This window comes from Dama dama, chromosome 22 (assembly GCF_033118175.1).
Source record: "Dama dama isolate Ldn47 chromosome 22, ASM3311817v1, whole genome shotgun sequence".
NCBI classification, from domain to species: Eukaryota; Metazoa; Chordata; class Mammalia; order Artiodactyla; family Cervidae; genus Dama; species Dama dama.
In genome coordinates this window covers 20,278,578-20,350,666 of record NC_083702.1, presented here as the reverse complement: position 1 = coordinate 20,350,666, position 72,089 = coordinate 20,278,578, and the positions used below count along the sequence as shown (strand labels likewise).

Genomic DNA, 72,089 nt, shown 5'->3' with positions numbered 1-72,089 from the left:
TAAGACATAAAGGGACTGCCCTGGTGGCTCAGTGGGAAAGAATCTGCCGGCCACTGCAGGAGACACAGGTTTGATCCCAATCCAGGAAGATCCTACATGCCTAGAAAGAGCAAAGCCCATGGGCCACAGAGGCTGAGCCCACGCTCTAGATTCCAAGCCACAACTTCTGAAGCCCGCGGTGCCCAGAGCCTTGTTGCTCTGCAACAAGAGAAGCCACTGCAATGAGAAGCCTGCACACTGCAACAAAGAGTAGTCCCTGCTCCCGCCATTAGAGAAAAGCCCGCCCAGAAACAGACACCCAGCACCCAAAAATAAATCAATAAAACTTTTAAAAATATATTTTAAGACATAAAAACTGAGTTCTGATAAAGTGCTTTCTGGCATTCTTTTTTTGTATTGACTGCTAAAAAAAAATTGCTATGTAATTATTAAATAAATAAACCATCTGCATTCTGATATGATGCACGTTCTTTTTGTTTTGGTTTTTGTTTTTTTTCACTGGATTTTCTTCTGTGGTTATTTTTAGTTTAAGTGTCATACATCTGGTCAACACACTCTAAATACATAAAGGTGTCGCTAACATATTCACTCACTGTACACTCCTCTGAACAGAATTTTCCAACCACAGCGTGATCAGCACTTGCCAGGGCATTTAGCACCTAGACCACTCTTGATGTTATTGTATTGGTTCTTGGGGAGTCCAAAAGGGCTTTAGGGAAAGGAGAATGAAATTTCCGGAAAAAAGTAAGATTCTACTGCAGAAGATATTGTAAGGAAAAGCTGTAAGGACCTATGAAATTGGCCAAGAAGCAGTGCATTTAGCTTAAAGGTAAAGAAGCAAATCAGAGTGGAGATTTACAAACTTGGACATGGGGATAACTGTCACTTTAGCTGTCACATTAGTACTGTTATTCATTGGACAAGCATCATCACAGTTAGCAACATTAGCTTTAGAATTAAGACTAAATTTTCTTTTGGAAGAGGAAGCAGGGAGAAATGAAGTAACACAAATGCAAGTAACACGAATATGACTATGTAAATGTTAGTCATGTTCTAAATGTGTACTTCTTGGAGATTTCTTCTCAACTGAGTATATTAAGGTAACATATTTTGTAAAGAGAAATAAGGGGCAACTAAATGCATATGTAAAAACCTGTCATACTGTTTATGCAAAACAAAATATTTTACAATCTTGAACTTCCGAAAAAAATAAAATGGGATGAGGTGAAAGAACATTTTCTGAAAACATATTCAGTCATTCATATTATAAAAACAGAAAGCTAAACCATGATAAAATAATTCCTGAAATTATAAGTAAATTAAACATCTGTGATTTGCAGAACATATGAGAAAAGCAATTTACTTTTGGCCATCAGTGGCAGAAACTCTATACTTAAGTGGCAGTTTCAGGAAGAATATAGTGTAAAGCTAAGGAATTATTTTGCAAATATTACTAGGTGGGGTTTAAATTCATGGAATGGCCAATATGGGATACACAAGAGAGTAACTACAAGAAAATAAAAAAGAATCAAGACAGTACCAGTTCAGGAATTATTCTTAAATACATGTTGAATGGAACAAGAGGAAGTGAGAAAGGTAGGGTCAAACATTTCTTTTGTGTATTTTTGAGGAGATATACCAAAGCCCAACAATACCAGACACCTCTGTGTGGTTGGACAAGTGGAGATCCATCATATACTTTAAATATTAGCCATTTTGAATGGTTTTTCATTCAATATAATGTGCACCAGCATCAGATTGCAAATGGTCTGGAAAGCTGAAAATTTGACAGGTTATTCTTATGGGAACAAATTGGTATACTTAGAGATACTTGCTATTGTATCTACCAAACTAAAGCCAATGATTTTAAAGGGACTACAAATATTTGAATGTTAAGATTTTTAATACATGCAGGAATCCACAGTGAGTAGGTATTTGCTACGGCATTTGCTATACATAGACATGTGAGTTTGTAATATTTCATTTACTTATTTTTTTTCTAATTTTTATTTTTATTTGATTTTGGTTTTAGCATGAATACAAATTACTTAGTATTATAAATTGGGCAGAAAATGTTTAGGTTTGCATTAATTATGTAAAAAAAGAAGTCATGTAAGCATAGGCCTTGCCTTCCCATGTGACTCAGTAGTAAAGAATCTGCCCGTCAATGCAGGAGATGCCAGTTTGATTCCTGGGTCAGGAAGATCTCCTAAAACAGTATGGCAACCCACTCCACTATGCTTGCTTGGAGAATCCCAGAGACAGAGGAGCCTGGCAGGCTATGGTACATGGTGTTGCAAAAGAGCAGGCACAACTTAGAGACTAAACAACAACAACAAACAACAATAGGCATAGAAATGGGAGCCTAAAGGCATAGAATTGAATAATTTTGTAAAGCATATTTTGATAGTCGAATTACATTTCTATTAAAGCTAAAAGACCTGTGTGGTGGCTACGAAGTGCTTGGCAAGATTTCTTGTGATCTGGATTCAAATTACCATTGACAGAGCAAAGGAGGTGGTTAGAGAAATATGGTCTTGAGAACAAAAATATCTCAATTAGAGTGAACTATGTAATTAGACTAAAATTATACAACATTTTATCAATATATGTAAACCAAAGAACTGTGTATCACAGAGTCACCAACAGAGCAAGTTAACAATTCTATATTAAACTTTGGATGACCACTTTATCTTCATTCCAGTCTTTCTTAAAGAGTAATCAGTAAAACGTCCACCTCAATATCACCTACTATACTTGCTTCTACTCTAGATTCTTCAGTTTCACCCCAGACATTGATCAACAGTTTCTCTAGTAGAACATGGGAATCTGAATTTTGGAAATTCTTAAGAATGATTAAGACTGAAAAGCATTCTCTGCCTCCATAAACTTCTACCTGAGCTCCTTTAATTTAAATTTAAATTTTCTTACATAAGCCCGTTCAGGTTTACCAGAGAAGTACAAAGTCAGTTGCAAAAGAATCAACAAAATAGCTATGTCAACATCTTTCCTTTGCCACTATGTTTTTATTCTCTAGTTCTCTTTCTGTGGAATCCCTTATTGACTGAGGACCATTCATATAGTCCTATATTCAGTTTATTGGTTTAATTCTCTTACTTTCCTCCACCTTTCTGCTCTATCTCCAGAGTCTCACTGTCAAATTCTGCTCATAGGATCTGGCTTTCTATGAATGTTTAAATTGTAAAGATATCCAGAATGTTAAGATTTCATCCTGTACCAAACCAGGGAAAATGCCACTGCAGTGAAAAAAAAAAATCGATTGAAATCCATAAAAGTGGCAGAGATGAAGTCATCACAGGTAGAAATATGGCCCTGGAAACAGAGCTGCCAGAGGAGGTCCTAAGTAACCAGAGAAAAAACCAAATGACCAAAATCAATACCTTTACAAGAATGACAGTGAGGTTCTGGACAAAATTTTCCATCACTGCCTTAAATAGATTCCCAAGCGACTGAGACAGCAGGGAAGCCCAATTCTGGAAATAGAAATACATTTTAAAAATCATTTTAGTAACACTACATTTAAAAAAGCAAGTTATGATTACATTATAAATTAGAAATTAAAATATTTATTTATATTTTCCTTTTAAATCACAGATTTCTGCAAGGATAATTTATTATAGTCTCTTAAAAACTTTGGAATTATATATGCATCTTTAATAAGAATCTACTTCTATGTTGTTAATTTGTAGTTAGGTTAGTTATACTAAAACATCTATTAAATTAGAACTTAAGATACTTCATGGAAGGACCATGTGTTATTCATATTTATATCTTCAATAACATAAATTTTTTGCCTTTTCATACTGTCCATGGGGCTCTCCAGGCAAGAATACTGGAGTGGGTTGTCATTTACTTCTCCCACGGACCACATTTTGTCAAAACTCGTCACTGTAACCCGTCCATCTTGGATGGCCCTGAATGGCCTGGATCATACTTCATTGAGTGATGCAAGCCCCTTCACCACAATAAGTCTGTGATCCAGAAGGAGAAATGAAGATTTTATAGGGTAGTTGCTGTTTTTGTTGTTGTTTAGTCACTAAGTCATGTCTGCCTCTTTTGTGACCCCATAGACTGTAGCCCTCTGGCTCCTCTGTCCATATAATTTCCTAGGCAAGAATACTGAAAAGGTTGCCGTTTCCTTCTCCAGGGGATCTTCCTGACCCAGGGATCAAACCCATGTCTCCTGCATCTCCTGCATTGGCAGGCAGATTCTTTACCACTGAGCAACCTAATGGCAGAAAGTAAAGAGGACTTAAAGAGCCGCTTTATGAGAGTGTAAAAGCTAGCTTAAAACTCAACACTGAAAGAACTAAGGTCATGGAATCCAGTCCCATCATTTCATGGCAAATAGAGGGAAAAAAGTGAAAGCAGTAAAGATTTTATTTTCTTGGGCTCCAAGCTTGCTCCTCAGAAGGAAAGCTATGACAAACCTAGACAGCATATTAAAAAGCAGAGACATCAGTTTGCTGACAAAGGTCTATAGAGTCAAAGCTATGGCTTTTCTAGTAATCATGTACAGATGTGAGAGTTGGACAACAAATAAGGCCAACTGCTGAAGAATAGATGCTTTTGAATTGTGGTGCTTGGAGAGGACTCCTGAGAGTTCCTTGGACTGCATGAAGATCAAACCAATCGATCCTAAAGGAAGTCAATCCTTAATATTCATTGGAAGCTCTATTGAAGAAGCTGAAGCTCCAATACTTCGGCCACCTGATGCAAAGAACTGACTCAGAAAAGACCATGATGCTGGGAAAGATTGAAGGCAGGAAGAGAAGGGGACGACAGAGGACGAGATGGTTGGATGGCATCACTGATTCAATGGACGTGAATTTGAGCAAACTCAGAAGATAGTGGAAGACAGAGAAACCTGATATCTACAGTCCATAGAGTCACAGAGTTGCACACAACTTAGCAACTAAACAACAACAGCATATGCTAGAGTACCTTTCGCATGGAAGACTTTATATTTGTAGAGTTGATATAAATAATGAAGGTCTTTGTATTTTAGGTATCAGGATGTAAAACCATTGCTTGCTTTTTGCAGAATTGTGAGAGAAGTTTATTTAGACTATGCTCCAAAAATAGATATCATCATTAGATCATGTGAAAGTGTGAAAGCGTTAGTCGCTCAATCATGTCTTACTCTTTGTGACCCCATGGACCCACCAGGCTCCTTTGTCCATGGGATTCTCCAGGCAAGAACTCTGGAGTGGCTTGCCATTCCCTTCTCCAGGGGATCTTCCTGACCAGGGTGCATGCTTGCCTGCTAAGTCACTTCAGTCTCATCCAACTCTGTGTGACTCTATGGACTGTAACTCCCCAGGCTTCTCTGTCCATGGGATTCTCCAGGCAAGAATATTGGAGTGGGTTCCCGTGCCCTCCTCCAAGGGATCTTCCTGACCCATGGATCAAGCCCGTGTCTGTTATGTCTCCTGCATTGGCAGGTGGGTTCTTTACCACTAGTGTCACCTGGGAAGCCCTGACTCAGGGTACTTTAAGCCAAATAGCAGAATAAAATACTCTGTTGTATGGGAGTAAATAATAAAAAAAAGTAAAGAGGGGAAATTTAAAAAAATTTTTTTAATTGGAGTATAATTTCTTTATAATGTTGTTAGTTTCTGCTGTACAGCAACATGAATCAGCTATATGTATAAGTACAGCCCCTCCCTCTTGAGCCCCTGTCCCCACCCCTCCGCACATCACTCCTCTTGGTCATCACAGAGCACTGACATAGAGCTCTCTCCTTCCCCCACCCCCAAGGCCACAAGTTTATTCTCTACTTCTTTGCCTCTATTTCTGCCCTGTCAATAGGTTCATAAGCACCATTTTTCTAGATTCCATGCATGCACACTTAGTCACTCACTCCTGTCCAACTCTTTGAGACCCCATGGACTTTAGCCCACTAGACTCCTCTGTCCATGAGTTTCTCAGGCAAGATTACTGGAGAGGGTTGCCATTTCCTTTTCCAAGGAATCTTCCCCACCCAGGGATCGATCTTGCATTGACTGTGTCTCTTGCACTGCAGACAAATTCTTTCCATATACGGGCATTAAAATACAATGTTTGCTTTTCTCTTTTTAACTTACTTCACTCTGTATGACAGACTCTAGGTTCATCTACATCACTATAAATTACCCAATTTCTTTCCTTTTTTGGCTGAATAATATTCCAATGTATATATGTACTACATCTTCTTTATCCAGAAGACAACATTTTTGATAAGGTATCTAGTTACCACATTCTGTGAATTAAATAATGGTCTGAAGGGGAGGACAATTTGTGTCACTCCAAATGGCTATGGACACCAGGAAAAGGCAGAGGATGCTCAGTACCCCAGAAATAAGCCTCCACAGAAGAGGTGAGAACTCTCCTGAGAGGGGACTAAAAGCACAGGTAAAATCATAAGAGAGGCACCCCTACAAACGGAGACAGCTGTCCTTTGACCAAACAACAAAGGCCATTCAAAGGGAAAAGAGGCTTTTCAACAAATGGAGCTGAAACAACTGGACATCCAAATGAAAAAAACATAAATCTAAACGCAGACATTAAGCCTTTCCAAAAAATTGCCTCAAAATGAATCCTAGACCTAAATGTATAACAGATTTGGCAATAATTTTTAGGTACAACACCAAAAGCACAGTCCACACAAAAAATAATAATAATAATAATCAATAAGCTGGACTTTATTAAAAACTAGTCTGTGAAAGACATGTAAGAGAATGAAAAGATAAAGTACAGTCTGAAAGAAAAATTTTTCAAAGCACATATTTAGTAAAGGAGCTGTGTTCAAAATATACAAAGAACTCTTAAAACGCAAGATAAGAAAATACATAATCCAATTTTAAAATGAGCAAAGTATCTGAACTGACTCTTGAGTAAAGATATACAGATGGCAAATATGCATATAAAAAGTGCTCAACATCAGAAGTCTTTGTTGTTGTTTAGCCCCTCAGTCGTGTCCAACTCTTTTGATTCCATGGACTACAGCACACCAGGCTTCCCTGTCCTCCACTATCTCCTGGAGCTTGCTCAAATTCATGTCCATTGAGTCGGTGATGCCATCCAACCATCTCATCCTCTGTCGTCCCCTTCTCCTCCTGCCCTCAATCTTTTCCAGCATCAGGGTCTTTTCCAATGGGTCAGCTCTTCACATCAGGTGGCCAAAGTACTGCAGATTCAGCCTTAGCCTCAGTCCTTCCAATGAATATTCAGGGTTGGAAATTCCAAATGACAGCAACAATGAGCAATCATGACATGCTTATTAGAATGACTAAAATCCAAATCACTGCCAGCATCCAGTGCTGACGAGGGTGTGGAAATACAGGCACTCTCGTTCATAGATGATAGGAATGCAAAAAGGTACTTTAGAAGACAGTTAAACAGCTTTTTAAAATTTAAGCAACCTCTTAGCATATAATACAATGATCATACCCCTTGATTCACTCATCTAAGTGACTTGATAACTTATGTCCACATAAAACCCACTCATAAACGCTTATAGCAGCTTTATTCATAATTTCTGAAACTCAGAAGTCTAGATGAGATATACGGGCACTGTCTGCACTTTCTGTTCAATTTTTCTATCACTTAAAGCTACTCTTAAAAAAATAAAGTATATAATTTTTTTTTTAAAAAGCAGAAGAAATATAGCAAGATCATAGGACAAGTAATTAATACAATGTTTATAGAACATTCTACAGTTAAGTCATATTAAAATAATTTTAAAATATTTATTTGGCTGTGTTGGGTCTTAGTTTTGGCACAAGAGATCTTCCGCTACAGCCCACAGGCTCAGTACTTGTGGCACAAGGGCTTAGTTGCTCTGTGGTATGTGGGATCTTAGTTCCCTGACCAGGGATCGAACCCACGTCCCCTGCACTGCAAAGTGGATTCTTAATCACTGGACTACCAGGGAAGTCCCTCAAATCCTTTTCAGTTCTCACAGTCAGCCCATAAAATATTTTAATCTAATTTTAGACAATAATTAAATGTGAAGAAAATATTATTTCTATATAGATTGTTGGTAAATATCAACATAATAAATTAATGGCATAAGTGCATTCATAATTTAGAAATTAAAATTCATCTTTTGAATCTTCCTGTCTTTCAGTCTTTTCTTTTTTTTTTTTTATTTATTTTTTTATTTTTTTAAAAATTTTTTATTAGTTGGAGGCTAATTACTTCACAACATTACAGTGGGTTTTGTCATACATTGATATGAATCAGTCATAGATTTACACGTATTCCCCATCCCGATCCCCCCTCCCACCTCCCTCTCCACCCGATTCCTCTGGGTCTTCCCAGTGCACCAGGCCGGAGCACTTGTCTCATGCATCCCACCTGGGCTGGCGATCTGTTTCACCATAGATAGTATACATGCTGTTCTTTCAAAACATCCCACCCTCACCTTCTCCCACAGAGTTCAAAAGTCTGTTCTGTACTTCTGTGTCTCTTTTTCTGTTTTGCATATAGGGTTATCGTTACCATCTTTCTAAATTCAATATATATGTGTTAGTATGCTGTAATGTTCTTTATCTTTCTGGCTTACTTCACTCTGTATAATGGGCTCCAGTTTCATCCATCTCATTAGGACTGGTTCAAATGAATTCTTTTTAACGGCTGAGTAATATTCCATGGTGTATATGTACCACAGCTTCCTTATCCATTCATCTGCTGATGGGCATCTAGGTTGCTTCCATGTCCTGGCTATTATAAACAGTGCTGCGATGAACATTGGGGTGCACTTGTCTCTTTCAGATCTGGTTTCCTCAGTGTGTATGCCCAGAAGTGGGATTGCTGGGTCATATGGCAGTTCTATTTCCAGTTTTTTAAGGAATCTCCACACTGTTTTCCTTTTTTTTTTTATTTTTTTTTTCCAGTGGGTTTTGTCATACATTGATATGAATCAGCCATGGATTTACATGTATTCCCAATCCCAATCCCCGCTCCCACCTCCCTCTCCACCCGATTCCTCTGGGTCTTCCCAGTGCACCAGGCCGGAGCACTTGTCTCGTGCCTCCCACCTGGGCTGGTGATCTGTTTCACCATAGATACTATACATGCTGTTCTTTTGAAATATCCCACCCTCACATTCTCCCACAAAGTTCAAAAGTCTGTGCTGTATTTCTGTGTCTCTTTTTCTGTTCTGCATATAGGGTTATCGGTATCACCTTTCTAAATTCCATATACATGTGTCAGTATGCTGTAATGTTCTTTATCTTTCTGGCTTACTTCACTCTGTATAATGGGCTCCAGCTTCATCCATCTCATTAGGACTGGTTCAAATGAATTCTTTTTAACGGCTGAGTAATATTCCATGGTGTATATGTACCACAGCTTCCTTATCCATTCATCTGCTGATGGGCATCTAGGTTGCTTCCATGTCCTGGCTATTATAAACAGTGCTGCGATGAACATTGGGGTGCACGTGTCTCTTTCAGATCTGGTTTCCTCAGTGTGTATGCCCAGAAGTGGGATTGCTGGGTCATATGGCAGTTCTATTTCCAGTTTTTTAAGGAATCTCCACACTGTTTTCCATAGCGGCTGTACTAGTTTGCGTTCCCACCAACAGTGTAAGAGGGTTCCCTTTTCTCCACACCCTCTCCAGCATTTATTGCTTGTAGACTTTTGGATAGCAGCCATCCTGACTGGCATGTAATGGTACCTCATTGTGGTTTTGATTTGCATTTCTCTGATAATGAGTGATGTTGAGCATCTTTTCATGTGTTTGTTAGCCATCTGTATGTCTTCTTTGGAGAAATGTCTGTTTAGTTCTTTGCCCCATTTTTTGATTGGGTCATTTATTTTTCTGGAATTGAGCTGCAGGAGTTGCTTGTATATTTTTGAGATTAATCCTTTGTCTGTTTCTTCATTTGCTATTATTTTCTCCCAGTCTGAGGGCTGTCTTTTCACCTTACTTATAGTTTCCTTTGTAGTGCAAAAGCTTTTAAGTTTCCTTAGGTCCCATTTGTTTAGTTTTGCTTTTATTTCCAATATTCTGGGAGGTGGGTCATAGAGGATCTTGCTGTGATTTATGTCAGAGAGGGTTTTGCCTATGTTCTCCTCTAGGAGTTTTATAGTTTCTGGTCTTACATTTAGATCTTTAATCCATTTTGAGTTTATTTTTGTGTATGGTGGGCTTTATCCCAGGAATGCAAGGATTCTTCAATATCCGCAAATCAATCAATGTAATACACCACATTAACAAATTGAAAGATAAAAACCATATGGTTATCTCAATAGATGTAGAGAAAGCCTTTGACAAAATTCAACACTCATTTATGATTAAAACTCTCCAAAAAGCAGGAATAGAAGGAACATACCTCAACATAATAAAAGCTATATATGACAAACCCACAGCAAGCATCACCCTCAATGGTGAAAAATTGAAAGCATTTCCCCTGAAATCAGGAACAAGACAAGGGTGACCGCTCTCACCACTACTATTCAACATAATGTTGGAAGTTTTGGCCACAGCAATCAGAGCAGAAAAAGAAGTAAAAGGAATCCAGATAGGAAAAGAAGAAGGGAAACTCTCACTGTTTGCAGATGACATGATCCTCTACATAGAAAACCCTAAAGACTCTACCAGAAAATTACTAGAGCTAATCAATGAATATAGTAAAGTTGCAGGATATAAAATTAACACACAGAAATCCCTTGCATTCCTATATACTAACAATGAAAAAACAGAAAGAGAAATTAAGGAAACAATACCATTCACCATTGCAACAAAAAGAATAAGATACTTAGGAGTGTATCTACCTAAAGAAACAAAAGACCTATACATAGAAAACTATAAAACACTGATGAAAGAAATCAAAGAGGACACAAACAGATGGAGAAATATACCGTGTTCATGGATTGGAAGAATCAATATTGTCAAAATGGCTATTCTACCCAAAGCAATCTATAGATTCAATGCAATCCCTATCAAGCTACCAACGGTATTTTTCACAGAACTAGACCAAAGAATTTCACAATTTGTATGGAAATACAAAAAACCTCGAATAGCCAAAGTAATCTTGAGAAAGAAGAATGGAACTGGAGGAATCAACCTGCCTGACTTCAGACTCTATTACAAAACCACAGTCATCAAGACAGTATGGTACTGGCACAAAGACAGAAATATAGATCAATGGAACAGAATAGAAAGCCCAGAGATAAATCCACGAACCTATGGACACCTTATCTTTGACAAAGGAGGCAAGGATATACAATGGAAAAAAGACAACCTCTTTAACAAGTGGTGCTGGGAAAGCTGGTCAACCACTTGTAAAAGAATGAAACTTTCAGTCTTTTCTTACTGTCTTTTCATTTCATAAAGTTGAAAGATAATAATGAGATGAGTTAAAAATTAATTTTTAAACTGCACTAAGTAAAAGTAGCAATTGATTAATTTGGGCACTGAACTTTTCCCTGCAATAAAAATAAAAGTGACTATATTAATTAGGATATATAATGACTTCTGCTTATTTTTCTTTCCTTCTTCCTTCCCTTCCCTAACCTAACTCAATTAACATATTTTAGAGTTCTCAATGTGCTATACAAAGTTGGGAATCAATAGTGAAAATACAGAAAAATGTATCTCAGTCTCAGTTCAGTTCAGTTCAGTTACTCAGTCGTGTCTGACTCTTTGCATCCCCATGGACTGCAGCACGCCAAGTCTCCCTGCCCCTCACTAACTCCTGGAGCTTACTCAAACTCATGTCCATTGAGTCGGTGATACCATCCAATCATCTCATCCTCTGTCGTCCCCTTCTCCTTCCACCTTCAATCTTTCCCAACATCAGGGTCTTTTCCAATCAGTCAGTTCTCTCATCAAGTGGCCAACGTATTGGAGTTTCAGCTTCAGCATCAGTCCTTCCAATGAATATTCAGGACTGATTTCCTTTAAGATGGACTGGTTGGATCTCCTTACAGTCCAAGGGACTCTCAAGAGCCTTCTCCAACACCACAGTTCAAAAGCATCAACTCTTTGGCTTTCAGCTTTCTTTATAGTCCAACTTTCACATCCATACATGACTACTGGAAAAGCCATAGCTTTGACTAGACAGACCTTTTTTTGGCAAAGTAATGTTTCTGCTTTTTAACATGCTGTCTAGGTTGGTCATAACTTTTTTTCCAAGGAGCAAGCATCTTTTAATTTCATGGCTGCAGTCACCATCTGCAGTGATTTTGGAGCCCAAGAAAATAAAGTCTGCCGCTGTTTCCATTGTTTCCCCATCTATTTGCCATGAATTGATGGGACCAGATACCATGATCTTAGTTTTCTGCATGTTGAGCTTTAAGCCAACCTTTTCACTCTCCTCTTTCACTTTCATGAAGAAGCTCTTTCGTTCTTCTTCACTTTCTGTCATAAGGGGGGTGTCATCTGCATATCTGAGGTTATTGACATTTCTCCCAGCAATCTTGGTTCCAGCTTGTGCTTCATCCAGTCCAGAATTTTCATGATCTCAATCTCAAGGAGTCTACAAATTTGAGACAGAAAATCAGAAGCAACTCCATTTTTGGAACATTAAATATAAAAAAAAAAAAAAAAAAAAAAAACTGTGAGGATAACATTATCTGTTCTATTAACTTTATTCATCCCACTGAATTTCTTCTTGAATATCATTAAGGCACTTATCTCTGGACTTTTATTTTTTCCTTAGTCATCACTTCTGCCATGACTTAATCACACCTTATGGTGAATGATTTCATTGCCACTAACTGCTTATTTTTCCAGAGCATATACCTAATTAACTTCCATTCAACTGATTAAATTTCATCTTCTTCCTTTCTGCATTGAGTTGCATATATCTCATGTAGGGAATCAAACTATCTGGTGCTAATTTGCATCAGGATCTCTAATCTCACTTCAATTCTTAGTGGCCTTTAATAAATTTATATTACTTATTCTTTGTATTTTTAAATTATACTTGATTTACAATGTAGTATTAGTTTCAGGTGTACAATACAGTGACTCAGTATTTTTGCAGATTATATTCCATTGAAAGTTATTACAAGATAATGGCTACAATTCACTATTTTATACACTATATCTTACTGCTTATCTATTTTATACAGAGTAGCTTGTATCTCTAAATCCCATACACTGAATTTGAGCCTCCCCCTTCCCTCTCCCTTTTGGTAACCACAGTTTGTTTTTTTATATCTGTGAGTGTTTCTATATTGCATATACTTTCAGTTGTATTATTTTTTATATTCTACATATAATTAATATAATACGGTATAGTGCTCTGACTTACTTTAGTAAACATAATATTCTCTTCATCCATCCATGTTGCTGCAAATGGCAGAATTTCATTATTTTATACAACTCAATATCCTCAAAAATCCATCAATAAATAAGCAGAAGACCTAAATGGACACTGTTCCCTAAGAAGACATACACATGTCTAACAGGTACATGAAAAGATGCTCAATATCACTAATTATTAGAGAAATGCAAATTAAAACAATGAAGATATCACCTCACATCTGTCAGAATGGCCATCAAAAGCAAGTCTACGGGTAACAAATGTTGGAGAGGATGTGGAGAAAAGGGAACACTTGTACCTTGGTGCTGGGAAAATAAATTAATGCAATCACTGTGGAAAACAGTATAGAGATTCCTCAAAATAAAAATAGGACTATTATATGCTACTGATTTTTATATACTAATTTTGTATTCTGCAGCTTTACTAAATTCATTAATTAGGCCTAATAGGTTTTTGGTTGAGTCTTAAGAATTTTCTTTTTGTAAAATTATATCATTTTACTTCTGCTTTCCAATTCTGACATCTTTTTAAAATTTTATTTATTTATTTTAATTGGAGGCTAATTACTTTACAATATTGTGGTGGGTTTTGCCATACACCAACATGAAGCAGCCATGGATGTACATGTGCCCCACCCTCCTGAATCCCCCTCCCACCTCCCACCCCACCCCATCCCTCTGGGTTGTCCCAGAGCACCAGCTTTGAGTGCCCTGCTTTATGCATCGAATTTGCACTGGTCATCTATTTTGCATATTAATATACATGTTTCAGTGCTATTCTCTCATATCATCCCACCCTCGCCTTCTCCCCCATAGTCCAAAAGTCTGTTCTTTAAATCTGTGTCTCTTTTGCTGTCTTGCATATAGGGTCATCATTACCATCTTTCTAAATTCCATATATATGCATTCATATGCTGTATCAGTGTTTCTCTTTCTGGCTTACTTCACTCTGTATAATAGGCTCCAGTTTCATCCACCTCACTAGAACTGACTCAAATATGTTCTTTTTTATAGCTGAGTGTATATGTACCATTCCATTGTGTATATGTACCACTGTTTCCTTATCCATTCATCTCCCAATGGACATCATGTTTGCTTCCATGTCCTGGCTGTTGTAAATAGTGCTGCAATTAAGATTGGGGTACACGTGTCTCTTTCACTTCTGTTTTCCTCACTGTGTATGCCCAGCAGTGGGATTGCTGGGTCATATGGCAGTTCTATTTCCAGTTTTTTAAGGAATCTCCACACTGTTCTCCACAGTGGCTGTACTAGTTTGCATTCCTACCAACAGTGTAAGAGGGTTCCCTTTTCTCCACACCCTCTCCAGCATTTATTGTTTGTAGACTTTTTGATGGCAGCCATTCTGACTGGCGCTAGATGGTACTTCATTGTGGATTTGATTTGCATTTCTCTGATAATGAGAGATGTTGAGCATTTTGTCATGTGTTTGTTAGCCATCACTATGTCTTCTCTGGAGAAATGTCTGTTTAGTTCTTTGGCCCATTTTTTTATTGTCGTTTATTTTTCTAGTATTGAGCTGCTTGAGCTGTTCAATGACTTTTATATCCTTTTCTGGCCTTATCACCCTAACTAGGGCTTTCAGTACTATGTTGAAAGAAGTAATGAGTATCGTCGTTTTGTTACTCATGTTAGAAGAAAAATTTTCAGCCTTTCACCATTGAGTATGATGTGAGCTTGTCATATAAAGCTTTTATTATACTGAGGTAGGGCTTCCCTGGTGGCTCAGATGGTAAAGAATTTACCTGCAACGCAGGAGACCCATGCTTGATCCCTGGGTCTGGAAAATACCCTGCAGAAGGAAATGGCTACCTGCTCCAGTATTCTAGCCTGGAAAATCCCATGAACAGAGGAGCCTGATGGGCTACAGCCCATGGGGTCCCAAAAAGTTGGACACGGCTGAGTGACTAAGAACACATACACATGTTCTTTCTATATATAAATTGTTTAGAGTTTTATCATAAATTAATAATGAATTTTGTCAAATCTTTTCTTGTGTTTTTTGTGGTTATCATAATTTTTTTTCATTGTATTAATGGGGTTTATCATGTCTACTGTGGTCAGAATGTAGCCATTCCTTTTACCTTTCAAATGTAGTCCTTCTTGGTCTCTGTAGTCCAAGGGAGAATTTCACCCTCACCTGCATATTCTAGGATTTTCACAACGTGTCTTATCTATGGATAGTTGCTAGTTGTCTTCTTTGAGGGTGACTGGAAGCAGAAAAGATCTATGTTTCCATTTGGGTGGTATCACTTCTCCAGGATTTTTCTTTTAAAGGTGTTCAAAATTAATGATGTTTCTATTAATATATCACCTAGCAAAAGAAAATTCAAAGATTCTCTAGCACAACTCTTTCATATCAGGTTTAATAATCTCTCATAAATAAATTTGTGAAAAAGATGAAAATCTCAGAGTCAAAAGCAAACAAACTAAAAACTATGCACACAAGTAAGCAAGAGACCTTAGAAGGAAGCAGCAGGAATAAAATAACAGCAGAAAATATTTACAGAATTATTACTGTAATAATCAGGGACATGTAAATTAATTGTATTTAGTGTGTCCAAAGGAATATAAGACAAATTGGGAAATGTGTTTAGAGAACAAGAAACTTTTAAAATGATCAAGTAGATTTGAAAAAACACTAAATAGAATTACTAGTAAAATAGAATATTGGATAAATTTACCTCTAATTTGACACAGATGAGGGGGAAATTAATGAACTGGAAAATGTGTCTGAAGCCACTGTTTAAAATACAGCACATAAGACAAAAAGATAGAAATTATGAAAAATAAATTAAACATGTAGCAACTTAATTATATTTAGAAAACAACATTTTAGAGTGAAGAAAGAGGCAGGTGTGCCTTCTGTAAAATTAATAACAAAGACTTTTTCAACACAGTAATAGTGAGAGACCAACCCACAAATTTATGAAGTCTAATTAACTTTAATCAAACAAAAGAGAGAAAAATAGTTCACAAAAATCACATTATAATAAAAATTGAAGAGAATTAAGAACAATGATACATTTCCAAAAGCAGCACTAGGAAAAAGTCTTTGAAAGTGTTGTTTATGGCCCCTTCTGAATATGTCTGTCATTTACCCTGGCTACATTTTGAAGCTACATTAAAAATTGTATTATGGTACCTCATTGTGGTTTTGCTTTGCATTTCTCTGCTAATGAGTGATGTTGAGCATCTTTTCATGTGTTTGTTAGCCATCTGTATGTCTTCTTTGGAGAAATGTCTGTTTAGTTCTTTGGCCCATATTTTGATTGGCTCATTTATTTTTCTGGAATTGAGCTGCAGGAGTTACTTGTATATTTTTTAGATTAATCCTTTGTCTGTTGCTTCATTTGCTATTATTTTCTCCCAATCTGAGGGCTGTCTTTTCAACTTACTTATAGTTTCTTTTGTTGTGCAAAAGCTTTTAAGTTTCATTAGGTCCCATTTGTTTATTTTTGCTTTTATTTCCAATATTCTGGGAGGTGGGTCATAGAGGATCCTGCTGTGATTTATATGCCAGTCAGGATGGCTGCTATCCAAAAGTCTACAAGCAATAAATGCTGGAGAGGGTGTGGAGAAAAGGGAACCCTCTTACACTGTTGGTGGGAATGCAAACTAGTACAGCCGCTATGGAGAACAGTGTGGAGATTTCTTAAAAAACTGGAAATAGAACTGCCATATGACCCAGCAATCCCACTTCTGGGCATACACACTGAGGAAACCAGATATGAAAGAGACACGTGCACCCCAATGTTCATCACAGCACTGTTTACAATAGCCAGGACATGGAAGCAACCTAGATGCCCATCAGCAGACGAATGGATAAGGAAACTGTGGTACATATACACCATGGAATATTACTCAGCCATTAAAAAGAATTCATTTGAATCAGTTCTAATGAGATGGATGAATCTGGAGCCCATTATACAGAGGGAAGTAAGCCAGAAAGATAAAGACCAATACAGTATACTAATGCATATATATGGAATTTAGAAAGATGGTAATGATAACCCTATATGCAAAACAGAAAAAGAGACACAGATGTACAGAACAGACTTTTGGACTCTGTGGGAGAAGGCAAGGGTGGGATGTTTTGAGAGAACAGCATCGAAACATGTGTATTATCTAGGGTGAAACAGATCACCAGCCCAGGTGGGATGCATGAGACAAGTGCTCGGGCCTGGTGCACTGGGAAGACCCAGAGGAATCGGGTGGAGAGGGAGGTGGGAGGGGGGATTGGGATGGGGAACACATGTAAATCCATGGCTGATTCATATCAATGTATGACAAAACCCACTGTAATATTGTAAAGTAATTAGCCTCCAACTAATAAAAATAAATGAAAAAAAACAAAAAAAAATTATATTAAAATTATGATTACTGTTGAATTGAAAATTTTAATTGTTTAATAATAAAAACCCACCTCAAATACTATATTTCACATTAAAGTGTATTTTGTCAGGTATCAAGAGCTTTAATTTGATTGGTGTTTGCATTATTTATTTTTATTTTCAACCATCTTGCATCCTTATCTACTAATAACACATAACACTTAATTTTTTTTTTAATTTACACAATAGATTTTACTTTTTAATCAGGACATTTAGAGCATCCACTTTTACTTTTCATTCATTTTATCTTTTTAATCAATATCATAATTTTATGCTTTCTCTTTGTCCTGTCTTTTCTTGTTTTATTTTCCCCCTCTCCTTTCTTTTGGACTTATTTTCCTCAATTTGTGTTTCCTTCTATAATTTTTTTAAATTATTGTTTCTTTTCTTCTTTTTAGTCTTTACTCAAATTTAAAGTATGTGTACTTGAATCATTAATGTCTATAGAGGATCATTATCTTTACTCACTTCCAAAACAATGCAAGACCCAAGAACATTCATAGTCTCCCTGTCAAATTGTGCTATGAAGTTCATTTCTATTGATCAAAGGCAAGGACAGGGGCCTCTGTGGTCACTGTGGTGTGTATATCTCAAAACACACACTGGGCTGAGAATGAAATTTCACATGTACATACTTTAATCTTTTCAATGATAAAAAATATGTTCATTAAAAATAGCAACACAAAAATGGAAAACTACATATGGAAAAATACATAAAGACTTACCAAGTTAGTCGCTTAAATATTATTATATTACAATTTTAAATTACTAGGTTAGACACATATTATTAAACTGTGAGCACATGGATAACAACAGATATTTTTTCTACCAAATATAATATAGTTTGCAATAATTTGAACCTTTTTTCTACTTAATATATCACAGAACATTCATATCAATGTTTGTAGAACTGTCTCATTTATACTTAATGACTGTGAAAGTTTTATTGTAGGAATACATTATAATTTATCTCATTATTTAATTTATTGATAGTTACATTGTTCCTTTTACTTCTTTAAACAAAACATCTATTGGTCACTTGAATAACTAAGAAAAGTTATGAATAATTATTTCAACAAAAGTTGAAATAAGTTGTGTTTCGGGAACAGAGTTGTTGTGTCATTTTCATTTCCTCTAAGGTACCTTTTAAAAATGATTATGAATATTTATAATCACAAAAAAGATATTTTTAAAAATGAATATTTGTTACATTTGATTTAAACACAGTATATCACTTGTTTACATAACAATGTTTTCATATTCATTGTTCATTTATTATTTTTGAGAAATAAGGCAGAGAAAAGATCATTATGGTTAATATAATTTTAAAGTTTATCTTTGGAAATAGAGAAGAGCTTCATTATACATGGAAGAATAACAAAGTTAATATTGGGGCTGAATTACATTGCCTTTTATTTTCTTGAGTGTAAAAAGTACTTTACATATTAAATTTAGAGTAAACATCCTGTCTGATATTGCATATGAAGAGTTCTGTTTCCTTGATCCTGTTTCATTCTGACCACCTGCTAATCATCTGATCAACTATGGAACCCAAGACACCAGCACTGTCCAGCCCTGGTCCTGGTCATCAACATTTGCCAGAGGAATTGCATGAACTAAATACAGGTAATGCTGCTATTGCTAAGTAATCCCTTTATTTACTGAGAAAATAATATTATAAATAACTAAGTCCATAGCTAGCTACTTCTAGAAGAAGAGTTAAAAACCTTTCGTCCTTGTGAGTGAATTTTAGATTTTCCAATGGAAGGGAATTTAAAATACAATCACTCTTTGGTAAGTAAATATTTACAATGGGGTTAGGTTAAATATTATTTGGAAAAGTGTTATTGACTTGGTGACTGTGAATTCTCTGCTTTGCTTGCACTGAAAGAGTACTGCTAAGAAAATTTATTTATCTAGCAAGAATTAGATGATTTTGTTTCTCACGCTCCTTTCATTAACATTAAATTCAACTGTAAGAAGGAGCATTTGTAGACATTTAAATTATAGATAGTTAAACTAACTCTTAAATTTCTATTCTTTCTGCAACTGGTATTACTTCAGATGCTATTGTCCATTATATTCTTATAATTACTATTCTAACTACTACTATGACTATTTTTATAATAATAAAACTTATTGCATGTTTATTACTTCAAGCACCATGCTGTTGACTTTATATACATTAGCTTAATCTCCACAATATATATATGGAAAAATATTACTGTTATTCTTATTTTATATAAGAAACTAAGGATAAAAAAAGCTTGTCACAATTCATAAAGCAACTGCCTAACTGAGACAATTTTTAAAACTTTGTTATAAGTCTAACATAAGGACAATTTATGTTTCTAACATGTTTTTAATTCTATGTCGTTATAAATATATGTACATATACATATGTGTATATATAAAATTATAATTATTTATTGCATGCATTTTTCCAACATACTTTCTAGAGTTTTGTGATGAAAATGTAACATACACAGAAGTCAAAGTTCGTGATTCTTCAAATATTCAGAAGAGAAAACGAACTAGGATTTGGAAAACAAAAGGTAAAAAATGTAAAACTCTAGACTTTTTTTTGCCTTCATATTTTAATGAGAAGTCATGAGAATAAATACTGACTAATCTTTCAAATGGAAATCACCCCTCATACACTTTTAAGCTGATCATAAGGACCCAAAGTCTAGTGTTAAGAGCAAATGGAAATGAGCAATGAACTACTGATCATTTTTCTCTAAATAATCAACCATGGCTTAAAGTGATGTACCAAAGCCATAGAATAAAGAATGCTTCTAGATATTTTGTGGGTTGATATCTTAGCTTTGTAAAAGATAAGTGCTCCTTTTATGCTACAATATTTCTAAAAATGAAATGGAGTGTGGGAGGTATATCCCAGTAACTAGATTTTATCAAAACTATCACAGAGTATCTGTCAAGGTCAATAGCTAATGCAGAAGTTTTATTCTTAGTTCTGCTACAAAGATGGGGAAAAAATTGTTTAATTAAAGGAAGGTGATAAACTAAATCCCTTGTAGGATTTCTAAAGTTCTCTTTTTGATCATAAAATGTCCTTAGTAGAGCAACTTGTTAGTTCAACATTCCTACTTAAAAATATTCATATTTCCCTGGCTATATCCAAATCTTCAAAATAATTTTTAAAGTTTTCCTCGCAGAGTGGGAATACCAATGATAGCACTCCCCTGGACTTAGATTTCATTCAAATTCTAATAGGATGAACATTCCTAGCCAAAATTCCTTCCAATCCCAACTCCTCAATCCTGATTCCATTGATCATCATGGTGAACTACTTTTTTCTCTTTGGGCAGAGTCTCCATGGTGCATTGCTACAGTGACATTTGCCTTGCTTTATTTAATTGCTCTTGCGCTAGCTGCATTTATGATAGCTAAGGGTAAGTATTTCTCAGTTTTTCATTAACTTGTTAAAAGTTACTAGAATATAATTTTGAAGCATTTGAAATTAATTCTAAGGATTTCCTAAAGTTATTTTTCATTTGTTATTTTAGTTACATAAAAGTATTTACCAATTCAGTTTTTGAATTATCAACAATAGCTTTGTCCCAGGTGAGCTTATCAAAGATGTTAGTGGATAGCTGTGTATTTTGAAAAAAATGAAAAATAATAGCAATGTTCTTTATGTTATTGTATTTTTACTGACATTAGACTTAGCAACCGTGAGATGTAAGAACTTGGAGATATTTATTGAATTTATTATTTGGGCAGTTAAAAGTAACTGTAAGAAAACTTGGAGATATTTATTGAATTTATTATTTGGGCAGTTAAAAAGTAACTGTAAGTCAGGAATTTGAAAGAAAGAATCTAATAGAAGAAATAAAATGATAATGGGAAGAGATTCATCAAAAAATGAAAAAGGAATATTATCAAGATATTGGGCCAAGTCTATATATTGCTTGAACTCAGTGTCTTAATATTAGAAAATATATTAGCTTTAAAAAAAATAGATTCAAAAATGGTACTATCTGCAAATCAGAAATATGAAAATTCCTTCAAATATAGAAAGTAAGGTAACTTATGCTTACAGAGCAGAGAAAACAACAGCACAAAACATATGAAGGATAAATTTATTCAAAAGTTATAAGTAGATCTAAATCAATAGAATATAGTATAATATATAATTTTCAGAAATAAACATAAAAATTTTGTGTACAATTTCTAACAAAGACACATATAATAATAAATGACAATGTAGAGAAACTGAATAAATATAGCTATAGTCTATAGATAAATAAATATCTATTTGGATTCACAAAGATGGTAATTTTTAAGAATGAACTTGAAAAGATCTTAATAACAAAACATGACTCCTAGACAAACTGTTTAGTAACTAGCAAACGATCAAAGAGTCCCATTCAAATTCATAAGGCAAGCACGTGCTGTGCTATGCTTAGCTGCCCAGTCATGTCCCACTCTTTGCGACCCCATGGACTACAAGCACACCAGGCTTCCCTGTCCTTCACTATCTTCCAGGGTCTGCTCAAATTCATGTCCACTGGTCAGTGATGCCATCCAACCATCTTGTCCTCTGTCATCCCCTTCTCCTCCTGCCCTCAATCTTTCCCAGCATCAGGGTCTTTTCCAGTGAGTCAGCTCTTCACATCAGGCAGCCAAAGTATTGGAGTTTCAGCTTCAGCATCTGTCCTTGCATTGAATATTCAGGGTTGATTTCCTTTAGGATGGACTGGTTGGATCTCCTTGCAGTCCAAGGGACTCGCAAGAGTCTTCTCCAGCACCACAGTTTGAAAGCATCAATTCTTTGGTGCTTAGCCTTCTTTATGGCCCCACTCTCACATCCTTACATCACTATTTGGAAAAACCATAGCTTTGACTAGACAGACCTTTGTAGGCAAAGCAATGCCTCTGCTTTTTAATATGCTTCCAAGGAGCAAGCGTCTTTTAATTTTATGGCTGTAGTCATCTTCCACAGTGATCTTGGAGCCCAAGCAAGTAAAGTCTATGACTGTTTCCATTGTTTCCCCATCTATATGCCATGAAGTGATGAGACCAGATGCCATGATCTTAGTTTTTTTAATGTTGTTTTAAGCCAGATTTTTCACTTTCCTCTTTCACCTTCAAGTTTCTCTTCACTTTCTGCCATAAAGATGGTGTTATCTGCATATCTGAGGTTGCTGATATTTCTCTCAGCAATCTTGATTCCAGCTTGTAATTCATCCAGCCCTGCATTTCACAAGATGTACTCTGCATAGGAGTTAAATAAGCAGGATGACAATATACAACCTTGACATACTCCTTTCCCAATTTTGAACCAGTCTATTGTTCCATGTTCAGTTCTAACTGTTGTTTCTTGACATTGCATGCAGGTTTATAATTGTTATTATTCTTTTGGATGTGATGGGCAAAGAAATCAGTGATGTGGGAAAACCTTTTTAGATACAAATATTTGAAATTAAATACTGAAACTATCGGAGAAGGAAATGGCAATCCACTCCAATATACTTGCCTGGAAAATTCCATGGACAGAGGAGACTGGTGGGCTACAGTCCAAGGGGTTGCAGAGTTGGACACGTCTGAACAGATACAAACACACACACTGAAAGTATATGTATATGATGTACTTTCTTACCTAGATATACCAAGAAAACCTACTGAAAAAAAAATTCATAATAAAGACACTTCAGTAACAAGGCTTGAAACAAAGTTAACAGAATTTCATTATATACCATCTAGAGCTAACATCCAAAATTCAGGTCCACATATTAAGCCTTTCACTTGACATTTCTTCTTTGATATCTTGAAAAACAATTAGCCTACAATATTTTTAAATAGACTTTCTTCCCAGCCATTATCCTTACTGGCATCATGGGGAAAGAATCAAATACTTTAATACTGTTGTCTCTCTTGGCACTTGTCTAGTGAGACAAGCCTAAGAATCATCTGTATCGTTTAACTGCCACTGATTATTCCAATTTAGTGAATAAGTACACTTCTCCACAGTTGCATTATTACCCATCTAATCTAAGCAATTCTTTCTCTGTCTCCCTTAGTCTAGGCTATAAACCTCCTAAAGGTCTAACTACAATTCACCCTTGACCTCCTCCATTAAATTTACAAAGTAACCTCTTCAAAATATAAATTTTATAAACTCACGAGGCTTAGCCTATTAATACTCTAAATTCAATATAACTTTTAAAATCTTTAACATGGTGTATAAGGGTCTTCCTTACTTGGTCCATGGTTTCTATCCCAGCTAGTATCACATACTTTCTCACTTTATGGGTTCCAGTCACAGGTATCTTTTAGTTCCCTAAATGACTTATAGTTAGTATTACCATGTAGCATTATAAAAACAAGGATCATTTTAATAATGAAAGTAGGTGATGCTAATAATTACTCTGGGACAACAAGCATAAATCAGGACTTCTCTGGGTAGATTGCTGTTAATTATAACTTTATCTGTAATCCTTCTTGCTACAAAGGGTATGCATAGACTGTTTTGCTTTTTACCTAAAACAGCCTTTCTTCTACTTTTCTTCTAAGTAGCTAATCCTTTAGTAATCAATTAACACTATCCACTTATAAATAAGCCAGATTTCTCTGTTACAATATCTTAATAGTGATTCATTTGTTGCACCTTTCACAGCCTCACCTGTGTAATTATTTGTGTGATTATTTCCTTAAGATCTCTTTCTCCCACTAGCTTGTTTGCTTCTTTACAAAGAACCCACATATATATTTGCTCTACATTTTAACCTTTGCTTTTGAAAACTATGTTGTCACATTAGAGGTACTTGGTGAATTTTTTATTAAATAAATTAATATACCTAATAATGCATATGGCTTATGTGAAAGAGATTGTAATACTTTTAATATTAATATTAAAAGACATAAAGACATCTAACGAGCTCAGTATATATTAAGTGTACCTTGGTGGGAAGACTAATATTGTGTAGATAATGATACAATCTAGATTTATTTAAGATTTATGTGATCCCAATATACTTGTATCTTCATGACAAGTATGTTAATTATAAATTATGTTGTTGTTGTTCAGTCACTAAGTCGTGCCCAACTCTTTGTGACCTGCAGCACACTAGGCTTCCCTGTCTTTCACTGTCTCCCGGAATTTGCTCAAATTCATGTCCACTTCCCCACTCCAGTACTCTTGCCTGGAAAATCCCAAGGCCGGAGGAGCCTGGTAGGCTGCGGTCTATGTAGTCGCTAAGAGTCGGACACGACTGAGCGACTTCACTTTCACTTTTCACTTTCATGCATTGGAGAAGGAAATGGCAACCCACTCCAGTATTCTTGCCTGGAGAATCCCAGGGACGGGGGAGCCTGGTGGGCTGCCATCTATGGGGTCGCACAGAGTCGGACACGACTGAAGCGACTTAGCAGCAGCAGCATGTCCATTGAGTCGGTGATGCCATCTAACCATCTCATCTTCTGCAGCCCTCTTCTCCTCCTGCCTTCAATCTTTCCCAGAGTCAAGGTAGTTTCCAATGAGTCAGCTCTTCACATCAGATGGCCAAGTATTGGAGCTTCAGCTTTAGCATCCAGTCCTTCCAATGAATATTCAAGGTTGATTTCCTTTAGGATTGGCTGGTTTAAGTCCCAAAGAAGTAAAAAAAATGATTAGCAAAATACATATTGAAATATATTAACAAGAACAATAGCAATCTAGTCTTTCCAAGTACCAAACAGTCTATAAAGCTAAAGATAATTTAACATTATAGTATTGGTATAAAATAAATATATTCAAAATAAGAAAAAAGAAACAGCCTAATCATAAAATCGTATGAATATGTGTACCTATGGTATAGATATATTTAGCATTTTAGTTGCTTGTTTTTTAATCTACATCCTGGCTTAAGTTATATTCAATCCTTACTATACGTTTGCCTTTTCTGTTGCAATTTTCTCTTCTCTGTAGACGCTTTTTTTTCCATTTACAGAAAACCCTTTAACATTCCTTTAGGGTAAGTTTAGTGCTGCTGAATTCTTTTAGTTTTTGTTTGTCTAAAACGTCTTTATCTCTCCTGCTTCACTCAATGATAATCTTGTTGAATATGGTATCCTAGGTTGCAGGGTTTTCCCATTCAGAACTTTGACTATATCACCCCATTCCCTTCTGGATAATTATGCAAAGAAATTAGCTCATAGCCTCATGGGTGTCCCCTTGTGAGTGACTCTTTGTTTTTTCCTGCCTTTAGACTCCTCTATCTTTAAATTTCACCATTTTAATTGTGACATGACTTAGTATAGGTCTGTTTGGTTTCATCTTATTTGAGACCCTCTGTGCTTTGTGTACCTGGATATCTATTTCCTTCAAGTTCAGGAAATGTTCAGCCATATTTTCTCCAAATACATTAAAAAAAATTTTTTTTTATTGGAGCATAGTTGCTTTACATTGTGATGTCAGTTTCTGTTCTACAGTAAAGTAAATTGGTTACATGTACACATATATCCACTCATTTTTAGATTTCCTTCTCATTTAGGTCACCACAGAACATTGTGCTAAACAGTAGGTTCCCATTTGTTTTCTATTTTATACATAGTAGTGTATATACGTCAATCCTAACTCCCACCTTCATTCTACTCCTCCACCCCTTTCCCCCTGGGTAACCATAAGTTTAGTGTCTGAGTCTGTGACTTTGTTTCTGTTTTGCCAATAAGTTCATCTGTACCATTTTTCTATATATCACACATATGCATTAATTTACAGTATTTGTTTTTCTCTTTCCAACTGATTTCACTCTGTATGATAGTCCATCCACATTTCTGCAAATGGAACTATTTTGTGCCTTTTTATGGCGGAGTATTATTCCACTGCATATATGTGTGACATCTTCTTTATTCATTCCTCTGCAGATGGACATTTATGTTGCTTCTATGTCTTGCTTATTGAAAGAGTGCCTCAATAAACACAGGGGTGCATGAGTGAACATTGCTTAGTTGTGTCCAACTCTTTGCCACACCATGGGTTGTAGCCCACCAGTCTCCTCTGCCCATGGAATTTTCCAGGCAATAATACTGGAGCGAGTAGCCATTCCCTTCTCTAGGGGATCTTCCTGACCCAGGGATTGAATCCAGGTCTCTGGCATTGCAGGCAGATTCTTTACCAACTGAGCCACCAGGGAAGCCCCATAGGGGTGCATACATCCTTTCAAATTATGGTTCTCTCCAGATATATGCCCAAGAGTGGGACTGAGGGGTCATATGGAAGCTATATTCTTAGATTTTTTAAGGAAACTCCACACTGTTCTCCATAGCGGCAATACCAATTTACATTCCTACCAACAGTTGAGGAGGGTTCCCTTCTCTTTAAATACATTTTTGATCTCCTTCTCTCTCTTCTCCTTCTGGAACCCCTATTATGTATAGTTGGCATGCTTTATATTATCCCATAGATCTTGCATGTTGTTTTTATTTATTGTTTGTTTGTCTTTCTATCTGCTATTCTGATTAGAATTTTAAATTTCAGATCACTTAGGCATTCTTCTGAGTCATTTAGTCTGCTATTCATTGCTTCTAGAGTGCTTTTTAATCTCAGAAATTGAATTATCTATCTTTGATTGGGTCTTCTTTATACTTCCTAGTTTCTTGTTAAAACAACCTATGATCAATTCTCTTCCCTAATTCAGTTAGAGTTTTTATTAGTAATGTTTTTTTTTAATTTATTTTTATTATTATTATTTTTTTTTTCCAGTGGGTTTTGTCATACATTGATATGAATCAGCCATGGATTTACATGTATTCCCAATCCCGATCCCCCCTCCCACCTCCCTCTCCACCCGATTCCTCTGGGTCTTCCCAGTGCACCAGGCCGGAGCACTTGTCTCATGCATCCCACCTGGGCTGGCGATCTGTTTCACCATAGATAGTATACACGCTGTTCTTTTGAAATATCCCACCCTCACATTCTCCCACAAAGTTCAAAAGTCTGTTCTGTATTTCTGTGTCTCTTTTTCTGTTTTGCATATAGGGTTATCGTTATCACCTTTCTAAATTCCATATATATGTGTTACTATGCTGTAATGTTCTTTATCTTTCTGGCTTACTTCACTCTGTATAATGGGCTCCAGCTTCATCCATCTCATTAGGACTGGTTCAAATGAATTCTTTTTAATGGCTGAGTAATATTCCATGGTGTATATGTACCACAGCTTCCTTATCCATTCATCTGCTGATGGGCATCTAGGTTGCTTCCATGTCCTGGCTATTATAAACAGTGCTGCGATGAACATTGGGGTGCACGTGTCTCTTTCAGATCTGGTTTCTTCAGTGTGTATGCCCAGAAGTGGGATTGCTGGGTCATATGGCAGTTCTTTTTCCAGTTTTTTAAGAAATCTCCACACTGTTTTCCATAGCGGCTGTACTAGTTTGCATTCCCACCAACAGTGTAAGAGGGTTCCCTTTTCTCCACACCCTCTCCAGCATTTATTGCTTGTAGACTTTTGGATAGCAGCCATCCTGACTGGCGTGTAATGGTACCTCATTGTGGTTTTGATTTGCATTTCTCTAATAATGAGTGATGTTGAGCATCTTTCCATGTGTTTGTTAGCCATCTGTATGTCTTCTTTGGAGAAATGTCTGTTTAGTTCTTTGGCCCATTTTTTGATTGGGTCATTTATTTTTCTGGGACTTCAGACTCTACTACAAAGCCACAGTCATCAAGACAGTATGGTACTGGCACAAAGACAGAAATATAGATCAGTGGAACAGAATAGAAAGCCCAGAGATAAATCCACGAACCTATGGACACCTTATCTTTGACAAAGGAGGCAAGGATATACAATGGAAAAAAGACAACCTCTTTAACAAGTGGTGCTGGGAAAACTGGTCAACCACTTGTAAAAGAATGAAACTAGAACACTTTCTAACACCATACACAAAAATAAACTCAAAATGGATTTAAGATCTAAATGTAAGACCAGAAACTATAAAACTCCTAGAGGAGAACATAGGAGAACACTCTCCGACATAAATCACAGCAAGATCCTCTATGACCCACCTCCCAGAATATTGGAAATAAAAGCAAAAATAAACAAATGGGACCTAATGAAACTTAAAAGCTTTTGCACTACAAAGGAAACTATAAGTAAGGTGAAAAGACAGCCCTCAGATTGGGAGAAAATAATAGCAAATGAAGCAACAGACAAAAGGATTAATCTCAAAAATATAAAGCAACTCCTGCAGCTCAATTAGTAATGTTTTAAATTCATTATCTGGTAGGCCGATTACTTCTGTTTCATTATTCAATTTTCAGGGATTTTCTCTTGCTCTTTCAATTGACAGTAGTTCCTTTGCCTTTTCATTTTACTTAACTTTCTCTGTCTCTACGAGTTTAGGCAAAACTGTTACCTATTGTGTTCTTGAGGCAGTGAGTTGTGTGGGAGCATCCTCATGTAGACCGAGTGCCCTCCCATTTGGTGGGAGAAGTGGATTTGATGTGAATGCCAGTCACATCTTTCCTCAAGGTGTGCTGGCCGCCATCACCTTGGTCGGAGGTGTGGTGGTGATGGAGTAGCTAGAGGCTGATTAGGGTGAGAGATGGGACTTCCTCTCTGCTCACCGACCATAGTCACCATGTTAGAGCAGAGTTTGCTTCCAAGTTGCTAGAGCAAGTCTTGAGGGTCGAGCTCCAGCTGGTTCTGTTTCCTTTGGGTGTTTTTCCTTTTCCCCACACTGGGGAATTTGCCCCAAAGGCAGGGAGTACTGAAGTAAATGAGGCTGGTGTACTTATAAATGTCTGATGTGCTGACTATGTAGGCATCTATGGCTTCACTCAGACACAGCCTAAGGTCATACCTTTTCCCTTGCCGTGGTCATCCAGATCTAGTGCTAGTTTATGGCATGGAATAGCAGGGGTTGGAGTGTTTGCTTGACTGGCACTGTGGAGTGTGGTGTGGTAATTGTGGAAAATCAAGCAGTTGTGTTGCTATCAGAAGTCTGGGCTGCTTTAGGGGTGCTGTTTGAGTCACCAACAGTGACCGCCACTGCCCCACCTGGACCACACCCTGGACCCTGTGTTGCCTCTGTGTCCTCGGATCAAGCCTTTTCCTAGGTCCTGGCTACCCTAGATCTAGCATCAAGCTGTAGCATGCAGTGAGTGAGGAATCTAGGGGTACAGTGAGGCAGCAGCTGCTACATGAGACCTCTTTCTGCTTTGTTTGAAGGCACTTGGCAGGCAAGCCAGCATCTACCTTACAAGTGGAGTTTAAGCTTCTTCAGCCCCTCTCTCCATCCCAAATCTTCTCCAACAAGCGTAGGGGCTTACATCCTCCATGTACGACCCCTGGATTGGGATGCTGGACTGTGGCACAACCCTCTCACGTCCCAGGGCGACTGTTCACCTATACAACCTCCCATTTGCTCTTAGTCTCCTCCCAAGGATACAGGTTCTGCTTTTTTTCCAGTCTTACCCAATTACATGTGTGTCATTCTTACAATCTTGGTTGTAGAGGAGTACTTCTGCCAGTTTCCAGTTCATTTTCTATGACAGTTATTCCACAGGTAGTTGCATTTTTGGTGTGTGTGTAGGGGGTGGTGAATTCCATGTCTTCTTACTCTGCCTTTTTGATCCTCTTCTAGTACATTTATTGTTATGAGTCCAGCAATGCATTTGAGATTTAAGCTGCAGTAATATGGTCAAGAGAATTCAAAGTCTTCCTCATATGAGCCTGAACTTGGCTGATTGAAACTTTTTGTCCAACAAGTTACATGATCTTGTAGTTGGACTAGGATCAGATCTTTAAAATGTAGTCAAGCAGAAAGATTTTCTTTACAATTAGTGTGAAGTCTCCAAAATATCTTAGAAGCAACCATAAGCCATTCAGACTAAATAAAATAAATTCAAGATAGGAGCATTCCAGTCACTCTATTTTTTTCAACTCAAGTTTAGCCAATGAGAGGGACAGATTCTCCAAAACAAAACAAAATACATCATGTGAAATGATGTGGGTTAAAGGTTTCATATTTGAAAATAGAAATATAGATGTTAAGAAAAATAGCACAATTAGAAATTGTTTATTTTAATGAGCTTGAAATTTAAAATATAAATAATTGATAGCTTGAAGATCTTTGAAAGGGTAACATTAGCAAAGCTGTGTAATAGGGGTGTTAATTCTAGAGGCATCTTGAGAAAAATAGTGGATAGTGACAGAGAGTTTGTGGAATATTATAAAAGTTCCACATAAAAATAATGAAAATTTGAATGGGGAAAAGGTTATGGTGCTGTGAAAAAGTAAATAGATATGTGAAGCACTATAGTAATAGAATAAACAGTACTTTGTGACTGACTTGTGTGCTATGTCAAAGGCATTTGCTTCAGAGGCAACTTTGGTCATTAAGTCATAATTGGGTTTACTAACTGCTTAGAATAGCAATAATAAGATGTGGAAATCTGCAATGATTAAAGCATCAGTCACTACCTCATAAATGTCTGTCATAAGAAAAATGTTTTATATTTAATGTCAATTATTTGCAAGTGATAATTCTAATTTATTCTGTAGCTAATCATTAAAAAAATAAATGAATAAATTGTATTCAAACTTCTCTGAATTTCTATTTTATTTGCATTCTCAAAGGTTTAAAAGTGATAAATCTTAAAATGTATTTTCATTTGTAAATTTTACAAATTCCAGTTAAATGCCTAGAAGACATTCTGAATACACAGGAAAACAATACTGTTGTGGCTGGATATTGCAACACAATATAGCAAAACAGAGGTAAGTATTGAATTGCAATGAGAATCTTGTTATCAATGTAGATTGCTTAAATTTAGATGCATATATGCAATTAATAAATACAAAATCAAAGTTAGTAACTATGGCTCACTTTTCAGAAAAATTCTTAAGTATCATGGGCTTCTCTTGAAGTTAGGGAGGATAATTAAAAACAATAATACAAAAATTATGATACACAGAGTTAGTATGGGTGACAAAGTTATCCTCATGGATGCATTTTTTGTTGTCAAGGTAACTGGTTCTTCTCTGAAGAAAACTGATATCTTATTTCTGCTGAAAATAAGATCTTGGCAGCAAGGAAATTGTCCTGAAGCAATGAGCTCCAGTCTTCTCAAGACATACAACAAAGAAGAATTGGAAATGTATGGCACAATAATCCTTCTTACATTTTCTTTTCTTTTTTTTTTTTTTTTTGTTTTTTACATTTTCTTATACAGAAGGTAATTATAGAGACATTTTAACATTTTGTGTTCTTTCAAGTATGCTCAACTCAGCATATTGTAATAATTGGAGATCTCTTAATCAAACCTAAATATCAAAATATGGGCTTAAATGGTTATGTGATTTTTAAATTTTAAATATATTTGTACATAGAAGCAAATGCTAATATACTAAAATTTCAGACCCTGCTAAATAAATGAGAGGAAGCCACATAGCACATATACACTAAAGAGCATTTAGTCACAATGAGCACTTAAAAAATACCTAGTATTTATTGATTACTTCTAATGTTCCCAATACTACTTCAGTGTATCACATATTAGATCATGTACTGCCCCAATAATTCCTACAAAACTGTACTATTTTTATGGCTGTCATATTAACAAAGAAACAGAGACCCAGAAAGAATGAGGAATTTTCCAAAGTTGTATAGCTAGTAAAAAATAGAAACATAATTTAAGCCAAAATAGGTTTACTCTAGAGATTACACATGGAACCATTATGCTATGCTGACCTCAGAACAAGAAGTCATGTCAGATCAAGTTGTAAAAATATTGCTTCTTCAGAAATAGTGAGGGCTGCAGATTTACATTTTCCCCACCCAGCTGTATCTTTCAGAGAGGAACAAATGAGAAAAAAAACTTTCAAGAAAGAAATATTATACTGGCTCTTTATAAACAGTATTTTATGAATATTTTATACTAATCATTCTCTGGAATATGGAAAAAAGAGACAAATAGAAGTGATATTTTTCAACTTAGTAGACTCCAGCAAGCTTAAAGAATATAGGTCTCCTTTAATTTTAGTTCTCATCTACTATGTGACTGTATATTATTTCTTTTTTTACTGCATTCAAGTTCTGTTATTGCCTTTAATAAAGACTTCAGTCTATAGCATGATGATAAGTTGATGGCATATATACTGACAATTTCCATATGATGCCCTTGGGAGACACACCTCATAATTTCAGCATTCCTCCCTGCCAAGGCTGGCCTCTGCTCTAAATAGTTCCTGACAATCTTTCCCAGTTGCATTGCTCCCATCTCAATCACATAAAATGGTCTAAATTAAACTTGTATATACAGATCATTGGGCTTCCCGGGGCTCAATGATAAAGAATCTACCTGCCAATGTAGGAGACGCAGGAGACCTAAGTTTGATCCCTGGGTTGGGAAGATGCCCTGCAGAAGAAAAGACAACCCATTCCAGTACGCTTGCCTGAAAAATTCTATGGACAGAGTCTGATGGGCTACAGTCTAAAGAGTTGCAACGAGTCAGACACCACTGAGTGACTGAACATGCATACATATCAATGGTGAACTCGTTCCTCTTTCAGGAAAAACAATTTTTAAACTGTATATACAAAGTAACACATTTGTTAAGGCAGTGTCTCCTAAAGATCTCTTACCTCAAAATGTGATTTTGTAAATACAGGTTACCCATAACTTACAGTGGAATAGCTAATGTCTGTGAATATTCCAAAACTGATAGAAGACATCAAACCACATAATGCCAAAGCATTCTGAATTCCTATCGGGTGAACAAAATAAAAACACTGTTATATATATCATGTTTAATTGCTGAAAACCAAGGATAAATGGAAGCTGAAAGGCAGGTAGTAAATACAGAATTTATATATTTGTATATTTATTTGTTAATGCTTTTTTTTGTCTTTATTGAGTTTGTCACAACATTACTTCTGTTTTCTGTTTTGGTTTTATTGCCCACGAGGCACACAAGAACTTAGCTCCTGACCAGGGATTAAACCCACATCCTCTGCATTGTAAAGTCAAGTCTTAACCACAGGACAGCCAGGAAAGTACAGAATTTACTTTTAAAGAAGTAATTAGTAGCTAATCTATAAAAAGGAAAAAGAAAGCATGGAAGTATTGAAAGACAATTGTTATACAAAACTCTATCCCCAGAGAAAAGATAATTATATGAGAATCATATGAAGATATACTTATATTCCATAGGTGAAATAAAGATAATTTAAGATAGGTAGAGAAAAATTGTCATTACCTTAGGTCTTTGCTAAGGATATACTATAATGTCCTTTAGATGTTAGAAAATAATCCCAAATGGAACCTCTAAGATTCAGGATAAAGGGCAATGAAATAGGTAAATGCAGGTGTAAATCTAAATGAATAGTGATTATACAAAGCCATAATATTAGTGTCTATAGTTTAAAATTGCATAAGCTTGAACTACACTGTAAATGTTGCATTTAAATTAAAAGGAGTTTCTGGTCTTACATTTAGATCTTTAATCCATTTTGAGTTTATTTTTGTGTATGGTGTTAGAAAGTGTTCTAGTTTCATTCTTTTACAAGTGGTTGACCAGTTTTCCCAGCACCACTTGTTAAAGAGGTTGTCTTTTTTCCATTGTATATCCTTGCCTCCTTTGTCAAAGATAAGGTGTCCATAGGTTCGTGGATTTATCTCTGGGCTTTCTATTCTGTTCCATTGATCTGGAGAACATAGGCAAAACACTCTCCGACATAAATCACAGCAAGATCCTCTATGACCCACCTCCCAGAATATTGGAAATAAAAGCAAAAATAAACAAATGGGACCTAATGAAACTTAAAAGCTTTTGCACTACAAAGGAAACTATAAGTAAGGTGAAAAGACAGCCCTCAGATTGGGAGAAAATAATAGCAAATGAAGAAACAGACAAAGGATTAATCTCAAAAATATACAAGCAACTCCTGCAGCTCAATTCCAGAAAAATAAATGACCCAATCAAAAAATGGGCCAAAGAACTAAACAGACATTTCTCCAAAGAAGACATAGTGATGGCTAACAAACACATGAAAAGATGCTCAACATCACTCATTATTAGAGAAATGCAAATCAAAACCACAATGAGGTACCATTACACGCCAGTCAGGATGGCTGCTATCCAAAAGTCTACAAGCAATAAATGCTGGAGAGGGTGTGGAGAAAAGGGAACCCTCTTACACTGTTGGTGGGAATGCAAACTAGTACAGCCGCTATGGAAAACAGTGTGGAGATTTCTTAAAAAACTGGAAATAGAACTGCCATATGACCCAGCAATCCCACTTCTGAGGAAACCAGATCTGAAAGAGACACGTGCACCCCAATGTTCATCGCAGCACTGTTTATAATAGCCAGGACATGGAAGCAACCTAGATGCCCATCAGCAGATGAATGGATAAGGAAGCTGTGGTACATATACACCATGGAATATTACTCAGCCATTAAAAAGAATTCATTTGAACCAGTCCTAATGAGATGGATGAAGCTGGAGCCCATTATACAGAGTGAAGTAAGCCAGAAAGATAAAGAACATTACAGCATAGTAACACATATATATGGAATTTGGAAAGGTGATAACGATAACCCTATATGCAAAACAGAAAAAGAGACACAGAAATACAGAACAGACTTTTGAACTTTGTGGGAGAATGTGAGGGTGGGATATTTCAAAAGAACAGCATGTATACTATCTATGGTGAAACAGATCACCAGCCCAGGTGGGATGCATGAGACAAGTGCTCTGGCCTGGTGCACTGGGAAGACCCAGAGGAATCGGGTGGAGAGGGAGGTGGGAGGGGGGATCGGGATTGGGAATACGTGTAAATCCATGACTGATTCATATCAATGTATGACAAAACCCAAAAAATAATAATAATAAAAATAAATTAAAAATTTTTAAAAAAATAAATTAATTAAAAGGAGGATATGGAGTTAAAAGGACCTAAGGCTATGGCCCAGAGAGTAGAGAATCTGCCTGCGATGTAGGACATGCAGGTTAAATCTCTAGGTCGGGAAGATCCCCTGGAAATATTGCTCAGGTAATCCTATGGACAGAGGAGACTGGGGAACTACAGTCCACGTGATCACAAAAGAGCTGGACGTGACTTAGCAAAAACAACAGCAAGGTTATTAAAATGTCTAAGGAGGAGTAAAGGAAGTATTTATCTTGGGCATTACTAGGTCAAGAATGCATGTTGAAATTTTTAGTTACTTAGAATAACTGCTAAAATAACAAAATATTATGCAGTTATGAAGCTAATGAAGGAATTAATTAGTGGAGTGATAATAGTTTAGTGGGGGACTTCCCTGGTGAACCAGTGGCTAAGACTCCACGTTCCCAGTGCAAGGGGCCTGGGTTCGATCCCTGGTTAGGGAACTGGATCCCACATGTACAGCTAAGACTGGGCACAGCCAAATAAGTGAACAAAAATAAATATAAAAAAAAAAAATAGTTTAGTGGATAATTCTTTTTCCTTAATTTATTTATTTGTTTTTTCATGTTTGGCTATGCTAGGTCTTCCTTGCTGAGGGCAGGCTCTGAAGCCGAGGCTCATTAGTTACGGCACACAGGCCGAGTTGTCCTGCATGTGGAATCTTCCCAGGCCAGTGACTAAACCAGCGTCCCCCACATGGGCAGGCAGATTCTTAACCACTGGACTGCCAGGGAAGTCCAAACAGCTAATTCTTAATTAACAGATAATACTCCACGAAATCAATGAAGTAGAAGATTTCATATCAGAATCATTCTTAGACAAAGACAATCAATCTGAGGGTTGCAGGAGTTAAGGTAAGCATTTCAGCCTTATCCTTTCTGGGTATCCAGGGGCCCATAAAGTATTCAGGGTGGATATTGGAGTATGAGAATGAATAATTCTAATCTCAAAAATGGAAGAAAGCTCAAATGCCTCCAAGTCAGAGTTTTCTTATATTCTCCTTTTCCTATCAACTACTTTCACTTGCAGACTAATTTTATTTACTTCTGTCAATTGTTCCTTCATTTAAAAACTACTTCAGCTCCTTTGGCTTCTTCACAGTTCTTAACAGATTCATTTGTCTCAGATGAATATATATAGTTTAGTAGCCCATAATGTAATTTTCTCAGCCTCTTTTTCTAGAAAAAGAACCATGTGGTTTTGTGTGAGGAAGCCACACTAAGGAACTTCATCTTTGTTTAATCTAACTCCCCATTTATTTCAGTTTTAAGTAATGGCCTAAAATAAATTTTCAAAGTCCTTTTGCTCTATTTCTCCCCCTTAACATGTGTTTCTGTAAGAGCTAGTTTATTATCTTCATGAGGAACTGATGGTAACTGATTCTTCAAATCATTTTAATAGCTGAGGCTCCAAATATACTTATTATCTTAATTTCTACTTTCAGTGAGTTTTCTTCACTAGGATTCTACAGTGAATATTCTACAGATATAATTCCCATGATTGTCTTATTACTGACTACTCTAGATAGAATGCCTCATCATTGTTCTCTCAAGAGAAAATGTGTGTATCTCACCCTGTTTGTTGAAAAGAGTATGCTCCACTTCCAAAAGGCCATTGTAATGGGAAACAGTAGCTTATGTTGCATGTTGATAATAGTAATAAACATGGCAGACACTGCAGGTAAAAGCTGCGGGACTCTACAGACCTATACACACCTGGAGCAAGAGGTTAGAGGGAGAGACATACAACAGATCATCTAAAGGCTCTGAGGACAAGCTGGGAAGTTAGGACATTTCAAAGCAGCCATATATAAGAGGGAATAAAAATCTGCACAGAGACTCAGGCAAGATGCAAGTTCAAAAAGGCCTGAGAACCCTGTTTGAGAAAAGCACGTTAGGAACTTGTTCAGAAACCAGTGATCTTTATTTTTTTTTTTTTTTTAACACTGAAAAACCATTCACTTTTATTAATTAAGATACATTAATTTTACACAGATGGAATAAAACCTTTTACAATTGTTGTTTGATCCTTGATTAAAATACACATTACAAGCTTCTAAAAACTTTCCTGTTTCTCTGATGAAATGATTTGAGAATGTGATTTATATAGTTTACAAAATGGAGGCTAATTTAGTAAACATGGATGGACATTAATTATATTAATATGACTTTTCAAGAAAGAGTTTTCTATACTTACATCAGAAAGGCGTCCTTACTTCAAGCCTGCCAGATAATATGCATGATTTCTCTATGTTGCTGTTATAAAAATACCTTCGATTTTCATGAACTATCCTTGTTTTATGCTTAAAAAGCAACTGACATAATTATTGAAAACTTAGAGCAAACTTCTGTCTTACTTTGAACTATTCCCTGAACACTTACATCATGGTGACCACAGAGGTGTTTAACATCAGTGACAAATACCTCCATTCAGAGGTTTAGTGTGTATATAACATGACTGTGTTCTTAATCTTATAAATTGGAGAATAAATATAAATGATTCCCACGTAATATAGAAGGGCTTCTCTTACCATTGGGCAACAACCATCAAAAACATAAATTCATATATAAAGTAGAAACAAATCACAGCATGTAGTAATTTGAGAGTTGAATTACATTCGTTTTGGTTCCTTAAAAATCTCAAATAACGTTAACATAAAGAAGGATACATTCATAATAATTATACCTCTGCAAATATCCACCCCATCATCTTGTGATCCATACTAACATATCAATTTTGTATGTGTTTTATTTATGGAATACTTGCTACAGTGTTTCTACTTAGAGTAATTTAACAAAAGGGGTACTAATGACATGCTTTCTAGTATGAATTCTCTGGTATTGAGTTACTTTTGATGTTTGATTAAGCAGTTTTCTACATTTTTTTTATTTCATTCATGTATCTTTCCAAAGAAAACACTCGTTTTTTTTTCAAAACTGTATATTTAGGAGCAACTTTTTTTTAGCACTGATTCATTTCTAGGGTTTCTCTGCAGTATGTATTCTCTGATTGTGAGTCAGGTGATGGCTGTGAGGAAATGCTTTGCCACATTCCTTACATTTCTAACATTTCTCTGCAGTATGAACTCTCTGATGTCGAGAAAGACCTGAACTCTGGGAAAAGGCTTTGCCACAGTCTATACATTTATAAGGTCTCTCCCCAGTATGGATTCGTTGATGTCAAGTAAGAAGTGAATAATGGGTAAAGGCTTTGCCACATTCTGTACATTTATAAGGTCTTTCCCCGGTGTGGATTCGCTGATGTTGAGTTAAATTTGAACTCTGCTTAAAAGCCTTGCCACATGCAGTACATTTATAAGGTCTCTCCCCAGTATGGATTCGTTGATGTCGAGTAAGAAGTGAATAATGGATAAACGCTTTGCCACATGCTGTACATTTATAAGGCCTCTCCCCAGTATGGATTCGTTGATGTCGTCTAAGAATTGAATGACGGATAAAGGCTTTGCCACATTCTGTACATTTATAAGGTCTTTCCCCGGTGTGGATTCGCTGATGTTGAGTTAAATTTGAACTCTGCTTAAAAGCCTTGCCACATGCAGTACATTTATAAGGTCTCTCCCCAGTATGGATTCGTTGATGTCGAGTAAGAAGTGAATAATGGATAAACGCTTTGCCACATGCTGTACATTTATAAGGCCTCTCCCCAGTATGGATTCGTTGATGTCGTCTAAGAATTGAATGACGGATAAAGGCTTTGCCACATGCTGTACATTTATAAGGTGTCTCCCCAGTATGGATTTGTTGATGTCGAGTAAGAAGAGAATAACTGATAAAGGCTTTGCCACATTCTGTACCAGTGATCTTTAAAAGATGGCTGCTCTCATCTACAGATCCTAGACTTAAGCTGCAACATACAGCTCTTTAAGGATACCTGGCATCGCCTTAGAAATTTATTTTTCACAGCATTGGTGAAAGGTATGTCTTCTAGATCACTTCCCGTATGTGGGTGAGAGGGTCTTGAACGACAAATCCAATTTAATGTTCTTATCCCCTTAAGTCATTGAATTCCTTCCTCTATATTAAACCAAGGCAGGCCCAGCATTCACGCTCACTCAGCATGGACTGTTTGTCAAATCTTTGTGTTATACACTTAAAACTAATATATCATATGCCAATTATATCTCAGTGTAAACAAGCCCTGTTGAAACTAATAAACTAAATCAGCAAAGTTATAGGATACAAATCAACACCCAAAAATCAACTGCATTTCTATACACTAAAAATGAGCTAGTGAATTATGAAAAAATTAAACAAACCCATTTATAACAGCATCAAAAAATAATAAAACACTTAGTGATAAATTTAACCAAGGAGGTGAAAAACTTGTACACTGACAACAAATCATTAATAGAAGAAATTAAAGAAGACACAAATAAATGAAAAGACAATCTATGTTTATGGATTGGAAGATTTAATATTATGGAAATGTCCAAATATTGGGCTCCCCAGGTGGCACTAATCGTAAAGAACCCACCTGTCAATGTAGACATGGGTTCAATGTCTGAGTCGGAAAGATGCCCTGGAGAGAAGGGAATGGCAACCCACTCCGGAATTCTTACCTGAAGAATCTACATGGACAGAGGAGCCTGGCGGGCTTTAGGCCATATAGGGTCACAAAGAGTCGGACACTACTGAAGCAAATTAACATGCACACACAGATGTTCATATTATCCAAAGTGATCTGCAGATACAGTGCAATTTCTATCAAAACCCGAATGGCCTTTCTTTTTAACAAAAAAATAAATAAAACCAATACTAAAATATGCATAGAACTGCAAGAGATCCTGAATAATCTAAGCAATTTTGAGCAAGAACCAAGCTGAGGGTATCACACTCTGATTTCAAAACATATTACAAGGCTATAGTAGTCAAAATAATATGATACTGGCATATGCAACAACGCAGATAAGCCTGGAAGACATGATAAGAGAAAGAAGCCAGACAGAAGAACAAATACACATGATTCCACTTATATGAGGTAATGAAAAGAGTCAGATTCATGGAAACAGAGGACAGAATAGTGGTTACCAGGGACAGAGAGTGGAGGAAATGGGGAGCTGCTGCTCAATCAGTATAAAATTTTAGTTTTGCGATACAAATAATTTCTAGAAATCTATTGTAGAGCATTGTCACTATACTTCAAAATTTTTTAAGAGGGTAGATATGGTGTCGTGTTCTTATCACAGTAAAAATAAATAAAATAAAAATGTTCAGAGTGGTTAAAAAAAAGAAAAGTTACTACACCCTATATTGTGATGAACTGAATTTCTATTACTATAGTTCTGTATGCTTAGAACGTATGAAGAGAGGAAAAATCACATGCATTCTACCAAAATTCTGACTCCAAAATAGTGTCCACTTTGTCACTACCTATTTCTGTCACCCTTTCAGAAAAAGTGACTTCAGAAAACAGATTTTATCAGTTCTTTTTACTTCTGTTAAGTGACACTCCCATAACCATGTCTAAACCATTGCAGATTTTTTTTTGGTATTATCTCTTCAATGAATGAATGCATGCATGAATGTACAAATGGAACCTGAAGAGGAATAGCACTCTAAAATTGAATAACTTTTAAGAACCAACTAAGATCTTGGGGAGTGGGAAGAAGAGACGGGTAAGATAGGGAGAGGGGATTAAGTGATACAAATTACTATATATGAAATAAATAGACTACAAGGATATATAGTACTGCACAGGGAGTATAGCTGATATTTTACAATAACTATAAATGAAATATAACCTTTAAAAATTGCGAATCACTATGCTATAGACCTGAAACCTATATAACATTGTAAATCAACTATACCTCAATGAAAAAATAAATGCATAAAATGTATTTTTATAAAAGAGGGAGAAAAGAATCAACTATGAATGGGTTCAACACCATTATGAGAATTATTGTTACTGTTAAAGAGCTAAGTCATGTCCAACTCTTTACAAACTCGTGAAATGCAGCACGCCAGGCTTCTCTGTCCCTCACCATCTCCCAGAATTTGCTCACACTCACGTCCGTTGAGTTGGTGATGCCATCCAATCATTTCATCCTCTGTCGCCCTGTTCTCCTCTTGCCTTCAATCTTTCCCAGTACTTTTTCCAATGAGTTGGCTCTTCGCATCAGGTGGCCAAAGTGTTGGAGCTTTGGCTTCAGCATCAGTCCTTCCAATGAATAGTCAGGATTGATTTCTCATAGGATTGACTACTATGTAGGGAAGGAAAACTGAGTTGAATAGATTTATTTAAAGATGATTATAACCTTTCCAACTTATCCACTAAGTGGGGTAATCTAATGAGAAAAAGTACAGAGTATCTAGAAAAGTAGCAGCACAAAGCTAAATGATATGACAACAGAATGGCAAGCTATTTAGCATTCAAATCTAATTTTTTTTAACTTTTTATTTTGTATTGGATTATAATCAATTAACAATGTTGTGATAGTTTCAGGTAAACAACCGAGGGACTCAGTCATACACATACACATTCTCCCCCAAATTCCCTCCCATCCAGGCTGCCTCAAAACATTGAGCAGAATTCCCTGTGCTATACAGTGGGTCCCTGTTGGTTATCCGCTGGAGTTTGAGATGGACAAATCTAATTTTAATTGATCCAAATTGGGTGGACATTCTCTTCCTTTCCTTCTTCAACCTGCTGAACAAGAGGTGTCAAACGTCAGTTGTTTCGAGTACCTGATTCTGTTAAGTGTTAGATCTATAAACTTGAATAAGATTCACAATCCCTAAAAGATTCATTCTCAGCATCTGAAAAAATGCAAAACTAAACTGAATAGAAATATGTCCTGAGAACAGTTCAATGTATAAACATATAAAAGTATTAACATATACCTAGCAACTAATAATAATAATAATTAGAAAAAAACATGTATGTTGGGGCTCACAGGACAGAGGGTGATATTTAGAATGTTTGGAAATTAAATTTTAACTAAAGAATCTGGACCCTGATATGGCACAGTGCCGAAATTTCATAAATGCTACAAACATGGTCATCACGTATCAATCAATCTGTCTTCTTTGTTCACACCTTTATGCATCAGTTGAACATGTTCTATCAGTTCAATAGTTTATACATGTGTGGCTGAAACATCACACTGTACAGTACAGAATATTTCCAACCACAGACTTGTTGCTGCTCGAAACAACAGTTAACACTTACACTAGTCTTGATGTGACCATACAGTTCTGGGGAAGAGTTGGAAGGGCGTGGAAAACGTGAAAACAGCATGGTTGATTAAAAGAACAAGCAGCTGCTGCAAAATATATTAAGAGTCAAAGCAATGTACCTGGCCAAGGAATAGAAGATGAAGTTTAAAGAGAGAAAGAGACCAAAAGTGAGGTGTACAACCCTGGATGTGCGTGATCACTGTCACTTTAATATTATTGTTTGTGTTGTTAGTCAGGCAAGTGTGATCACAGGAAATCACACTAGATTCAGAATCATGACAACCTTTACCCACTAAAAGAGGAGGATGGAAGAATAAATACCCAAACAAAGGAAAAAAATAAATAAGTAAAGATTATGATCATAAAGCATTGGCTGGCCTGTGGATACTCTAGCTACATTTTACATGAGATCTATTTTGACCTGAAAATTCATTTTAATATAATAGAATGCATAGAGGTAGCATATTCTGTAGATGGAAATACTGGAAAATAAAGACACATCAGGAACACCTAAATTGCCATGGGGAAGGGTCTCAATAATACCAAACAAAAGTTATTCTGGTTGCTATTAAATACGATTTTTATAAATATTTACCTTAGTGAAAAACTTTATTGTCTGTCTCAATTTCCTCAGCACCACTGAAAAGTGATTGAACTCAATGGAAAGTTTTCAGAACAGGCAACTCACACGGGGAGAAAAGAAAGCTATCATATGACAAAAATTATTCCTGAGAAAAAAGGTGAATCACACAACCATGGTTTTATAGAATATATTAAAAGAATCAACCTATTCTTAGAAATCAGTTGCAAGACTGTGTAGTTAAACATCAGTTTTAGCAAGAATACAATCTAAAATTTAAAGCTTATTTTACAAATAGAAGTCAAATTTCTAAATTAAAAATATGTTATTTTAATCGAGTGACATGAGACATAGCCAACATGAACCACACATAACATCCAACAGAGTCAGAAAATAAAGACAAATCAAATGACAAACAGTGATTGTTCTTTTATAGACAGTGCTTTCTCATCATTTCTCTAAAGAAAGTATAATGTGTAAAGTCCATGATATCATATGTAAAGCCTGTGAAGAGAAAGGAATTTTAAGATTAAAACTTTTTATTAATAAGCATTACATATGAATATATATATGAATTAGTTCCCAGTGAGGTCATTTGAAAATCAAGCATAATAATATTTGTTCAGCAAAATGTAAAATGGGAAATCTATAATTAGCATAGTTCAGGTCCTAGAGCCAAACAGGTGAAAATGTTTTACTTTTCAGAGATATGGATTTTGGTATTGTGGATAAGGGATAAGACATTTGTATCTCTCGTGTCAGTATATCAAATAAAGTATTCTCAATTCTTTCTTTGCAAAACATGTTTCCAATACCACCACCCCCACCCGACCATTCCTGAACCCTTCTACACATGGTTCCATATTGCTAATTTATCTTAGTGATCTTACCCATGTGTCACAATAAAGAAGCTGACATGCAGATTAGACAAGATAGGTTCAATGAATCTCCACAAAATAACTGTGTTAACAAGTCATACTTCTGATTTGGTACAAGAAATATCTCCCCCAAAACACTGTGGTCCTTTGTCCTTGGGAGACCTGCTTTCTTCCACCCTGTGTCAGTCACTACCCTTTTTGTCCCCCTCCACTTTCCCTTGCTCTGCTCCTAATTCAGGTGCTGGTTCCCACAAAATATATGTCACAGCTTTCACGCCAACCAGCTTCCAGTCCGATTCAGTCAATGGGAGCAACTGGCTTGACATTTGAAAGGCAGGAAGTGAGGAGAAGCCTGGTCTTCTTGCATCTCTGTCTCTGCTCCAGGCTACATCTCCCACCATGGCTACATCTTCCACCATGGTGGTTACACCAAATGGATTTAATTCCTGCCATACAGCAACTGCCTCCACTTCCCAGCCTCCACCAGACACCATCCCACCAAGTGGAACTGTGGTCCCGGTTCCCACTAAGTGGCTTTGGAGACCCACCTGCTCCCTCATCTCCTCCAGCCCTGGGAATGGTCCCCACTTTCTGTTTTGCTCACCTCTGGGCTGTCTTCTTTCTCCCTGTTTGTCTTTTCAGATCTATAACTGCTTTGGAAATATTTTCCTGTATTAAATTCCCTCCATTGAATGATCTGGCCTGGGCTTAGTGTACCTGACTGGACCCTCCCTAGTGCTGCTCTCTTCTTCAAATAAGATCCGAACTAATTGACACATTCTTGCTTGCCTGACTAGTCCTCCAGTCTCATTTCCTATCCCTCTTCTCTTCATTCACTCAGCTCTGGTCACAACGCCTTCTTGCTGTTCCTCAAACAAACCATGCCATCTTGTATCTGAAAGCCTTTGCACTGTTTGCGTGGCTCCTCCCCAAAATGTTTTGGAGGCTTGCTCCATTTCATTTATATTTTGTGCAGGTTTTATTCCTGGAAAATCCTCACGGAGCCCTGTACCTATAGTTGTCCTCACTTGGGCAGTGAACTTGCACTGATTTATTTTCCAATCATGATCATCCCTTCAAATCAGACATCCTGTGTCCCACACTTTCTGTTTGAGCTCTATATTTTAAAAAATATATATTTATGTATTTCTTTGGCTGTATCAGGTCTTATTTGCAGCACAAGTCATCTTTGTTGTATCATGCAGGGTCTTTGATCATGGTGCACCAGCTCTCTAGCTGTGACACATACGCTCCAGAGTGTGTAGACTCAGGAACGCCATGGTATGTAGGACCTTTGCTCCCTGACCAGAGACTGAACCCGGCCCCCTACATTGCAAGACCCTCAGGGAAGCCTGGTTGAGCTCTATATTTGATGAGACAATATCCTCATGTAGTTGGAGAAGGGAATGGCAACCCACTCCAGTATTCTTGCCTGGAAAATCCCATGGACAGAGGAGCCTGACAGGCTACAGTCCATGGGATCAGGAAGAGTCCGACACAGCTGAGCGACTGAGCACATTCTTATATAGTATCTGTATTTGTTTGCTATTGCTACAGCAATGAATCACTACAATCTTAGTAAGTAAATGAAAACAACAGAAATTTATTCTCCTATAGTTTTGGAGGCTAGAAATCTAAATGAGGGCCAATGTTAAGATTTCATCAGGACTGGTTTCATCTGCAAGCTTCAAGTCTCATCCTTGTCTCACCCAGCTTTTGTGGCTGCCAGCATTTCTTGAACTGTGGCCACATCACTCTAGTCTCTGTTTCTGCAGCCACATCACTTTACCCCCTCTCATTGATCGCCTGTCAAGGCACACTCTACTTCCATGCTGAAAGAACACTTGTGATTACATTTAGGACACACCTGGATAATCGAGAATAATCCTCCTATCTCAGGATTCTTAAGTTGCAAGCTTAGACATGTAGGAACATGGTCATTAGTGTTATCAGTTAGGCATACATTATCACAAGTAACAGAATTAGCTTCAAAATCATGATTGCTCTTTTATTTGGAAGAGGAAGGAAGGAGGAAGAAGAGACAGAAAAAAACGTGAAATAATATGAGGCTGGAAAAGTCTTTAATAAAAGTTAGAATTACATGAGGATGGAGAAATCATTAATGCAAGTCATATATGTGATGATGCAAATGTTACAATCATATTCTAAATGATATATTTATTCCCCAGAGATTTCTTTTCAAGTGAATGCATTGGGTAGCATATTTTTTAGAAGAAAATAATGGGAAAGAAAATGCATTATCAGGAAAAGCTCTCAAATACCTGGCATACTTTCTACTTCTATAAAAAATAAAATAAAATTTTTTGAAAACTTAAATTATTCCCCCTTAGGGAACTAAATTGCAATTGGACAAGAAAGTTATAAGAACACACATATAGATATTCATGCTAAACAAAACAAAAAACTAGATTATGCCAACATGATACAAATAATTCCTAAAATAATAAGTGAATGAGACAGGCGTGATTTACAGAACATGTGGAAGGAAGCAATCCATTCCTAGCAACCATCTATAAAACCTCTGTATTCAAATGGAAGTTTTAGGAAGATTATAGAAAGCTAAGAATTTAAAGCAATAAGATTTTAAAATCCATGTTTGTCATGAGACAAAGCCTTAAGAGATGAATAAGAAAACCAACAGACAATAAAAAGGGTTAAAGATAGCACCAGTTCAGGGATTGTAAGTACAAGATACAGTCACACTACTTGTTTTCTCTCTCTCTCTCTTTTTTAAGGTTAAGAAGTAGATTTATTTAGAGAGAAACACATTCCACAGACAGAATGCAGCCATCTCAGAAGGCAAGAGGCCCCAAAATATGGGGTGATTCATTTTTATGGACTGGGTAATTTCAGGGCTTCCCTGATGGCTCAGCAGATAAAGAATCTGCCTGCAAAGCAAAAGACCTGGGTTTGATCCCTATGTCGGGAAGACCCTCTGGAGGAAGAAATAGCAACCCATTCCAGTTTTCTTGCCTCAAAAAATCCCATGGACAGGGGAGCCTGGTGGGCTACAGTCCAAATGGTCATAAAGAGTCAGACACAACTGAATGACCAATCACACACAATGAATAGGGGAATTTTTCCAACGTTTTGGGGAAGGGGCAGGGATTTCCAGGAATTGGTCCAGTGCCCACTTTGTTTCCTTTTATGGTTAGCTTCAGAACTGTCATGGTGGCTGTAGGTATGCCCTTTAGCTTATGCTAATGAATTATAATGAGCATATAAAGAGGCTCAAGGTCTACTGAAAGTTAAATCTTCCACTATCTTGGACCTAGTTGGTTCTAACTACATTTTTTTTTTTTCCAATAATAGAACTATATATAGATGCCAAATCCCTACTATATATATGTTTTATTTTTGGTTGAAAATACACACACACACACCCACACGCATGCATCTTTCTGGGGACAGCCTCATTCAGTGATCAAATTGACTTACTAAGAAAAAGGAAAGTAAAGTCTTTCTTTCATTTCTTTCATAAATTTTTGAGGAAGCCATACTAAAATTCAAAAACAACTAGATGCCCAAGAATGATATGGGTCATGGCGCTCCACTAAACACCTTAACTCTTAGCCATTTTGAGTGACTTTATATGAAAACAAACACAACTGTCAGGCTATAAATAATCTTAAAAACTGAGGGCCTGGTATAGATTAAAGTCGTGTTACTGGACTTGGTTGAGCAAAGTGAAATAGTAACACTATTGTTTGGAAAAGTGCTGAGAGCAGTGATGCATCACGGGTAACTCGAAGAAGGGGTCAAGCATCTGATGTAATTAATCTACCAGGAGTAGGTAGGGAGAAATGCCCAGTGTTCTGTGGTCTCCTCCACTAGGAAACAATGGGGTCAACTTTAAGAATCAAATGTCGTGTGTAGTAGAAGCCTATGCGATCAGATGCAGAGGCCTATACTCTGTGCTAATCTGTGATAACACTCCACCAAAACCCAACTGAAATCCATGAAGATGGTGAAAATGAAGTCATCATTTCTGGAAATATGACTGTCAAAGTAAGGCTGCCAAAGGAACTCTCAGATGCCAAATATAAAACCTTGCCCACCTTAGGAAAAAAAAAAATCAGTGGAAATTAATATCAATTTTTGTGTAAAATCTGAACATCACATATAAGAACATATATGAATCACACAAACATTACACTGGAAGAAAAACTGCTTTATACAAAACATAACAAAACAGAATTTGAAATAATTCTTAAAAAAGAATATACAAAATATACTAGAGAAATATCAGAATAGTGGTTGACTTTAAAGAGTGGGTAGGGATCTATTGGAATGAACTTGAGGGAATCTTCTGGGAAAGAGTCATATTTTTTATCTTTTTAGAAAATAATTGTATCTATTTATTTGTTTATTTTTGGCTACACTGAGTCTTTGTTGCTATGAGCAGACTTTCTCTAGTTGCAGCGAGCGGGGGGCTACTTTCTAGTTGCGGTGCAAGGCTTCTCATTGCAGTGGCTTCTCTTGTTGTGGCGCTCAGGCTCTAGGGCAAGCAGGCTCAGTAGTTGTGGTACATGAGCTTAGTTGCTCTATGGCATGCGGAATCTTCCCCGACCAGCGATCAAACCTGTGTCACTTACATTGGTAGGATTCTTAACCCCTGGACCACCAGTGAAGACCAATACTCTTCATCTTGATCGCAGTTTGCAGCAGACTGTATGATAAACTCACTGAATAGTAATACTAAAATCTGTGTATTTATTGTATGCAAACTGTACTTCAAAAGAACAAGAGAATTGTAAACAAATATTGAACTCTAGTTAGTGACATACATGCTATAGTACTCAGAAGGGAAGTGTACTGATATCTGGAAATTATTTTGAAATGTATAAAAAATAAGGTGTATCAAGGGTGGATAAAAGCATAAGAGACAGATATGTAATGGAGGAAATATACTCAAATGTTAATGGTACAATCTGGGTGACAAACATACCTATGCTTGCTATAAACTTCTATCACCAGTTCTGTTTTTAAGTTTTCACATTATAACAATGATATGAATGTCAGTGCTTAACTTTATTCTGTGGCTCAACAGCTTTTCAGGTTCTTCTTCAAAGGATAATGCTGATATATACTTCAGGGATATTTGGGGGAAATGTCTATAAGTTATGTATGATATTTGCCTGTTTATACTAATAATTCAGTTATGTTATTCACTTTCTTCTAAACAAGGTGAGTTGTAACATGGCATGTCAATGCTTCAGATATTGCTCTTCAACAGTAGGTAATAAAACCATGTATTGTAGCACATGGGCTGTGTTGTTGTAAGCAATTATATAACATTAAGGGAATCAAGTTGAAAACATAGGCAGAACACTCTCTGACATAAATCACAGCAAGATATTTTTGATCCACCTCCTAGAATAATAAAAATAAAAGCAAAAATAAACAAATGGGATCTAATTAAACTTAAAAGCTTTTACAAGGCAAAGGAAGCCATAAAGAAGATGAAAGACAATCCACGGAATGGGTGAAAATATTTGCAATGGAGTGACCCACAAGGGATTTGTCTCCAAAATATACAAATAACTCATGCAGCTCAATATCAAAAGAACAAACAACCCAATCAAAAAAATCGATGGAAGATTTAAACAGATCTTTCTCCAAAGAAGACTTCCAAATAGCCAAAAACACATGAAAAGATGCTTAGCATGATTAATTATCACTGTTATTCAGCCATTCAATTGTGTCCAACTCTTTTCAAATCCATGGACTGTAGTGCATCAGGCTTCTCTGTCCTTCACTATCTCCTGGAGTTCGCTCAAACTTATGTCCATTGAGTGGACGATGCCATCCAACCATCTCATCCTCTGTAGCCCCCACTCCTCCTGCCCTCAATCTTTCCCAGCACTAATTATTAGAGAAATGCAAATCAAAACACCAATGAGACATTACTTCACACCAATCAGAATAACCATCACCAAAAATTTTACAAACAATAAATCCTGGAGAGGGTGTGGAGAAAAGGGAACCCTCCTATGCTGTTGGTGGGAAGGTAAATTGGTACAGGCACTACAGAGAATATTCTGGAGGTTCCTTTAAAAACTAAATATAGAACTACCATCTGCTCCTACAATCTCACTCCTTGCCATATATCAGAGAAAACCATAATTCAAAAAAGAAACTTTTTTTTAAAAATCTTCATGAAACTACATACCAGAGTAAGAAACTAAACTGGGAAAAGTTGCTCTGATCTGCTTTTTTGCTTAGAATGACCATCTAGGAAGGGAAATATTTAAAGAATAAAAGCATAGTAAAGTAAGTATGGAGGAGTGGAAGAAACCGACAAAAGGAGTTTTGACTTATTGAGGTATGCGGAAGTCACTGTGGCTTATGCATAAGTTAACTTGAATTTTGTACTAAAGTGAAAGTGTTAGTTGTTCAGACATGTCCGACTCTTTGTGACCCCATGAACTGCAGCCTTCCAGGCTCCTCTGTCCATGGAATTATCCAAGCATGAATATTGAAATGGGTTGCATTCCCTCGTCCAGGAGATCTTCCAGACCCAGGGATTGAACCCAAGTCTCCTACATTGCAGGCAGATTATTTGTCATCTGAGCCATCAGGGAAACTAACACCTTATTTGTGGCCTATCAAACATACACTGTACATCTGCTTTAATTATTAAAGTAAAGGACACAGTGATCAGAACTGAAGAATGTCCATGTTAAAAAAAGATTAAATGCTCCCCTCTGGGGATGCCAGTGCTGATCCTCTGATGATAAGACTCTTCCTAGGTGCCACAGCCACACTGACCCTCTGCATACATGCTGATCTTTTTTTGTGTGTGTGAATCCTTGAAAGAATGTTGGGCTTCCCTGGTGGCTCGGACGGTAAAGCATCTGCCTGCAATGCGGGAGACCCGGGTTTGATCCCTGAGTTGGGAAGATCCCCTGGAGAAGGAAATGGCAACCCACTCTGGTACTCTTGCCTGGAAAATCCCATGGACAGAAAAGCCTGGTAGGCTACAGTCCATGGGGTCTCAAAGAGTCAGATACGACTAAGCGACTTCACTTTCACTTTGAAGGAATGTATCCCTGACTTGCTTGTTGTTCTTTGTTCTAACAAGATATGAAACGATGCTGAAAATTCTGCTTCTCCAGAGAAGTTATTGGAGAGTCTGTCTTCCAGATTAAGTCCTCAATTTGCCTTAAATAAAGCTCTTTTCTGCTCCTATTAGAGACTGTTTATTGATTATTTTCATCAATGGAAATGCTTGGACTAAGAACAAATACAGCACAGTTGGACCTCTGCACCCATGGGTTTTGCATCTTCCAATTCAACTAATCATGAATTGAAAATATTTTTAAAAATCTAGAAATTTCTGAAAAGCAAATCTTGAATTTGCCACACCCAGGCGACTATCTACATAGCACTTACATTGTTCTGACAACAACTTACATAGTATTTACATTGTATTTGGTATAAATAACCTAGAGATGACTTATATGTACATCTATTATATATAAATAATACACCAAGGTTATTTTTTGTACATAAGCCATACACTTATACAAATACTGTAAAATATATGCAAATATTTTATATAAGGACTTTGACTCATCTACACAGTTTGGCACCCACCAAGGATCCTGGAAGTAATCTCCTGTAAATATCAAGGGATGATTATATCTAATTCTTCTGTCATTATCATGTAGCTTCTGCTCTAGTGAAATAAGAACTTTGGTAAAGCATAACTTTTGCTCTTTGCAAAAGACCAAATCTTATTAAACAAACATAAAAGGGAGCTTATTGTATCTGTATGTGTAAAAGGTATAGAAGGTTTTAAGACTAAGAGAAGATGAACCACAGCTTGTCATCACTATTATTTTAATAATTCTAAAGGCTTTGATACAATTAAAAGGAAATAAATACTAATTGTTTCTTTTTGATTTTTTAAAAATACTATGCAACAGAACAACTTAAAGGAATGAACATTTCACAATTGAGACTTTAAAGCAAAATCTTTTTAAACCACATTGTCACCTATGGGTCTAATTAGCTGTCTCAGAGTCACCATGTTACAAAATAAATTGGACTTTTGGGTAGTAATTAAGCTGAAAGCTAATTTTGAAAAAAATTATGGAACAATTCTATTTCTTGTGCAGTTATACTAATCTCTACATCTGGTTCTGTGTTCTATCACTTAACAATATACTTTGACAATTTTATAGACAAAAAAAGCAATACATATATCAGTGTCAATAGTGTAAGTTTACATAAGACAACTGTTTAATGTCCAACACAGTCTAACCTTGTCTCATTAACTTATCTCATGGTGTAATTCATAAAATATTTAAGGCAATGTCTCCTAAAGTGCATTGGCATATATATTCTAAGTATTATCACAGTGTTATTTCATGAAAGTCATCTAAATCAAAGTATACCCACTCAACAAAATTATAGTACATTTATAAAATAGCATTGCAGTATATTTTGAGAACATTCTGTTTTTACTAGAGGTGTTCATATACATATTTTCTCTATAGACCAAGAAAGTGACCATTGACGATTCTATTAAGGTGTAGAATTAGATAAGAGTAATGCTCATCTTTTCTGTGAATTTACAGAATAAATAAGGTGATTCTATTTTTTAATTCTTATTGGAGTATAACTGCTTTACAACTATAGGTCACCGCAGAGCATTGAGTTGAGTTCCCTGTGCTAGATAGTAGGTTCTCATTAGTTATCTATATTATACATGGTAGTGTATATAGGTCAATCCCAATCTCCCAATCCATCCCACTCCCCCTTTCCACCCATCTTGGGGTCCACAGGTTTGTTCTTTACATCTGTGTCTCTAGGTTTGATAATAGGTTTTGCAAGTAGGTTCATCTGGACCATTTTTCTAGATTCCACATATATGTATCAAAAAATAATGTGATTCTTACAAATGTAAGTCTGTTTAATTCCACAGCTTTCACTTAAATAAACTTCTCTTGATTTGTAAGATAGACAGTTTTGTCTTAATGTAGGTGTAGAAAGAGAAAACCTAAAACAGAAGAAATGGCATAGTCTTTGTGAAATTCTATAACAAGTAAATACCAGAGAGAAGAAATATAAAACTTTAATTTTATATATAAATACTTAAAATGCAATGTACATATAATTGAATCAAATTGAATTTCTATCAGTAGCACAGATAACTAAGACTTTTACAAATTGAAAAGTTATTAATAAATTACAGAACCTTAAATATTTCATAAAAACTCAAGTAAGGATGTAAGCATCTGAGAGGATGGAGAGCAGGCTGACTATCATTGCTTATAGAAGTAGACAGACAACTTAAAAACAAAAGAGTGAAAAGCCTATGAATATTCTGGTGAGGACAATAAATATTTTTAGTGTCCATAGTGTTTAGGCAGATGGTGGGTAGAATGTAAAAATCCAGGGAGATTTTAAAGATATATTAATGACCTGGAAGTTGGGTCTTATACAGCACTGTGGTTAGTGAGGAAGTAAGAAGATTTTAATCCATGGTTTGTGTTATGAGCTGAATTGTGTCCCATTAAAATGCATACATTGGGATCCTACCCTCCGTTACCCTAGGATATGAGTGTAGTTAAGGTCTTTCAAGAATTAATTCAGTTAAAAGAGGTCATTAGGGTGGGTCCTAACCCAATATTGCTGCTGTCCTTACAAGAGGAAATTTGCACATAAACAGGCATGGGGAAGACCACCTATAGACCCAAAGAGTCAACAGTCAAGGAGAGAGGACTCAGAAGAAACCAAAGTGCCAGCACCTTGGCCTGGGACTTCTATCCTCTGCAGTCAAGAAAATAAATTTCCGCTATTTAAGCTACTCCATCTGCAGTGCTTTGTTATGAGAGCCCTAGCAAACTGAGATGATGTGTAAGAAAAATTCTCAGGAGAGAAGTTATTAAGGAACTGAGCTACGTTATCTGCTTCTGGAGGCTATAATTCTGGACATGGGATTGGATTTAAGTTACTGTCTCTTTTCCCAATTCCCTAAATGTCCTTGAAATTGTGTCTCGGGCACCCTTTATTTCTATTATTTTGGGCAAATGCAGCAATTAAACCAAGGGCAAAGAAGGCTGCACTATTGTCAGATACTTACATATCAGAAGGCAGAAGTGAATCATTTTCCCACAGCCAGTGCCTGCCAGTTTCATTATAGTAGACTCCAATCCAAAAGAAAGTTTTTAAGGAGAAGAAATGCTAGTGATAAACAAATACATGCAAATACAAAGTTCTCATTATTATCTTTTCATCAACTGCATGAGAGTCCTCAAAAAAAATTCAACACCGTGTTTATCTTTATTCAATTCATCCCGTCCACAAACTCATTATTATATGCTATATTCCAAGACTAGTTTGAGATTTGGCTAATGATACAGCAAGAAACAACACAAATTCCCAGTTCTCATGGGAGACACAGAAAATAAATAAATATGAGTAAAAATATAGTGTGGGTTTGGTGAATAAGGGAGTAAGATTTAAAAAAAAAATGGCAGCCAGGTCTATAAGCAAGACTTTTATAGATGTCTTGAAGATTAATTTTACCCCCAATGTCTAATTCCTGTCTCTTCAGGGGAAGAATGGAGAGAACATCCTCTATCAGAAGAATTCTTACAGTGGATGCTTTAACTCGATGCTGATGCCCATTGGCAGAGTGAGGGAAAGCTCTTCCATCTCCTCGCATCCTGTTCTAGATTGTGAGGCACTGCTCACACAATGCCATTAACTTTTGGGCCACAAAGGCTATACTTTCTGGTTGTTAGGCTATATACCAGGTTCTCTTTTCTCTGATTGGGATAGTTCTTGTAATAACTGTCTCCTTCAAAATTCATTCAATATGCATATTTTCTAAATGTCTTTCTTTGAGGGGGGTAGAATTCACCTGCGGAGAAGGCAATGGCACCCCACTCCAGTACTCTTGCCTGGAAAATCCCATGGACAGAGGAGCCTGGTAGGCTGCAGTCCATGGGGTCGCTAAGAGTCGGACACGACTGAGCGACTTCACTTTCACTTTTCACTTTCATGCACTGGAGAAGGAAATGGCAACCCACTCCAGTGTTCCTGCCTGGAGAATCCCAGGGATGGGGGAGCCTGGTGGGCTGCCTTCTATGGGGTCGCGCAGAGTCAGACACAAATGAAGTGACTTAGCAGCAGCAGCAGCAGAATTCACCTGGGCTAGGAAGCTCCCCTGGAGAAGGGCATGGCAACCCACTCCAATATTCTTGCCTGGAGAATCCCATGGACAGAGAAGCCTGGTGGGTTACAGTCCATGGAGTCACAAAGAGTTGGACATGACTGAGCAACTACCATGTTCACACAATATAAAATATACTTCTTTTTATTTTTGTCATTTATTTTTATTAGTTGGAGGCTAATTACTTTACAATATTGTAGTGGTTTTTGTCATACATTGACATGAATCAGCCATGGATTTACAAGTATTCCCCATCCCGATCCCCCCTCCCACCTCCCTCTCTACCTGATCCCTCTGGGTCTTCCCAGTGCACCAGGCCCGAGCACTTGTCTCATGCATCCAGCCTGGGCTGGTGATCTGTTTCACCCTAGATAATATACATGTTTCGGCGCTGTTCTCTCAAAACATCCCACCCTCGCCTTCTCCCACAGAGTCCAAAATTCTGTTCTGTACATCTATAAAATATACTATTTGAACTATATTTAACTGTACAGTTCATGATGGCAGTAAGTACATTCACATTGTTATGAAACTCTCAACCATCACCTGTCTCCAGACTTTTTCACCTTCCTAAACCAAAACTCTGCCCCCACCACACACTAACTCCCCATCGCCCCTCCCCAGCAATGCACTCCCCTGCCTCTAGCATCTACCAGTGTGCTTTCTGACTGTGAGTTTGACTATTCTAGGTACCCTGTATAAGGGGAATCTAACAATACCTATCTGTACATGAAGGTCTTTATACCTATTATTTCAAAACATCTCTCCCCTTCACATAAAAGCTAGATTCAGTGGCACATTTTGCATATGAAAATGTAAACAAAAGATAAACTAGTCATACCCTGAAGAGTATGTCTGAAATGGCTGAAGCCATTTGTCTAGTGCTGAGGTCAGGTAAATGCAATGACTCTCAGCTTAATCCACTCAATCGACTTCACAGATTTCACATACCATTATGATGCTCTGTTTCACAACTTACCATCTCCTCCTTGTTTATCTTGATGAGACTGGAATTTAGAGATGAACAGGCACTTTGACTCTCTCTCCAAGTTAACTCTTCCTTGGAAAAGTAGTAACAGCTGCATCTGAACCAAATCCAATTCTCTGGACAAGAATGACACTGAGGTCCAAGACACAGGTTCTCTATGACTGAATTGGGAAAAAATAATCACAAAGCCTGACTTTATTATTTCTTAAATATACTTTGTAAACAGAAGTACACTTTTGTCATCAGAGTAATGTTTCATAAACACAAAAATTACTCATAATAAAATTATGAATTAGAATGAAAAATTTTCTTTTTCTCTCACTTCTGAGACATGTTGGACCCTTCATATATCATATGACACTGGTGACCTACAGTCTATTCATGTTCTTATCTCCATACTTTGATATTACAGCATTTCAGGGCTAGAATGTCTTCACATTACATCTCCATTAGATTAATATTTGTTAATATTTTGCCCCTATAATATAAACTCTACTTCTCCAAAATTTGTTCTCATTACAGGTATTTCTATTCCCCTACAAAAATATGAAGTTTTATAATAATTTCTTAAAACACCCCAGGAAACTCCCTGAAAACTTTACCACTGTCTTCCTATATTTCAGTTAATTATACACAAATCTCAGTTTCACAAGACTGTAAGTTATTTGATGGCTGGAATTATGTCTTATATTTTCTATTATACACACTAGAGTAACTTGCCCAGAGAAATCTCCGTGTGTGTGGATAGATAGTGATAATGTTAGTTACTTAATCATGTCCGACTTTTTGCGACCCCATGAACTGTAGCCCGCCAGACTCCTTTGTCCATGGAATTCTTCAAGGCAAGAATACTGGAGTGGGTAGCCATTCACTTCTCCAGGGGATCTTCCCTACCCAGGGATAGAACCTGGGTCTCTGACCAGCACAGTAATACTTTTAAATCAGTTTAAGAAATCAGTCTGTAAAACCTACCTTTCTGCTGGATTTTGAGAGGTGGTTTTTTGGAAGATGCTGCAAAAACAGTCAAATATCATGAGTAGGTCTTATTTTAAATTGAAACATCAAAAATGAGATACTCAAAGACTATATTTCAGAAAAATAAATCAGCAATTTTCAAGAAAATAAAAAAGGAAGAATTTCGGTAAGCTAAAATTATTCTCAGCCTGTTTTGGCTTACCATATTCTATGAAATTAAACAGTGTTCCTGAGGGTAAGACAATTTGGAAGTTTCTGTATTTACTTACAGTTTGCAGTAACAACAGCTACCACAATGGCCGTGGCCATTAGGAGAAGGCACAACACACCCAGCATGCTAGAAATGAGTCTCCATGGAAGAGGCAAGACATCTCCTCAGAGGATTGAAAACACAAGTAGAATCAAAATTAGATGAAGCAAGATGACTGGACAAATAAACACAATGTTTAAGGAGTAGTTTACAGTTAAGAACACATCAAATACATGTCAATTCTTGATTCTCACAATAGGCCTGCAAAATATTTTCAAACGATTTTAGATAATACTGAAATAGAAGTTTGAAAAAAAATCTCATTTTTTACATAGGCTTTTTGTCTAAGATAACACAATCAATTCACAGTAAAACAGAGCCCCTAATTCACTAATGCTGCCTCCAAAGCTTACCACCATTCTTCTCCCCCCGCCCCCGCAAAAAGAAAAGAAAGATAAGTTGAGCAAGAAAACTGCAGAATGCCAATTGATTCATTTAGGCACTGAGCAGTTTTCCGACATGAAAAGTTAAAATAGGCTACTATTTAGAGTAGGAAGTCCACAAATACCATTTGTTTATTCTTCTCTCACATAATAAGTTTCGTAGTGTTTCATGCAAGTATAGAACCAGTGATGGTGTTATGGAAAGAATAAGAAGCTAGGGACTTTTCTGATGTCCCAGTAGTTAAGACTTTGCCTCCTAATACAGGGGCTGTGGGTTTGAGCCCTGGTTGAGGAGTTAAGATCCCACATACCTCAGGTCCAAAAAGCCAAAACATAAAACAGAAATAATATTGTAACAAATTCAAAAATGGCCAACATCAGAAAAAAAAATCTTTAAGAAAAAAAAAGCTGCCAGCATCCTCAACAGACCTATACTTCACCAGTTGAAAGATCAGAAGCAATAAAATGCAGACTTATTTTTGTCATTCAACTCGGGGACATTTAATAAGCAAGAAAATAATTTTTGAGTATCACCTTTATCTTTCATATCAACTTCTTTCCCCCCACTGAATTTCTTCCTCAAAATTATTGTCACGCATCTCTTACAGTCTCTTCATTAGTTATCACCACCATGCCTTAGTCACCCAACTTAGACCTAGTGATGGGTCACCTGAGTGATTGCACTGATGCCAAGTGCTCATTTTCCATTTTATACACCTTGCGTACTGTTACAGATATCTGATGAAGGAAGTCAAACAGCTTGCTACTAATTCACATCAGGATCCCAAACTTCACCTGGATTCTCAGTGACACTTGACAATGATTTACCCCATCTATTTTGCGCTCCAAATTTAAAAGAAATAACATTTATGTTCTTCTTATGTAAATAGTTACATCAAAGATTATGGTGCAAAGTATACCACACTCTAATCCAGAAATCAATGTTGAAAATTTATTTATTTCTCACCCTATACAACTTCTGGCTTCCAATCAAGGTATCTAACTCAATCCTCTCAAACACCCACAGCTAGTCATTGTCCTTCGTTTACCATTGTTGTCTCAAGGGAATTACTTTACAACGCTTTTCTATTCAAATCAAATTCTTCCTCTAAAGTCTAAATAAACTCCCACTTTAGCAGTGAGATTTCTAAACTATCCAAGGTATCTTTTAAATTATTTACAGTATTTAACATTTGGCCTTTAGCGTTATTTGCACTAAATTAACATTTACATTTTTGCTTGTACATTTTCATTTTTTAACTATAGAAACTATTGTATTTTTGAATCCCCCTAGTGCACAGCATGTCAGTATATAATTTTAGGCATTCTCTACATGTTTATGAATAGTGTTTTAATGTAGCTTACCTTCATCATTGACATCTTCTGCTATATTTTTGTGCTGTCTTTTACAAGGTTTCTGGTGTTTCAGCTTCTTCTTGGTTAATGGCAATTCATTTGGATTCAATTTATGCTTAATATTTTTTGGTGTATGCCTCTGCTGAAAATCCTGGTTTTCAGTAGTAATACTATAAATTATGGGTTCTTCATCCATCTTTATGTAGAAAAAAACTGTAAGGGATAAAATGCTCAAATATCAGTATATCCATCTATAATTTGGGAAGGCATATTATAATATAGAAAAATGAAACAATAATATAAAATCTGAGTTGTGGGGAATTCCCCAACAGTTCAGTGGTTAGGACTCTTTACTTGCACTTCTGAGGTCACAGGTTCAATCCCTGGTCAGGGAACTAAGATCCTGCAAGCCACGTGACATGGCCAAAATAAAATGAAATAAAATCTGAGTTGATAAATAGATACATCTATTATACTTCCCGGAAGCATGTTCTCAACAATTTGAAGCCCTGAGTACAGGAAAAAAATGTCACCAAGAACATAAAAGTAAAGGAAATAGAACCCTACAAAAGTTAAACTCTCTTTAACCATTGCTTATATAGAAAGTAATCATTGCTTTTAGTACAGAATTTAAAAATTCTAGGTCTGAAATGAAGTCATCCAAAAATTCCAAGCCTATTTCTAACATAGTTGCAGTTTGCCTCATGAAACTGAATAGTAAAAGACAGAGTGGGTGTTCTGCTATTATTAGAAATTGAAATATGTTTATTATCTGTGATTCTCGGAGGCAGTGCACAATTTACGATTAAAGCACAAAGTTAACCATTTCACTTTTCCTAAGTGACTCTATGATTAACAGCATGACTTAATGAACAATATATTTTGTATTATTTTGTAACTGAAACAAGACACCCCATAAGTGGACTTAATAGCTTGTTTCTATGTTTTATATAAATTATCTTTATTGTTAAAAAATAAACAAAATAGGTTAAGTATCCAAATAGCTAAACTTCAAAAGTGTGAAGAATTTTGTTGTAAACATGGGCTATCAGATTCAGTGCGGGCCAAACATTAAACGGGATGAAGTCCCTTATTTGTCAGGGTTCTAAATACCTTCGGTTTAAACTTCTCAGAGAAACTTTATTTAAAAAAGATTACCGGACATACATCAGAGACTTGAAAAAAACATAGTCAAATAAAGCAAAATGCAATATGTTGAAGCAGAAAAAATATTATACTTAGTTTAAATTTATTTAAAATGTTTACAACTAGAAACTGCACAAAGAAGAACTGTCTAGTGGTGACATCTTTCAGGAATTAGAGGAGGAGGGATTACAAAAGAGCCAGAAACAGTAAAACATACCTGAAATGAGGAGGGAATTCCTTGTGCTATGAGTTAGTTTGTGTAAGTCTGAGGAAGCAGGACCTGGTAAGTTGGAACAGAATCAGAACCTGTGCCTCGGTAGAAAAACTACTTGTTGTGCAAGCTTTCATAATTAACCAACAGGAAGCTTTATTCTTTTTTTTTCTGCATTTGTCCTTAGCACCCACAATATGGGTGATACAATCTGATTTCTTGTAACTTAAGCCAAAGTTACAAGAAAATATTACATGCATTTTATTCTCAGCCATACTAAATAATAATTTTTGTGAACTGAAAAGAAAACATCGCTCCTCTATATTATTTACTACACCTCATTATAATTGATGTTTGTGTATCAGTCATTCCATTGGACTGAAGTCCTGAGAGATACCATATATTTTGATAATTTTACCTCTAGGTAATTTTATGTTTATGAGACCATAGGAGACATAAAATTCATCTATAGTGGATAAAGAAATTCCTTGCAATTTCTTCATTCAGGCTACATAGACGACTTTGTACTGACATCTTTCCTATCAGAGATTTCTCTTTGCACATTCACACACACACAGAAATTTAAAAAGGTAGGTACAATGTGCAAGTTAGGGGAGAAAATTACCTTTAAATAAAACTCAAGGTAATCACAATATTGGCTCTCTCAATGACACTATGATAATAAAATGAAGTTTATTATATCAAGAAGTGTCACAAAATCCTAAACTAAACAAAGGGAGAGTGAGTTACTTTTTAAGTCAATATATGCTCTAGGATTCTTGCCTGAAGAATCCCATGGACAGAGGAGCCTGGCAGGCTATAGCCCACGGGCTCACATAGAGTCGGATGCGACCTAGGGACTATACCCCCACCACCACCGTGCTCCTTAATGGACAGAACACGGGGAAAGAAAAACACTAGGAAATAAGGCACGTCATGGCAGCATGCTAAAATTCCTCAAACTCCTCTGCTTATGACAAAATTGACAATATACCCCAAAATTTATGTTTTGGCTCAATGAAGATGGGTAGATAGTATGCACTCAAGTGCCATATACAGCAATTAATGATTAAATAATCAACGCACATGTAATATGTGCATGCCTGTTTACAAAGCTAAATTTAACCAGAGAGCTACAAAATGACTAGGGTAAATTACACAAAAAAATACTTTCTGTATGCTTATCTCTCTGAAGTGAGACAAGCCTTTTTTAAGCTATTAGTTCTTTTTTTTTAATTTTACTTACTTATTTATTTTTGGCTGCAGTGGGTCTTTGTTTCTGCACACAGGCTTTCTCTAGTTGTGGTGAGTGGGGGCTAGCTACTCTTGCTTGTGGTGCCCAGGCCTCTTATTGCGGTGGCTTCTTGTTGCTGAGCACAGGCTCTAGGGTAACCAGGCTTTACTAGCTGTGGCTCGTGGGCTCTAGAGCGCAGGCTCAGTAGTTGTGGCCCATGGGCTTAGTTGCTCCCGTGTATGTGGGATCATCCCAGACAAGGGATCGAACCCATGTCCCCTGAATTGGCAGATGGATTCTCAACCAATGGACCAACAGGGAAGCCCTGTTACCAGTCTTTTCCCCATGCTCGGCCATTGGCCCAGGATTCAGTATCTAATCTCCCGATACTAAAGAAATATCTTTAGGTCTTTGGGGTCTTTCTTATTAAACTATTAATAAATCAGTTGAGTACCTAGCCACAACAAAAACCAGCATAAGGTAACAGGAAAAACTTTGGTGAACGTCAGGCTTCCCAGTCAAGACTTGCAGAATTCCTGAGCTTCTAGAACAATTTAGTAATAATTAAGTGACTGCCCAAGAAAAGTGGAGGGTGGGGGTGCAGTGGGAGGGAAATCCAAGAGGGAGGGCATATGTGTGTGCATATAGCCAAAGAATTGATCCTTTTGAACTGTGGTGTTGGAGAAAACACTTGAGAGTCCCTTGGACTGCAAGGAGAGCCAACCAGTCAATTCTAAAGGAAATCAGTCTTGAATATTCATTGGAAGGACTGGATGCTGAAGATGAAACTCCAATACTTTGGCCACCTGATGCGAAGAACTGATTCATTGGAAAAGACCCTGATGCTGGGAAAGATTGAAGGCAGGAGGAGAAGGGGATGACAGAAGATGAGATGGTCGGATGGCATCACTGACTCAATGGACATGAGTTTGAGAAAGCTCTGGGAGTTGGTGATGGACAGGGAAGCCTGGAGTGCTGCAGTCCATGGGGTTGCAAAGAGTCAGACACGACTGAGCAACTGAACTGAAATGAACTGATAGCTGATTCACTTTATGGTACAGCAGAACTAACATAACATTGTGAAGCAATTATCCTCTAACAAAAAAATTTAAATAATTGTAATTTTTTTAAAAAGCTTTGAAAGTCTGACTGAGTAGATGGATGAGCTGGAAAAATCACAGGTCAGAGACAGCAAACACCATCTTCAACTTAGGTTGTTATCCTTCTTCAGATCAGAGTCACACAAGCCTTTTTTTCTTTTTTTTTAGAGTCACACAATCCTAATGAAAGGAAGGTCACAGTAACCATAGGTTAAGGTTGAAACATTATGCTAATTTAGACCCTAAATGGGCTGGCTTTGTCTCATTTCCCCAAATTTCAACTCATCACTTTGTTAAATTAATGTTGTATATTCAATTATTTAGGCTACATGGTTCAGGTTCTGTGATATGTGTTCCACATATATAAATTTTTAGGTTAGTGATGAACTTTTTTTCTTATACATCTTAATAGGTGTATCTATCACATTACTCTCTTCAGTTCAGTTCAGTTCAGTCGCTCAGTCATGTCCGACTCTGTGACCCCATGAATTGCAGCATGCCAGGCCTCCCTGTCCATCACCAACTCCCGGAGCTTACTCAAACTCATGCCCATCAAGTCGGTAATGCCATCTAACCATCTCATCTTCTGTCGTCCCCTTCTCCTCCTGCCCTCAATCCCTCCCAGCATCAGGGTCTTTTCCAATGAGTCTGCTCTTTGCATCAGGTGGTCAAAGTACTGGAGTTTCAGCTTCAGCATCAGTCCTTCCAATGAACACCCAGGACTGATCTCCTTTAGGATGGACTGGTTGGCTCTCCTTGCAGTCCAAGGCACTCTCAAGAGTCTTCTCCAACAACACAGTTCAAAAGCATCAATTTTTTGGCGCTAAGCTTTCTTCACAGTCCAACTCTCACATCCATACATGACCACTGGAAAAACCATAGCCTTGACCAGACAGACCTTTGTTGGCAAAGTAATGTCCCTGCTTTTTAATATGCTGTCTAGGTTGGTCGTAACTTTCCTTCCAAGGAGTAAGTGTCTTTTAATTTCACGGCTGCAGTCACTATCTGCAGTGATTTTGGAGCCCAAAAAAATAAAGTCTGACACTGTTTCCACTGTCTCCCCATCTATTTCCCATGAGGTGATGGGACCAAATGCCATGATCTTAGTTTTCTGAATGTTAAGCTTTAAGTCAACTTTTTCACTCTACTCTTTCACTTTCATCAGGAGGCTTTTTAGTTCCTCTTCACTTTCCACCATAAGGGTGGTGTCATCTGCATATCTGAGGTTATTGATATTTCTCCCAGCAATCTTGATTCCAGCTTGTGCTTCTTCCAGCCCAGCGTTCCTCATGATGTATTCTGCATATAAGTTAAATAAGCAGGGTGACAATATACAGCCTTGAAATAAGATCATGTGCTTATTTCAAGTTCAAGTTCTGAACTTCTGAAGTGTTCAAGAGTTTGAACTTTTACTACTTGCTTCTCTTTATTTATATATAGAAAATTTAAAGGAGAGAGGTTCCCTCTAAAGAGATACTGTTATTCATTTAATAGTTATTGAGTGCCTAACAGTATACTACCTGATAAAGAGTAGACACACAATGGGCTTCCCTAGTGGCTCAATCTGCCTGTAATGCGGGAGACCTAGGTTCCATCCCTGGGTTAGGAAGATCCCCTGGAGGAGGGCATGGCAACCCACTCCAGTACTCTTGCCTGGATAATGCTATGGACAGGGGAGCCTGGCAGGTTACAGTCCATGGGATTACCAAGAGTCAGACATGACTGAGAGACTTACACATACACACGTACACACATTAAATATTTAAGTGACAAAATTATGGAATAATTAAAAAACAGACATGTTCTCTGTTGGTCTCATGATCTCCATGGTCCCTGGACTCATGGAGATTATACTCTTCCTAATAAGAGAGATGTTAAAATCTAAGTAAAAAGGCAAATTAAAAATGCAAGTTCCAGACTTCCCTGGTGGTGCAGCAGATAAAAATCTGCTTGCCAATGCAGGGGACAAGGGTTCAATCCCTGGTCCAGGAAGATCCCTCACGCCACTGCGCAACCAAACCGGTGCATCACAACTACGCAGCCCAGGCTCCTAGAGTCTGCGCTCTGCAACAAGAGAAGCCCAAGAACCACAACAAAGAGTAGGCGCGGATCGCTGCAATTAGGGGAAGCCCGCACAAAGCCATGAAGCCAAAAATAAAATGAAAAATACAAGTTTCAATTCGTGTTACAAATGAAACAAAAAAGGGTTTGAGATTCAGAGCAATAGTGAAGGGGGCCTATAATCTCTAATGTGGCGATCAGAGATTATAAAACTTCAGTGAAAACAAAGTATAAGAATGAGCTGGACATACAGAGTGAAGGAGCAATTCAACAGAACATGCGAGCATGCACACAGCCCTCAAAGAGGAAACTGCTTAGTGTAGTTCCCAAAAGAGATAAAGGACCGGTGCGGTTCAAGATTAATTAGTGAGAGGGCAGTTGACAAGCAGTGGTTGAGCCTGCAGAGATAAACTGAGAACTACTGTATGTGTGTGTGTGTGTGTGTGTGTATAAAATCTCTTTAGATCTGAACATTATAAACAAACTCAAGAGTGTATTTTCCTAGCTGCAGAAGTTCTTTTTTGCTGTTTGCCTTTTCTCTTTTTTAAGGAAGTACCAAAATGTAGTTCTAGTCTTTTATTCTTCAAAGCTTGCATGCATGCTTGCTAAGTCACCTCAGTCGTGTCCAAGTTTTGCAACCCCATGGACTGTAGCCCACCGGGCTCCTCTGTCCATGTGATTCTCCAGGCAAGAATACTGGAGTGGGTTGCCGTGCCCTCCTCCAGGGGAGCTTCCTGACCCAGGGATTAAACCCGAGTCTCTTATGCTTCCAGCATTGGCAGGAGGGTTCTTTGCCACTAGTGCCACCTGGCAAGCCTCCAGTGAAAGGTTGGTCTCCTAAACATTAGGAGTAGAGCACATTTGGGAAAAGATGCTCGAAAGTGTTCGTTTCCTGCCTCATCTTCCTCTATCACCTACCACAGGAGGAAGTTCTTCATTAATTTGTAACACTGAGGCAATGAGACCAAAGTCAGTTTTGAGAGATATTTAAAGGAATTTATCATTGATACCTACTTTTTGGATTGTAATGATGGTCTGTTAACAAAACTTCACCTTTTACAGAGGCAAATACTCTCAGAGGTGGAAAAACAGAGACAAACCATACAGCATTTTGCTTACCCACCCACCCCCCAGCCCTCGCCCCCTTACATCTTCTTGGGCTTCGCTCTTTTTTTCAACTTTTTAGGTAACTCAGACAAAACAAATGGAGGCTCAGGTCTCTGTGGCCAACCTTCACCAAATCTATTGGCACCACTTTTTCCAAGATCATCTGCTCACCTCATATCTGTGTCACATGTGGTAATTCTCACAGTATTCAAACTTGTTCATTATTATTCTATTTATCATAGTGACCTCTGATTAGTGATCTCTGATACTACTATTGCAAAGATTACAGCTCACTGAAGGCTCGGGTGATGGTTAGCATTTTTTACTAATATAATATTTTGAATTAAAGTATAAACATTTAGACAAAATGTCATTCTACTCAATAGGCTACAGTATAATACAAACAGAGCTCTTATATGCCCTCAGAAACCAAAAAAACTTGTGACTCACTTTATTGCAATATTCACTTTATTGCTATCATCTAGAACCAAACCCAAATATGCCACAATAAAATTACAGGTATGCCTGTAATTGCATTCCTAGATTTCCATCACTGTTAACCCTTTGAACAGAGCCATTTCCATGTATCTGGAATAAGAGTGTTAGTGTTTTTCTTAGATTCTGGAAGGGACACTAGAAGGTCAGAATAACAATTTAAAATGTGTAAGCAATCTCCCTACTTTGGAAGATATTAAAAGACAATCAATGATCAGGATCATCTCATATTTCTGTTTAGTCCTAAGATTCTGTACTCTTCGTTTGTCGAACGGTGATACATTCTTATTAATAACAAACGGGAAAAAGATCATTGCTGCCGGTGGCAACTGAAGCTAATGAAATTGTCTGGCCCGCCACCTTGTGGCCATTAAGTGAAATAACACTTTTTTTTTTCCCCAAAACCTAGTTGTGACTGAGTAGGAAGAGTCAGGGCTTGAGGGGGTGTCTTACTCATCAAAGTCTTTCAATTAGGTCAAAACAGCAACAGGGTCACTGCGGAAAGACAGGTGGCTGGTTTTCTTAAAGATGTGCGAGAAGCCTTGTAACGCCTATTCATACATAGCAGAAATCTAGTTCATGGTATTGTTTTCCATTCTGCAGCCCTGCAAGGATTAATGGAGAAGGAAATACAGATCTGGCAAGAATTGTTCTAGGACTAGGAAAATGATGCTTGAATTGTGGTGTTGGAGAAGACTCTTGAGAGTCGCTTGGACTGCAAGGAGATCAAACCGGTCATTCTTAAAGGAAATCAGTCTTGAATATTTATAGGAAGGACTGATGCTGAAGCTGAAGCTCCAATACTTTGACCACCTGATGAAAAGAACTGACTCATTGGAAAAGACCCTGATGCTAGGAAAGATTGAAGGCAGGAGGAGAAGGGGATGACAGAGGATGAGATGGTTGGATGGCATCACAGACTCAGTGGATACGAGTTTGAGCAACCTGTGGGAGTTGGTGATGGACAGGGAGGCCTGGCATGCTGCAGTCCATAGGGTTGTAAAGAGTCGGACACAACTGATTGACTAAACTGAACTGAAGGAAAATGAAGTAAATTCAGAAGAAAAGCCATTTTCAGAACTGGTACCAATGAGTTTGTTAGACAAAAAGCATCCAGTTGAGTTGTTCAGAACCCTGGCTGCAGAGATTTCTTGAGAGGTTTGTAAAAACGTAAAGGTTCCAGGATCCCTCTATGTCCTTATGCTAAAGTGGGGTCCTGGTTGGTATCAGTGGTTTTTAAAAATGTACCACTGATGCCACACAGCTGGACCTGGAAATACCACATACTTGAACCCAATCAGTTGGTAGGGTTTTTTTTTTTTTCATTTTATTTATATCTATTTTTGGCTGCACCAGGTCCTCATTGCTGTCCCTGGGCTTTCTCTAGTTGTGGTGCACTGGCTTCTCATTGTGCTGGCTTCTCTTGTTGTGAAGCACAGGCTCTGGGGCATGAAGGCTTCAGTAGCTGCGGCTCCTGGGCTCTAGAACACAGTCTCAGTAGTTGGGGTGCAAGGGCTTAGTTGCTCCGAGGCATGTGAAATCTTCCTGGACCAGGGATCAAACCCATGATCCCTGCATTGGCAAGCGGACTGTTAACCACTAGACCACCAGGGAAGTCTCAGATGGTTGGAAATTTTAATTGAATGTGGTTATAAAACCCAGGTTATTCTGTTCAAGAACAAAGAAAACTCCCTACATTATAGCAAGTCACATGCAGATAATAACACAGCAATATTATCCAAATCTTTAGAATGGTTATATGAAAAGAAACCCCAAATCTTTCTAGAATGGGCCTGATAAAGTTCATATATCCCAAATGGTAGTCTGGTTTTCATTCTTTTTAAAGTCTAGATGTATTTTAGTGTGGCCATTCCTATGTTGTGAGTTTCTGTCATTGTTTGGCAAGTGTTAACACTCTACCTAGTAAGTCTCAAGATTCCGTCTGTTTAAGTAAAGCCTTGCTTAAAATTCAGTTTCTTTTATTTACCCCTCAGAAGTTCACATGACTAACTTTGAAGGGGTGAGTAGAAATCTCCTACATTTAGCCACCAATCCAGGCAAGTCAGATGCTAGTGATGTCCTTCATGTTCTTTTTCCATAGCAATACATTTAAATCCAATTTTAATTTTTTTAAATCACTGTAAAGCAATCAGATAACTGCTTTACAATGTTGTGTTTCTGCAGTACATGAATCAAACGTTAAGTATACATTCATCCACTCACTCTTGAGCCTCCCTCTCCCCACCCCACTTCCATCCCACCCCACTTCCATCCCACCCCTCAGGCTGAGCTTCCTATGCTACACAGCAACTTCCCACTAGCTATCTATATTACACATGGTAGTGTATATGATCAATTGTACTATATCTTCTTATCAGTGATAAAGTTTTGAACCAGGATAATGGCCACCTAGGATACAGACTAAATTTTCCCAATTCCATTTGCAAGTAGGAGTGGCTGTGTTACTCAATTCTAGCCAGCAGAGGTCAGTGGTGCTGTCCTTAGTACCTTCAGGGAGCTTTCCTTCAGAGAGCTGGCCAGTGTGCTGTCTTCTGGGTCTCTTCCTCCATCTGATTAGAAGGAACAGAACTTGCATCTGACTTTCAGGACGAGGATTACACCCAACTGATGTGGAACAGAGGGCAGAAGTAGCCTGAGCCTCAAGAGGCAGTTTGTTGTGATCCACACAGTCAAAGGCTTTAGCGTAGTCAATGAAACAGAAGTCAATGATTTTTTGGAATTCTCTTGCTTTTTCTAGATCCAGCGGCCATTGACAATTTGATTTCTGGTTCCTCTGCCTTTTGTAAATCCAGCTTTAACATCTGAAAGTTCTCAGTTCACATACTGTTGAAACCTAGCTTGAAGGATTTTGAGCATTACCTTGCCAGCATGTGAAATGAGCCCAATTGTGCAGTAGTCTGAACATTCTTTGGCATTGCCTTTCTTTGGGATGGGAATGAAAACTGACCTTTTGCAGTCCTGTGGCCACTGCTGAGTTTTCTAAATTTGCTGTCATATTGAATGCAGCACTTTAAAAGCATCATCTTTTAGGATTTAAACAGCTTAGCCAGAATTCCATCACTCCCACTAGCTTTGTTAGAAGTAATGCTTCTAAGGCCCACTTGATTTCACAATTCAGGATGTCTGGCTCAAGGTGAGTGACCACACCATCGTGGTTATCCTGCTCATTAAGACCTTTTTTGTGTAGTTCTTCTGTGTACATTCCGTGTATCCTTTCGTGATGCAAAGAGCCAACTCATTGGCAAAAGACCCTGATGTGGGGAAAGCTTGAGAGCAAGAGAAGGGGGCAACGGAGGATGAGATGGTTGGAGTGCACCACAAACTCAGTGGACATCAGTCTGAGCAAACTCCAGGAGATAGTGAAAGCCAGGAAAGCCTGGCATGCTGCAGTCCATGGGGTCACAAAGTGTCGAACACAACTTGGTGACTAAACGACAGGAGGCAGAAGCATTATGCCAAACCTGGAAATTTTTACACGAGAATGCAGTCCATGTCTTGTGCATATATTTTAATACACAAATATGTGTGTATGCTAAATATGTGTTTTAAATATTTCTAAAATACTTATATATTTCAAATATCTTCACATATTCATGTTGGTTCTAGCCTGATAAGGCTCTGAAATGTTCTAGCTACTCTGTCCCACATCTAGGTTTTACTTGCACCTGAGGAAAAGGAGACTGGGCAAGATCATCTTCGAGATGATGATCAGCTACTTCCATCAAGAAAATCAATCCTCAAGGAGAGTTTACTAATCAAGAGGAGAGCCTTCTCAGCTGTATTTCCCATCAAGCCTGAAAACTGTTTTTAGAGACACCGGGCTCAACATATGCTACTTTCCCTGACTCATGCCATATCCTGCATTTTCCAATAAATGTCCTGCAATATTCAGTCAGTTCAGTTACTCAGTCATGTCTGACTCTTTGTGACCCCATGGACTACAGCACTCCAGGCTTCCATGTCCATCACCAACTCCCAGAGCTTTCTCAAACTCATGTCCATCAAGTTAGTGATGCCATCCAGCTATCTCACCCTCTGTTGTCCCCTTCTCCTCCTGCCTTCAATCTTTCCCAGCATCAGGGTCTTTTCCAATGAGTCAGTTCTTCACATTAGGTAGCCAAAGTATTGGAGTTTCAGCTTTTGCATCAGTCCTTCCAATGAATAGCACCAGTGAATAAAAAAATAAAAACCTAGATTATTCTGGCTAGTTAGCCTAAGTCACTGTCATTTTAGTCTTCAATAAAACTTACTCCTAATATGCAACGTCATTTAATTTGCAAAGGATTTCATAGTCACAACCTCTGATGTAATTACATCGAACAGGAAGGAAATTCACCACTTCCTTTATACAAAAAATAAATTGGCCCACCCATGTCACAGAGCTAGTTTAGTGGCAGACCTGGGATTCAAGCCCTATGCCCAGCCTCCAAATCTTTCTAGTAAGCTCCAAGGTGTTCCCTACGATCCTTGAATGGCCCATTTGAAACGTGTGCTTTTATGGATAATTTTGTTCTTCATGACCTAATCCCTGAACTGAAACCTTCAAGCCTACCATTCTTTCACTATTTTTTGAGCATCAGCTCTAGGCCAGGCACTGTTCTGACCAGCTTGTATGAACCATTGAACAAAATAAAACTTCTGCCTTTGTGAAGCTTACAATCTCCTAAGATTGGACCATGAACTTGAGAAAATGTCAGGATCTGTGTTCAGCAAACAGGACAAAAGTAGATCAAGGTGGGAATTAGTGAGAGCTGCAAGTGGGTGAAGGTTGCTGAAAATATTTTAAAAGGTGCTCTGGGTAGCCTAAAGTGATAGCTGAGCCAAGACTTGAAGGAGGTAGGGAGTCAGAGCACCTAAAACACAGTTTTTCTTTTTCTTTGAAAGGCAAGCAATGCAAAAAAAAAGCTTTGATTGAGTGATGGAAGGCAACATAGGCCCCAAGAGATGAGTACAAACAGTTGTGTTTCATACCTCCAATCCAAGAGTTCAGGATTTTTTGCAAGTTTTAGGTGCTAAACACATCTAAATAGAAGTCTTGAGGATCTTAAATACACTGCTGTGTTGAAAACAGAACTGTCAAAACTGATGGTCAACACTGCAAAATATATGCAAAGAGTGACGAGGGTTGTGTCTTAGTCACTGTTGAAATATGCGCAGACCTGCACGGTGGCACATGGAAATGTGCCTTCTGGAGGCACTCCTTCTGGAGTGATCACTTCCTGTTACTTCAAAATGAAAATA

The 72,089-nt window shown here is 37.2% G+C and overlaps 3 protein-coding genes across 9 annotated transcripts; 1 reads left to right on the top strand and 2 right to left on the bottom strand.

The window, feature by feature from the left end:
- Positions 1-19,197: 19,197 nt before the first annotated feature.
- LOC133043752 (uncharacterized) lies at positions 19,198-32,776 on the top strand. The gene is made up of 5 exons (XM_061124951.1): positions 19,198-19,320; positions 20,154-20,249; positions 21,027-21,110; positions 31,341-31,424; positions 31,674-32,776. Exons 1-4 carry the CDS (start codon positions 19,239-19,241, stop codon positions 31,412-31,414), a joined length of 336 nt encoding a protein of 111 aa, XP_060980934.1. The 5' UTR covers positions 19,198-19,238; the 3' UTR covers positions 31,415-31,424; positions 31,674-32,776.
- Positions 32,777-38,777: 6,001 nt separating this feature from the next.
- Positions 38,778-39,496, bottom strand: LOC133043064 (zinc finger protein 79-like). The gene is made up of 2 exons (XM_061123950.1): positions 39,490-39,496; positions 38,778-39,406 (listed from the first exon to the last, which is right to left on the bottom strand). Exons 1-2 carry the CDS (start codon positions 39,494-39,496, stop codon positions 38,778-38,780), a joined length of 636 nt encoding a protein of 211 aa, XP_060979933.1.
- A 2,557-nt stretch (positions 39,497-42,053) lies between these two features.
- On the bottom strand, positions 42,054-62,214 carry LOC133043751 (killer cell lectin-like receptor subfamily E member 1). Of its 7 annotated transcripts, XM_061124944.1 has the most exons (8): positions 62,077-62,212; positions 60,837-60,899; positions 59,483-59,686; positions 57,694-57,798; positions 57,422-57,460; positions 56,441-56,610; positions 54,367-54,467; positions 42,054-42,264 (listed from the first exon to the last, which is right to left on the bottom strand). In XM_061124944.1, the coding sequence occupies exons 3-8, from the start codon at positions 59,667-59,669 to the stop codon at positions 42,078-42,080; spliced, it is 789 nt and encodes a 262-aa protein (XP_060980927.1). In that variant the 5' UTR covers positions 59,670-59,686; positions 60,837-60,899; positions 62,077-62,212; the 3' UTR covers positions 42,054-42,077. The 7 variants fall into 7 exon arrangements, with proteins under 7 accessions (XP_060980927.1, XP_060980929.1, XP_060980926.1 ...); XM_061124946.1 differs by lacking the exon at positions 60,837-60,899 and having other exon boundaries at positions 62,077-62,214; XM_061124943.1 differs by lacking the exon at positions 62,077-62,212 and having other exon boundaries at positions 60,837-60,983.
- Positions 62,215-72,089: the final 9,875 nt, after the last annotated feature.

What these genes read in the sequence shown, in the direction of transcription:
- LOC133043751 (XM_061124946.1), bottom strand. Translation starts at nt 59,669, where the DNA reads ATGGATGAAGAACCCATAATTTATAGTATTACTACTGAAAACCAGGAT. An exon ending in AGAAGATGTCAATGATGAAG is followed by an intron (nt 57,799 to 59,482) that starts GTAAGCTACATT and finishes CAATCCTCTGAG; the next exon opens with GAGATGTCTTGCCTCTTCCA. An exon ending in AGATAAACAAGGAGGAGATG is followed by an intron (nt 54,468 to 56,440) that starts GTAAGTTGTGAA and finishes GTTTATCACTAG; the next exon opens with CATTTCTTCTCCTTAAAAAC.
- LOC133043752 (XM_061124951.1), top strand. Translation starts at nt 19,239, where the DNA reads ATGGAACCCAAGACACCAGCACTGTCCAGCCCTGGTCCTGGTCATCAA. An exon ending in ATTGCATGAACTAAATACAG is followed by an intron (nt 19,321 to 20,153) that starts GTAATGCTGCTA and finishes CATACTTTCTAG; the next exon opens with AGTTTTGTGATGAAAATGTA. An exon ending in TAGGATTTGGAAAACAAAAG is followed by an intron (nt 20,250 to 21,026) that starts GTAAAAAATGTA and finishes CTCTTTGGGCAG; the next exon opens with AGTCTCCATGGTGCATTGCT.